Source organism: Dipodomys merriami, unplaced genomic scaffold (assembly GCF_024711535.1).
Source record: "Dipodomys merriami isolate MVZ:Mamm:240054 unplaced genomic scaffold, mDipMer1.0.p SCAF_5, whole genome shotgun sequence".
In the NCBI taxonomy this organism is placed as follows: Eukaryota; Metazoa; Chordata; class Mammalia; order Rodentia; family Heteromyidae; genus Dipodomys; species Dipodomys merriami.
In genome coordinates, this window is record NW_027206068.1 from 44,471,041 (window position 1) to 44,543,129 (window position 72,089).

The following is a 72,089-nucleotide window of genomic DNA, read 5'->3' on the forward strand; positions in this document are numbered from 1 at the left end:
GCTCCCTTCGAAGTCTCAAATCCTAATTTATGATTACAATATATTTATGTGAAGTAAGCAATCATCTAATTTATTCCAGATTATGGCAAAATTACCTTATAATTAACGGATGTTCTTCCTTGCTTTAATTCAGAACACTGAATAAAATTGAAATTACAATTTGAAATAAAGCTTTTAGTGTTGGTGATGTTGGAAAGAAAGTTAGTAGTTAGGGTTCAAGCAACTATTATATATCCTTTTTGTTTAGCTCTTGCCTAATCCATAGTTGCTGGATGGAGGAAGCCCAACTGTCTCATGCCTTTTCATTCTGATTTAAGGCACAATGCTACTCACAGCACACACATCTTATTTAAGGATAGAGGAAGGTACAAGAAGGTATTTTGATCCAGGGCTCACAATTCATCTACTCTTTGCACTAAATGAGACTTTTCTCTTTCAGGTTGTGGTTAGTCTTGATTTTTTTTTTTTTGGTAAACTACTGTGAAGTCTGGTATATATACACATACATAGGGCATCCTCAGACCCTGGTCTTACAGCTAAAATTTGTACTTAAGTGGTCTTGACCCTTAGGAAGAAGATTTGACAGGGTAAATTTTAGAAGAACTAATATTCTTGTAATTATCCTCAAGGTTTTTGTGTTTTAAATATATTTCAGCATATCTTTGCTTCCTTTTGATTCCACTGAGGTTTAAGGGTGGTCACTGGCAGAATTACACCAATACAGTATTCACAGTTCGGCAGGCCTTGGACCCACATTTGGAGTTCTACGTGGGTGGCACAGGAATACATGCCAATAAGAATCCAGGACAGATCTGTTAACAGAAACTAAATGACTCAGGACAGACCTCTGAAAGCTTCCATTAGAAGGCACCAAAGATTTAAAAATTGCAAAAGCAGGAAAAAAATGTTGATTTAAAAATTACTCATAGTTTGAATGTGTTAATCTTTTTTAAAATACATATTTGTCATATGTTTTAGTACTTTAAGAGTCATGGTAGCTTTTCTAATTGAGTTTTCCTTCCCATTAGATTATTTTTTTACTAAGTCAAAGGAAGGCTATACAAGCCGGAAACAAAATGTCTTTGTGCTCCTATTCTAATAAAAATAAGGTTGCGGTGACAAATTGGAAGATGAGGAAAATATCACCTCAAACATAGCCTGTGAAATTCAAGTCACTCAGTTTTTGCATGGAATATTATCATTTATCTTGATACAATCAAAATCAATTTCACTGAATTTATTATGCCCATTTAATTAGTTTTCCCAGGATCCTAACTCATGCACTTGCAATGATCTGTGCCTATCTTTTTGTTTAAAATATTACTGAGTTTTGTTTGTCTTACTATTAGTAAGTAGCTCTCTCAAGATTTTCACTAAAAATTTATAATAATTAACAGCTTATATTGCATGTAGGTAAAAGTACATATATATGTTTATATATACTTTATATAAGTTTATATGTATATATACTTTATATGTATATATACATATATGTTAATATATACTTTATACATATACATATATATATATATATATATATATATATATATATATATATACAGTAAAGAAAATAGTCTAGATTTTTGTTCTTAAGGACACTGTTTAAGATTCTGCTTCTGCCTGGTTGGTGGCAGGATAAATATCTAGTCAGCAAAAGAATTAATTTCCAATGTTTTCCTGTTCCTGTGGGAATTAGGAAAACTTGTCCCTGCAGCTACCTCCTACCTGGTCATTGGGCCACCCATGCTGAGCAGCCACAGAACCTTGCTTCTATACCAAGGCAATGTTTTCCTTCAGGAGTCACCATACTGTGCCTAGCATTGGCATTAAATGAGGACCTCAGACATGGCTTTCTTGGGACATAGTTTTGTGTTCTTCCTTGCCTATTGGCAGAATGATTATTCTTAGTGAAAAATCTATTCCCAAAGGGATTAAAAGAGACTCACTGGCTGCCAAAGGAGGGATTTGGAAAAGGGTTGTGGTGCTGGAAGAAATGATCCTGACCACATATGTTCCCTGAGATCTCACAGAGAGCAAAGCTCATAAAGAGGCATTTTGCAGAGAAGAATTTTTCTGCTGTTTCTCCTATGGAAAACCCAATGGGAGTCTGGCTCTGTGGAGAGAGATTTAGGTTGGGAAGCAACATTCTTGTCTACAACTTACAGAGGCCGGTGCTTCTCATCTGTAATTTAACATGTCAGAAGATAATTGAGACTTAATTGGAATCTGTCTTGAGTCCACTGGGTTTGTAGTGGAGGTAAGTTAGTTAGTGCATTGTTATGCATGCCACGCAGTGCCTTGTGAGCCCTGCCAGAAGATGGGCAGACACTGGGAAGTCAAACCACAGGCCCCATATTTACTGGACACCTGCCTTGGGTATTGTTGCTGCTGTGTCTTGATGACAAAGAATAACATAAGAAACAAAGACTGGTTCTCTTTCCTTTGCAGACTTGGGGGCTGAAAAAAAACCCAAACAATCATGTGTTACTGCTTAAAGTCATTCTGAGATCTATAGGCTAAAATTCTGGTCAACAAGGCCTTTTGATCAGAAATGCCCCCTTTTTCTTGGGTAGTGGGCTCTAGACTTTTGGTAACCTGTCTATGCTGTGTAAGTAAGCCAAATGGCTTAAAAATTCGGTGGATTAAAACAATAACATATTTCTTTAAAGCTTTCATGATTTTTATGGCCAGTAATTGAAGAAGGACTCAGCTAGGCCATTCTGGCGTTTCTTATCTGATTGTGGTTCTACAGGGATTAGGGGTAGAACACGAGGAGGCAAGAACAGCTGTGAGCTGGCCAGAGGTCTTTATATACATACAGGATCTTGAATTTCTCTGAGAGGCTTCATCACTCTAGGTCAGCATCAGTGTGAGACCACTTCTTAACATAAAATCCTAAGGTTGTGGCAGAAGTGTTACTGAAAACCAGGTGGATGTGTCCCTGAAGCTGGGTCTTCATTTGGTATTGCTGATTAAAATCATCCTTCTTAGAACCCAGTTAGCCTCCCCTCCCCTAACTCATCAAATAAACGATACTTTAGAACAGTTTTAAATTCACAGCTAAGTGGAGCAGGAAATAAAACAAATTTCCATAAATCTTTTGCTCAGTTTCATCCATTTCCCCCTTGCCAGCAAAATCCTGCCTCCAAATGGCATCTCTGTTATTATCACTCAAAGTCTGTAGTTTGCATTAGGGTTCCTTCTTAGTATTGTACATTCTAGGGGTTTTAATAAATGCTCAGTAACATGCAACCACCACTATAGTTTCATATAGAAAACTAGTTCCACTGCCTCACAATCCCCTGTGTTCTGTCTCCTTTCCTCCCTCCTAACCCTGGCAACTGATATTATTTTTTTATAGTTTTGTCTTTTTCGCAAATATCTTACAGTTGGACTCAAACAGTATTTTTGCATTTCAGGCTGGTTTCTTTTACTTAATAATATGCATTTAAGTTTCTTCCATTTCCATTTATGACTTAGTATCTCATTTCTTTTTAGAGCTAAATAATATTCCATTCTCTGTTTGTACCACTGTTTATTCATCTTGATTGCTTCTAAGTTTGGCAATTATGAAGAAAGCTTCTATAAACATACATGTGTGGGTTTTTGTATATTATAAGTATTGAATTTATTCAAGTAAATACCAAGGGGTGCAATTGTAAAAGCATGTGGTAAGAATGTATTTAATTTTTAAAGAAACTGCCAAATTGTCTACACCAGCAGCAGTAAGATTTTCCATGGCTTCATGTCCTTGCCAGTAGTTGGTGGTATCAGTGTTCGGGATTTTGGCCATTCTAAATGTGGGCAGTGGTATATCTCATTTTAGTTTTAATGTGCTTGTCCATAATGACATATGATGTGGAACATCTTTTCTGGTGCTTAACATCTTGATATTTTTAGTGATGTATCTGTATGTTTTGACAATTTATTTTTTATTTTTTATTTTTGGGTCCGGTTGTGGGGCCTGAACTCTGGGCCTGGGCACTGTCCCTCAGCCCTTCAACTCAAGGCTAGTGCTCTACCACTTGAGCCACAGCGCCACTTCCGGATTTTTTCTTTTTGCTTATGTGGTGGTGAGGAATCGAACCCAGGGCCTCAGGCATGCAAGGCAAGCACTCTACCACTGAGCCACCTTCCCAGCCCGCCATCTCTTTTGAGTATAATTCTTCTGGTGTTGTAGGACATGAGTTCTAGATATCATGTATTCCTAGTGAACATGTATGTAACAGACCTATGCACAAAAATCAACACCTTCAAATATGGGAGCATTGGTAAAAAACATCAAGCCAGCAAACCATGTTTGCACTCATGTGGAATGAAGTGACATTTATGCCTGCATTTGGCAAATCAAATACGAAGTAAGAAAAAACAAGTTTTGCAGCACTTATCTTAGAGACACATACTTTGTTATTCAAATAAAGCAATAATCGGTAAAGGTGATATACACTGTCCATCTTGTTAATATACCCATATTCACCTTCATATCTTGAGATACATCTAGATGGAAACAAATGTTCATTGGACAAGCTCATGAAAAAAATAATAGTATAATCACAGGTCAAAAGTTGTACTTAAAAATTCTTATTTAGCTGGGCACTGGTGTTTCAGGTCTATACTGCTAGCTACTGAGGAGACTGAGAGCTGATGACTGTGGTTCAAACTCAGCTCAGACAGAAAAAAATCACTGAGAATCTTATCTCCAACTAACCACCAAAAAAAGAAGTGGAGCTGTGGCTCAAGAAGTAGAGGACCCACAATAAAAAAAAAAAAAAAAGAAGTAGAGGACCAGCCTTGAATGAAAAGCTAAAGGAGAGAGCCTAGGTTCTGAATTAAGCCCCTAGCACTGGCACAAAAAAATCTTACTTGCCAGGAAATTATCTGTACTAAGTATGGATTGCTACTCTCAAAAGAGATCTGAAAGTATGGAAGTATTAGTGGGAAAGAATTTTATACCTCCCTGATATAACAGTTCAGAATGAATAGGCAATTTAGAACATGCAGGTGGTTTGCTGTAAAGTAATTCAGGGGCTTGGGTTCTTTGCTGTGTCATTCTTTTGGTTACTGTCATGTTTGAAATTGACTCACTACTTTTATGCTGTACACTTGAGTCTGGGACAAGGGAAAGAAAAAGAATAGATAGGAGTTCAAATAAACAGGAATTGTCTATAAAAGTTTGTGATTTGAGGTATTTCTATGGGAACGCTTTATTATTACAAGTGCTACGTTAGAAATAAATAAGCATATATCTATTGAGCAACTAATATGTATAAAGCAATGTCTTGGGGGCCCAGGAAATGAAAGATCATGGCCTTCAAAAAACACAAAATCAACTTGGAACAAACTTGAAAAGTTAAAGAAAACTGAGCTCACATAATAGTGGTTCAACATCTATTATCCATTCATTATGTGTTCTGCGACATGAGGGCTTTTTGCCAACGGAAGTTCTGTGTGAGCCTTCTATTTGATGGGCTACCTCAGACAAAAGACATCAGAGCCAAAGCAACAGGGAATGGTTAGAAGTTCTAAGACCATGTAGACTAAGGACTGATAACCCCATCCAAGCCAAACCATCCACCTGCTAACACTTTTCATGGCCCAGTCAGTTCAATAGACAGAAGTATTAGTTTCCAAAGATGAAGAGCATGTGGGTGTTGGAAAGTCCTTTTTGGAAGTTTCTTGATGAAGTAAACTTCATCTATCAATGGAGGGTGAATAAAAGGGATTAGTGAACAAAGAGCTTAAGAGCAAACATGGGAAAATGAGAGGCCTTTTCTAGAGCTTGGTAGTTTTATGCCAGTTGATTAGAGTGAGTGGTTGTACTGGGTAAAACAGGAAGAAGAGCTGGGATAAGTTTATTAGGACCCTGAGACATTTTGAATGTGCTGCTTATTATGGAAGTGATAGGATGGGCTTGGTTGCAGAAATTCTGAAATACCACACCACACCTAGACAATGAAGGAACATCACTTAGCAACATTAGAATTTAAGTGTTAGATGGAAGTCGCTAATCATAGTGGTTCCTCCTGGAACCTAGAGCTGCTACGAAGTTCTGTTTTGAGGGTCTATAGTTAACTAGCTAGGCATCTTTTCAGACTTTAGTCTTTGAGTGTTTGATCAGGTTTTGTTTATTTTGTCTGATGAGCCTAGCCTTACAAAATACTCTTTGGAGCTTCCAAGATCCATGTGTTTTCAACCAGGCAGGAGTCATGGCTCTTGGCCTTTTCCTCATAACTGCTCTTGCTTTGAAAGACTGTGTAATTGTCTCTACTATTACAGACACACATTTGTACATCTGTATTTTTCTGCCCAAAGGCACTTACCTTTGTGTCCTAAGTTAGCATTGTTTTTATTTTTTATTTTATTTTTGTTGGTTGTGGGCCCTGAACTCAGGGTCTGGGTGCTATCTCTCAGCTCTTCAGCTCAAAGCTAGCACTCTACTACTTGAGCTACAACACCACTTCTGGATTTTTCTGCTTATGTGGTGCTGAGGAATCAAACTCAGGACCTAGTGCATGCAAGGCAAGCACTCTACCACTGAGCTACCTTCCCAGCCCTTGTTTTTAAAACCAAGGGTTAAAAACTGGATAAAATACTTACATAATCAGGGCTGGGAAGGTGGCTCAGTGGTAGAGCACTTGCCTTGCATGCCAGAGGCCCTGGGTTCGATTCCTCAACACCACATAAGAAAAAAAGCCGGAAGTGGCACTGTGGCTAGCCTTGAGCTGAATTGCTGAGGGACAGCGCCCAGGCCCAGAGTTCAGGCCTCATGACCGGACCCCCCCCCAAAAAAAAAAAAAAACTTACATAATCAGAGTAATTCTGCTTTTCAGTTACCTTAAGGAAAATAAGTACTAATCTTTTTAAAGCAGTAGACTAGCTTGTATGAAGTGTGAATTTCTAGTACCCTTCTAAATGAACATTTATGAGATATTTGTTCAACAAAATATGTAATATAAGGACTAGGATGTAGTTCAGTGTAGACAACTTGACAGGCATGTAACATGCTCTGGGTTTCATACCCAACACTGCAAGCCAACAAACAAAACCCCCACTGATAATGTATGCATATTAGTACATTACTGATGCCAAGCACAGCACTGGTGCAGTGGAGATTGCTACTTAAATCATGTTGAATTATTGACTTAAATACTCTATGTGAAGTTATGAAACTATATAAACATGAAAAACATTAACAAGAAGATGCATGTCTGCTTGTAAGATCATCTTTTATTATTAGTTTATTTTTGTTTTAAAACAGCATGGCTGGGTGTAGATCATGCCTATGATCCCAGCTACCAAAGACCTGGAGGTAGGAATGATGAGAACAACCTGGGAAAAGATGATGATAGATCCTAGCTGAAAAATAAACTAAAATAAAAACGGGCTGTAGGTATAGCTTAGGTGGTAGCTTTCCCTGAGTTCCATTCCCATCAAGGTAAAGCCCAAACCAAAACAAACACACACAAAATTTGGAAGAGAGAAGGGATGGGAAAGAGAAAAGCATAAGAAAAAAAAATAAGTTGAGAATAATGGCTTATACCTGTAATCCTAGACACTTGAGAGGCTAGCCTAGAGAAAAACATTAGCAAGAACCTATCTTGAATAAGCCAGGTATGGTGGCAAATGTCTATAATCCTAGGTATACAAGAGGCAAAGGTAGGAGTATTCTGGTCTGAGGCTAGCCCAGGAAAATTGTTTAAGACCCTATCTAATTATCAAAAGCAAACAACAACAACAACAAAAGGCTAGGGCTGTGGCTCAAGTGGCAGAATATGAGCCCTCAAGTATCCCAGTATCACCAACCCCTTCCCCCCCACAAACCCAAAACAGAATGAATAAAAGTCTATTTTATTCTGTAGTTCAACCTGGTTAGCATTTAGGTGCTTATCTCCCAGTGTTTTTCTATGTGTACCATAGTTCATACATAAATTTTCTTGTATTTAAACCAAGTACATGACCTGGACTGGAGAAACATAATGCTCTATGGGCTAAGTTTTCTTCTCTATTTTAGTCTTAAGATAGAAAAGAGAAATGCAAACATCTCCATAAGACTCACTTCTTACTTGAGTCACTGTTGGCTTGATTATACAACTTGGAAGCTGTCTGTATCAACATAGATCATGTGGTGCATAGTCTCTGTTTTGCTCTCAAGTTAGCTGCATCCAAAAAGATGCTTCTAAAAATCACATAGGCTAATGGTAAAATAATAAATACTGATTGTTTAGTCCAAAAATGTAAAGCCTTTTTTTCATTCAGAGAAATCTTGCTCAGAGGCCCAACAAATAAGATTGCAGTCCTTCTGGCTGAAATAAGTGGAAGACAGTGAGGTGAGTGCTAGGTACAGCCAGTGAGAAGAGGGAAAGGCTCAGGAGAATGAAGAACAGATATGCCAACCCACTTGCTGGCAAAGGCCACTGCGGGGAGAGTGGCCCTTAGAAAGCCACCCTGAAACGCCACTCAAAAAGCAACTGATTTGATCTATCAAGTAATCAATGTTTGATAAGAAGAAATCTCTGCTTCTCTTTTTGAAGGAAGGAGAGAAGGGGAAGAAGAGAAAGGAAGGGAAAAGGAGGGGAGTAGGGGAAAGAGAGGAAAGCAGGAGAGGAGCTAAGAAAGCTGAGGCAGCCACACAGAGAGCTAAGGAAACTTTAAAAACTTAATTAAGGGGGGAAAAAGCAAACAAAATAATACTATAGTGGATTTACTTAGTGCTGTAGCCTTGCCAAGGAAACCGCAGAGTATGCATTTATATGTTTCTTATATAAGACCTATCTAATTAAAACTGGAGACAGGGCAGCAAGCTTTCTTCATTTAAATACATGTTTATGTTGTGTTTTAATTCCCTGTGGGGTAATGCAATAATGATCCAAAGGCATAAAAGCAATTTGATTAGAAAACTATAGATCTTGGTGAGTGCTTTTAACTTTTACTACTTAAGAGTCAATCATCTTGCCATACCACCTACAATAGCTCTCTCCCCTGGCTTGGCGAGCATCAAACCTGATAACCAACATTCTAAGGCTGGACTGATAGCAGCCATCATCTGCTTCATCTCACTTCTCTCCTGCCTCGGTGCTTAAATTCAAAGAATATCCTTGAGCTTTGTTTTTGTTCCTCTCTTTAATGATTATCAATTGGACTGGAGACATTTTAATTGTTCACAAATCACCTAAAATGTCCACATGACATCCATCTGAATAATGATGGCAAGTTAGGAGAAGCAAAATGTCTCTCTGTTGCTTTGTGCTATGAGTCACATTTTAGTCCTTAAAGTGTCGTCTTTAGGGAGGTACCAGGATCATCTGAGTTTGTTAGAAATACAGGATCTCGGGGCCCTTCTTGCACTAACAGAATCTGCACCTGCATTTCACCAAGTGTCAGATGCCTAGGGAGCTTATTGAAGTTTGAGAAATAACCATTTAGGATAAAAGCTTTCTGGACAAATCTTGTGTAGACACTGTAAATTCTCTAATAGGAGCATTGTGACAATGGGAATCTTTCTATGTGTCCCGTTTTTTTTTTCTTTTGGTATTATAAGCTATTTATGGTCTGGTGGACTTATCAGAATGGGACATCCAAGGGGTGCGGTATGTTAAGTCTGAGTCAGCAGTGGTACTAAGAAGGGCTATAAAGCTGGATAGCTAGAGATTCACATACTAATTGATAGAAATGCTTAAGTAGCTGGATGATACTGTAATCTTAGCTACACAGGAAGCTGATGCTCAGAGGACTGCAGATTCAAATATGCATACATTCTGCCTGGGCAGGAAAGCCAAAATAACCAGAAACAAGTAGACTATGGGGGTGGCTCCAGTGATAGAAACTATCTTACCAAGCTTGGTGCCCTAAGCTCAAATTCTGGGCCAGCAAAAAACAACAACAACAAAAGAAAAAATGCTGAAGTAATTAGTTGTTTTTATTAAACATCAATTTGAAAAAATATGTAAGACATAATTTGTATTTGTTTCTTTTTTTTTAACTCCCTGAGCTCTCTTGCTAGCACTGTATCACTTGGAGCCACAGTGCCACTTCCAGTTTTCTGGTGGTTAATTGGTTGTAAGAGTCTCACAGGGTTTTCAGCCAGGGCTAGCTTCAAACCAAGATCCTCAGCTCTCCTGAGTAACTAGGATTACAGGCATGAGCCCCAGGCAACCAGCTTGTATTTGTGTCTTGCTAGCCATTTTAATTTGTTATATACATGTATAATGATGTTTTAAAAATTGAGTTGCTTTTGGAATTATATTTTAGTGACTGGAGTTCTATTTGATAGCATTCAGATTGAAATGTGCACATTTTTTGTTGTTATTCTGGTATCTTATTGGCATTGGATATGACTTTGATAATAAATACAAATTTTTGAAAATAAATCAGCACAAAATATAAGCCTCTTTGGTTATGTCTAAACAGCTAATTTTACATTTACACAAATATTTGAATTGGACAAAACAATTATTTAGTAACATATTCGTATATGGTAAGCTAAGATAGATTCCCTATTGAATGTTTATTCTGCCAGTTATGAAAAAGGCTATGGACTATAAATATATAGTTATAGTTCTACCAAACATCAATAGAGTACATACATCTGTGTTTTTCTTATTATTCTTTTCTTTGTTAATATTTTTTTGGCCTAACTTTGAATGTATGTTTCATGATTGACTACATAGGTTAAGATATCTTTACACTTTAATATAATCTCATTTGATTAAGAACATTATTGTAGTGGAGTGCCAGAAGATCTTGCCTGTAATCCTAGCTACTCAGGAGGCTGAGATCTGAAGATTTCGGTTCAAAGTCAGCCCAGGCAGGAAAAGTCTGTGAGACTCTTATCTCCAATAAACCATCCTGAAAACTGTAAGTGGTGCTGTGGCTCAAGCGATAGAGTGCTAGCCTTGAGCTGAAGAGCTGAGGGACAGCGCTCAGGCCCAGAGTTCAAACCCCATGACAGAAAGAAAAAGAACATTATTGTACTAACATAAAGGCTACTTGAAATCAAATTGAATAAAATAAATCAATAAAAGAATTTTATGATTCACTCTAAACTTCTAAGGCTACTTCTAAACCATTGTGATACGTGCCAATATGTTTGTAAAGAAATACTGTAACCATTCATTGTCAAAGCCTAATTTATAGAGGAAGACATGTTTATTCATTTAAATACTCCTTAGTTCAGCCATGAATGTAAGTACTAAGGAATTACTGTTTCAATGTTTTGTGGTTTCCAGGGTTATCTAGGCTCTACTTTTCATCTTATAAACTTCCCTCCTTACCACCACATCTATAAAATTGTACAGAGAAATAAAACATTATTTTTCATGTATTTTTGCCAGTTACAGTCTTTCTCAGACAACATGAATAATAATAATTCACATATTTTCACCAAACAAATTCAAGACCAAAAGTTTTGTTTCCATTATTGATTCTCAAGGTCTGTCAGATAGTACAAGATGATGAAGCCCATGGATGTTAAAGCTGTCTCAAAATCAGTAAACTCAGCTTTAATTTACAAGAGATCATTTCAAGAAGTAACTCTTGTTACTCAAAAGAAAACCATCATGTTTTTATGAAGTAAGGTGTTTGTGTATAATCTCTGGATTAAGAATGTAAGTAGTCAAGTGTTATCAACATGGTGGTGAAACAGAACCTTTTCACCGTCATCTCCCTGGAGAAACATTGATACCTGAGAGCTACTCATAAATCAAAATCCTTCTGTGGGAATCTGTGAGTCTATCAGAGAGGTCCCAGCCTACTGCTGGAGCAAAAATAATATGAAAATAGACATGAAGAAAGGGTTACCCATGTCACCCCTCCGCTAAGGTGACATAGGTTAGTGTAGTGCCAACAGAGATACTTTCTTTCCCCAGCCCATAATTTCTTCCACAGGAAAAAGAAAGAATATGGTGTTGTGTGATTTATCCAGCTACCCTAGTCATGTGGGATGTTGCACAAAAATCTCACTTTTTTTTTCTCCTCCTAAGCACAGTACCAAAGTGATAAACTCAGCTAAGTAATAGGGTTAGCTAGAAGTATAGAAGAGACACTATGGAGGGTAATCACTCTGTGGCCTCATGCATGCCAGACAATGCTCTCTCCTTGAGAAAACCACTTACCTAGAAGTTCTTTGTTATTGTTGTTGGTGGTGGTGGTGGTTATAGGGCTTGAACTCAGGGCCTGGGCACTGTCCTAGTTTTTGATTTTTTTCCCCCTCAAGACTAGTGTTCTACAACTTTGAGCAATAGCTCCACTTTTGGTTTTCTGGTGGTTAACTGGAGGTAAGAGTCTCCTGCCTGAGCTGGCTTTGAACCGTAATTCTTTGATCTCAGCCTCTTTAATAGCTAGGTTACAGGGGTGAGCCACCAGTGTCTAGCTAGAAGTTTTTTGATTTTTTTTTTAAAAGAAAATGTATGACATTTAGTTAAAGTAAAGAAAAAAGTCTAAATTAATATAAAAAACGAAAGAGGAGCGATTACAACTAATACTATAGAAATACAAAAGATTCTGAGACTATTATGAACAATTCTATGCCAAAAGTTAGATAAAGGAGAAGGGATGAAGTCTCAGAAACTACTAAGACTCAATTATGAAAAAAAATGAAAACGCTTATCAGAACAATAAAGTCCTAAGACCTGGTAACTTCACTAATGAAGTCTATCATTTCATGAAGAATCAAAACCAATCCATTTCAAATATTCCCAAAAAGTTAAAAAGGAAAGAACATTTTCAAATTTATTCTACAATATGGCTTGATATCAAAGTTAGACAAGGAAGCCCAGTGAAAAGAAAACTATAGGAAAACATGTAAGTATTCTCATAAAATTTCTGCAAACTGAATCCAGCAGCATGGTCAAATGGTATTTATCCTTGGGATGCAAGGATAGCTCAATTTATACCATTTATAAATGGGATTGACCACATTACCAGAATAAAAGGTAACAATTGTATAAGTCCTCAACATGTATAGAAAAAAGCATTTGGCACAACTCAATGTCTTTTTATGATAAGAAAAACTCTCAACAAATTAAATATTGAGGAAGTGCATATTAACACAACAATGGCCACATAATGACAGGTCCCTTAATCAATGGTGAACAGCTGAATGTTTTTCTAAGATCAGAAACAAGGCCAGGATGCCTACTCTTGCCACTTCTATTCTATCTTGTAGATTGAGCAAGAATGACAAAAGGTGTCCAAATTAGGGGAAAAAAAGAAGCAAAATTATCACAGTTCACAAATGTTATGATCTTATAAATAATAAGCCCACATAAAACAATAGTCAAAAACTAGTAAATTCAGAAAAATACAAAAGCCAAAAACCCTGTTGTGTTTTTATGCACAAATGACAGAATATTTAAAAAGAAAATTACAAAAACATTAATTCATTTATAACATCAAAAAGAAATGTAAATAAAGAGTGGCAAGAGGGCTGGGAAGGTGGCTCAGTGGTAGAGCGCTTGCCTTGCATGCTCGAGGCCCTGGGTTCGATTCCTTAGCACCACATAAGCAAAAAGAAAAAAGCCGGAAGTGGCGCTGTGGCTCAAGTGGTAGAGCACTAGCTTTGAGCTGAAGAGCTGAGGGACAGTGCCCAGGCCCAGAGTTCAGGCCCCACGACCGGACCCAAAAAAAAAAAAAAAAAAAAAAAAAAAAGAGTGGCAAGAGTAGGCATCCTTTCTTTGTTTCAACTGTTCACCATTGAGTATTATATTACCTAGAGACTTGTTAGCCATTCCTGTGTTAATATACATTCCTTCAATATCTAATTTGTTGAGAGGTTTGTTTAATCATAAAAGGATACTGAATTGTATCAAATGCTTTTTTATACATGTTGAGGAATTATATAATTGTTATCTTTTATTCTGCCAATACAGTTAGTAAAATTATGAAATACATCTTACAATAATGGATTCAACAGATATATATTTTCAATATGTCCATATTATTCAAAGCAATCTACGGGGTCAATTCAGTCCTTGTCAAATTCCAATGGCATTAAAAAATAGTCCTAAAATTTGTGTGGAACCGCAGACATTCTAATAGTCAAAGCAATTTTCACCACCACCACCCCCCCCAGCCAAAAAAACAATGCAAATGGAGATATAACAATTCTTCATTAAAACGATAGTTGGCTATAGTAGCACATGACTATAATTGTAGCTAGTTGGAAGCCTGAGGCAGAAGGATTTCAATTTTAAGCTATCTGGGCAACATAGTGAAATCCCACTTCAAAATCAAAACAAATTATATTACAAAGTTATAATAGTAAAAACTAACATGGTATTGGCATAAAAGTATGGAAAAGAATAGAAGCCCAGAAGTAAACTCAAACTTTTTTTTATTTTTTTCTTTTTTTGGCCAGTCATGAGGCTTGAACTCTGGGCCCAGGTGCTGTTCCTGAGCTCTTCACCTCAAAGCCAGCGCTCTACCACTTGAGCCACAGCACCACTTCTGGTTTTCTGGTGGTTTATTTGAGAAAAGAGTCTCACAGACTTTCTTGCCTGGGCTGGCTTTGAACCACGATCTTCAGATCTCAGCCTCCTGAGTAGCTAGGATTACAGGCATGAGCCACTACTCCTGGCTAACTCAAACATTTATATCGACTAATTCTAGATACAATGCCAAGAATATGAAACGGAGATAGTAGAGCACCTTCAGCAAACGAAGAGTCCTGTGACTGTCAACTGGACTGAGAAACATCTAGGAGGATAGTAAATCTCACCCCTAGCTAAAAGCGACCTTTAGATTATAAAGTCTCTGACCAAATGGATAGTTTAATTGAATGATGGCTTCCCAATTTGAAAAGACTGTTAGGAGTTCTGAAACTATAGAAGATGGGGCCTGGCTGGAGAAAGTAGGCCATTGGGCGTATCACCGGGGCTATTGTTTTACCCCAAGGCAAAATTCTACTGTTAGGTCACATTTTTTGTGCTTGTTTATGTATTTATTTATAATTTAGTTCTTTCTGCATAGTGAAAGTAGCAGCAAAGTTTTTCTCTTTTAATTTAAAATTGCCATATACAATATAATGAAAAGAAAATGAGTTGATAGTAATAGTTCAACTCCAAGTTTTGCTTTTGTTTGCAATGCAACTTTATATCCAGTTTCATATGGTAAGGGACACAGATTTCACCAAGAGTACAATGGGAAAGCACTGGAACTGTGGAGGACGCTTGAATGAGGCTGCTTCAAACAGATTAATTTGATGATTTTGGGTTCTACTAATTGGATATAGGGGGAAAACTAAAGAAATTAGAAAAATATTAGAATTTTTAAAGCAAAAAAAAAAAAAAGTAGATGGGGCAGGCACTGGTGGTTCACTTCTGTAATCCTCACTACTCAGGAGGCTGAGATCTGAGGCTCGTGGTTCAAAGCCAGTCCTGACAGGAAAGTCCGTGATATTCTTATCTCCGATAAACCACTAGAAAACCGGAAGTGGCACTGTGGTTCAAGTGGTAGAGTGCTCGCCTTGAGTTGATGAGCTCAGGGACAGCATTCAGGCCCATAGTTTAAGCCCCACAAGTGACATAAATAAATAAATGTTGAAACAAGGACACAAGATCACCCATTGCAACAATGATACTCACAAGGCACTATGTTGAAAATGAACTTTATATCTTTGAGGGGTAGGGGTGTGGGTGGATGAGGTAGGAGAGGGAAGGGATAGTGGGAGAAAAACAAAAGGGGGTAACAATGCCCGACAAGAAATGTATTCATTACCTTACTGATGTAACTGTAACCTCTCTGTACAGCATCTCTACAAGAAAATAAAAATAGTTGGGAAGGGGCTGGGAAGGTGGCTCAGTGGTAGAGTGCTTGCCTTGAGCTGAAAGCTGAGGGATAGCGCCCAGGCCCAGAGTTCAGGCCCCACGACCGGACCCAAAAAAAAAAAAAAAAAAAAAAGATGGGAAACAAAACCAAAACAGGTGGGACAATGACAAAGAAAATAAATAAAGTTATTTACAAAAGAAGTGTAATAAACCGGATGCCCGTGGCTCACGCCTGTATTCCTAGCTATTCAGGAGGCTGAGATCTGAGGATCGCGGTTCAAAGCCAGCCCCGGCAGGAAAGTCCATGAGACTGTTATCTCCAATAAACCACCAGAAAACCAGAAATGGCGTTGTGGCTCAAGTGCTAGAGTGCTACCTTGAACTGAAGAGTTGAAGGACAGCGCCCAGGCCCAGAGTTCAAGCCCCATGACTGATTTAAAAAAAAAAAGTCGATAGCAAGATATAGGAAGAAAGTGAAAGATGTTACAGATGCCACCCTAACTGTGAGTCTGGATAAGTTGAAAAAGGGTTTTGGAGAAAAAATATGAATTTATCTTGGGACAGGAACTCTGAAAAGATGGAATAATCTCCAATTTGGGCTACTGTAGTGATTAGAGAAGACTAAAACTATAGAGGCCAGTGGTATGAATGAAGGATTCGTCAAGTGTGAGGAATTGCATTGCCCTCTAGATTTCTAGCAGCTTGCTAGGTAAGTCCGGAGGACCTCTGTAGTGGTAAGAGTAAACTTGGCCAGATGGGGGCAGCAGAGCATCGCCAATTGTTGGAGAGAATTAGGAAAGAGCACAGATTAAAAAATTTAAGCTTGGGTTAAACCTTTGGGCTTTCACATTTGAGAGCCAAAAGAATTGCAAGCACCTAAAAAGCCAGAGGCAGTGGGGCCCTGGAGGGGGATCACCTAGATTGTACAAATATGTGGAAATAAAAACCATACAGGTTTCTAACAAGTTGGGGAGAAAATGACTACTGACTTTGATGAAAGTAGTTTTAAAATAGTAGGACCAATACCAGATTAAAAGGTTTTAAATGAGGAATAGGTATAGGGATGGAAAAGTGGGACTAGAGTTTTAAGTCTGTTAGTAAAATAGAGTGCTAAACTGGCAATTTAAAGGAAAGAAAAATAGATTTTTTTTTAAAACTTGAAGTATTATACTTATGAACTCAATGGAATAATACCATGCAGACAATATAGGGAGATGACAGAGAGAAAGATGTTTCTCTGAAGAGCTAGAAGATAATAAACACTGGAGTGGGAAAAGAGAAGGAAGGAAGGCAGACAGACGACAGACGTTTCATTTTTTTTTTAAATTTTTACTAAGAGTGCCAACTTGTATAATTAAATTGTGTTCTAATGTTCATTAGTTATTTGGAAAGCTTAAATCAGTTCCCCAGAAAAAAAATATGTAGTACTGTGCATTCAGTAAATGGTAAGATTCTGGGGGTAAACGGTTTAGAGAGGTTAAGTTATACTCAGCTTTATAAATGTGGAAATCTAAGTTATGTTTCTTTCTGTTTTCACTTTACATTCTCTTCCTCAGACCCAAGTTTATTTTTATAGCTTAAAATGTTACCTACATAAACATCTTAATTTTCTTTGTTGCGGAGTTTTTTTGTGAATTGAAAAGACTGAACATATATTTTTAGCAATGTTTCAATATCTTGGGTCTCAGAATCCACATGATTCCAAGATGGACATTTAGACATTTGGTTCTTAATTTTGGCTCCACATTAGAACTACCTTGAGGGAGCAATATAGATGTTTCATCTATATTGGGAGAGAAGCAAATTCAAGTGGTTTGCAGTGAGGTCTAATCACCCATATATGTGTTTTGTATATATATATTTATTATATGTATTATATATTACATTATATAATGATTTGGGAATTGCATATTATATGCATACTATGCTATATTATATAGTATATATTATATATGTGATATAATATATAATTATTTTTCACCAAGTAATTATAATATAGAGATAAAGTGGAGAACCACTGACCTAGACCATTAGCAACTATTACTGACACTATTAGGCAAAATTTCAAAGCATTATGTAGGATAGCCTCATTCCCTCTTCAAATTCTGCATGACTAAAATGAAACACATTTCCAAAAGCAGGTTTTCTCCTGACTTTTCTTTTCCTCCCAAAGCAAAGCTTTTGAGACTTCTTTGATTTAGCTATCCCCCCCTTCCCCATTTCTCCACATCTAGTAAATCCTTTAATCCAATAGCTATCATAGCCTTACACCTGTATTCCCAGAGCTCTACTACATGCACATCATTAACACTTGGCAACTTATTGTTCTTCTTTTGCTCAATTGAAGACAACTGAGTTAATCATATTTATATTTATCAATGTAGTATGAATCATATTTATATGCATAGTATTCTGTCATCGTGGGTTTCAGGACTCTGGATACTAAGGAAGGAATATTACAAACAAGGCCAGCCTGGACACATAAATGGACCTAATTCACGAACAATTCAAATTCTACTAACCAACAAACCAAAAAGACCAGTAAACAAAAAACAAAGTAAGAGAAATTTTGTTTTCTTGTTTTGTGTTTTTAAAAGATAAGGTAGAATGTCTCATATCTGTGGACTCGGGTTGTTGGAAAAGTTCTAGGGAACTACCAAGTTTTAAAGAAAATGGTGTCAGGAGACTAAGAACTGTAACACTAGCTGTGGTGAAGGGCTGAAAGGCCCAACACTCTAGGCCTGAGAGCTATAACACTAGCTGTGTTGAAGATACCATGACCCAAGGCTGGTTCATGAGTTGCGACACTAGCAGGTGCTGCCAGTTGCTAATTGCTGCTGTTGCTGCCACTCACTGCTTTTGAAGGCTGATTATTACAATTTCATGCAAGTGCTGGGGCTGCTAGGGGTTAAAATCTAAGGCAAGGTTAAAAGCCTAAGGCAAGGGTTAAAGCCTAAGGCAAGGTTAAAAGCCTAGAACTATATCTAGGCACCTAGTTCTCTCTGTATGGAGCTGTAAGCATCTGGGTCTGCCTGTAGACCAAGGGCTTACAAGGGTCTGGGACTAAGAACACTGAGGAAACTTCTTGCCTACTCTCTTTCTAGGTAGAGCAAAGGACTCCAACTAGCTGTTTGTTAACACATTCAGGCTTCGCTTTCTCCTTCTTGTGGCTCATTTTTCCTTGTTTCTACCCCTTTTGAGCTGAGACTCTATGAAACACTTTTGTTTAGTTACTTCTTTTATCTTATTTTTCCATCCTCTTTCATCCCTATTTGTGTGGGAGATAGTCCAAACACAAGCACTTTCAGTATCAGTTTACTTTTTCTTTTATGATCAAAAGAGCCATGAATTGAAAATAAAATCTGACTTGAATTCCTAACTACTAACCTGTTTGGCACCCTCCATGCAGGCCTTTTCTTCATTCTTCATCTATGTACTTCTCTTATTTGTGTGTTATTTAGCAAGCTATTGTTCGGTGGTACAAATACCATGATGATTTTCTTTTTGAATACATGTGTATATTATATTTTTGGTAATTATTCTAGGCAAGTTCAATGCTTTGCTTAGTTATGTTAATAAAGCTGTAAAAGACTGACTCATAAAGCTGTAAAATCCAGATCATTTGATAAGTGAGAAAATACAGGCACAGAAGGGCTTTAAAGTCTTTAAAGACTTGATAGTTCTGTCTCTCCATCCTCTCTCTCTCTATGGCTCACATACACACACACACTCACACATACACACACACACACTCACAAAGAAGCATATGAAGGATGATAAAAAGGCCTGCATGAATGTATTATTTTCAATTAGTAGCCAGGAAACTAATTCAGATCTTATTTCCCCTTCATGGCTATTTTGACCATAGCTCACTGTCCAGCCTATCATTTAAAACTATGCAATTCCTCTATCATAGTCTTCAATATTATTGCTTGATTCATCTTTTCAAATTCTAACCACTCCATATGTCTTCTTTCTGACCTACCAATTTCATTTTGAGTTTTGATTTCTTAATTTTTATGATTTTCTGTCCCTTTTAGTCTGAACTAATTCTTTCATTATTTTTATTAATCTATTAGCAGTATGGAATTCTACAATTTATGAGAGATTTGGCTCTGAAAGGAGTTATTTGTAATACCTATATTTTAACCCCAAAGGAAATCAGTAAAAAGTAAACTGGAGCAAGAAATTAATTTTCAGTTCATAGGGATATTAGCAAATGAAATATGGTTCAAAAATTTGCTGAAATAAAACCACACTGTCCTTCAATCCTTACCATTAATGTGGTTTGTCACAATACTAAATTAAATCTATTAAAAAAACAAAAATTCACTGTTTTGTTTTTTTTTTTTTGGGTCCGGTCGTGGTCCTGAACTCTGGGCCTGGGCTCTGTCCCTCAGCCCTTCAGCTCAAGGCTAATGCTCTGCCACTTGAGCCACAGCGCCACTTCAGGCTTTTTTCTTTTTGCTTATGTGGTGCTGAGGAATCGAACCCAGGGCCTCATGCATGCAAGTCAAGCGCTCTACCTTCTCAGCCCCTCATTGTTCTTTTAAGCAAATATTTTCTTTAAATTTAAGCAAATGGAAAAATGGCATTCAAAGCAATAAATATCCCTTACTGTTTGTAAGGAACTATGGTGGGCCCTGAAAGAGATTATGACTAAGTTTTTGTGAGGCTATATGTCATTTCTGCATTTCCAAAAGTCTGAATGGACAGAAGTCTGGGATATATGAGGGATCACATAGGTCCTCACACTCCTTTGGTGGCTGGCAAATCTAAGATCTTGACACTATTAATGAATTTCATACATTAATTCAACAATATGTTTTTAACAGGATTATGTCATTGATAAATTACTGAAAAGAATCCACAAAAATGTTGTGGATGTCATAAAAGAAATGGAAATGAAAAGAAAAAAAAAGAAATGGAAATCAAAACAACATTATTTCACCTCACTCAAGTTAGAATGGTTATAAACAAGAAATCTAATAACAACAGTTGCTGGAGGGGATGTGGCCAAATATGAACACTACTGCACTGTTGGTGCAGTATCTTCAACCATTCTGGAAAGCAGTATGGAGGTTCCTCAAAAGACTATACATAGAGCTCCCCTTCGACCTGGCAATCCCATTTCTGGGCATGTATCAAAATGATCACAAATAAGGCCATACTAAAGCTGATAGCACAACTATGTTTATCACAGCAGCACTATTCACCATAGCTAAGATATGGAACCAACCCAGATGCCCCTCAGTAGACAAATGGATCGAGAAAATGTGATAGATATGTATATATGTATATACATACATACATACATACATACAATGGAATCCTATGCTTCCATTAGAAAGAATGACACTGCCCCATTTATTAGGAGATGGAAAGACTTGGAAAAAAATCATATTATGTGAAATTAGCCAGACTCAAAGAAATATAGGTCCCATGGTTTTCCTTATTTGCAATAACTAGGATAATCTTATTGATGCACAGTAAAGCTCAAAAGCTATGTACATATGTACCATATAAGATAATGCTAAAGCCGGGCACCGGGGGTTCATGCCTGTAATCCTAGCTACTCAGGAGGCTGAGATCTGAGAATTGCAGTTCAAGCCAGCCCAGGCAGGAAAGTCCGTGAAACTCTTATCTCCAATAAACCACCAGAAAACTGGATATGGTGCTGTAGCTCAAGTGGTAGAGCGCTAGCCTTGAGCTGAAGAGCTGAGGGACAGTGCTCAGGCCCAGAGTTCAAGCTCCATGACTGACAAAAAAAAAAAAAGATAATGCTAAGTGAAATGAACCCCAAGATATGGACACAAGAGGTTCTTCTTATTCGTTGTTGTTTTTAATGTACTATGTGATTTTTTTTGTTTCCTTTATATGTTCTTCCCCCTATAGTATATCCCCTGTTGTCACTGTATTTGATTTTGGAACCCTGCATCTTGTATATACGCTTATTGGGAAGGGGAAGGGGAATAACAAAATACTGAAACAAGGACACAGAATGACTCATTGCAACAAGGATACTCACAAGACACTATATTGGAAATGATCTTTACAACTTGGGGTGCGGGAGGGGAGGTAGGAGAGGGAAAGGATAGTAGGTGAAAATCAAAGGAGGGGGTAACAATGTTCGACAAGAATGTACTCATTACCTTAGTCATGTAACTGTAACCCCTCTGTACAGCATCTTTAAAATAAAATAAAAAAAAATAATTGGCCTGTGAACTCTGTAGGGAGAAACAGAGAGTAATTAAGTAATACTATATTAATTTGGGTGAGGGGAGCAGAGGAGCAACAGTAGGTAGTTTTTAGTTTGGTCCTGTGGCCATTTCAAGTAGGATTTCAAATAGGCCTGGTAGGAAAGGTAATGAGCTGAGTGAAATAAAGGTGTTAGGTAAGAGATACCTGTGGCAAAACATTCCAAGTAGATGGCAGTCCTGAGTGTGCCTAGCCTTTTAAAAGATGAACTAAGAGCTAGAAGGTTAGTGTGACTGGGACTGGTTAGGGAGAAAGCCAAGTGACAAGTTAGAACATTAACATGAAGATTATGGAAGGGTTTTGTTGAACAGATGAGTGATATTAACTGATTTACAATTTAGTTAGATCATGGCCAAGTCAGGTCTTGGAACACATATAAGGAAGCTGTTACAATATCTGGGTGAGGGTGAAGAGAGAGAGAGAGACAGACAGAGATACAGAAGAGGAAGAGAGGGGAGGAGAAAGGAATTATGGTAGAATGTGAACTGAAAAATGGATGCATTCTGCATCCAGTATATTGATGGAGGCTTTAGTGTTTACTGAAAGACTAAACATGTGATGGGAGAAAAACGATGAGGACAAAGATTTTTGGAAAAACACTTTCAGTATCACTTTTGTGAAAGGTAGAACTTTATATAGCCATGGTACCCATGCTTGTTATTCCAGCTATTTAGAAGCTGGGGGCTGGAGGGTCAAATTTGAGCCAACCCCCAAGAAAAGACAGCAGCAGGGTGTAATATATATATATACATATATATATATATATATATGTATATATATGAGTGTGTGTATACATATGTATTATATCTAAGATATATATCAAAATTATAAATTATTTTTTGCACACACACACACACACACACACACACACATATATACACATGTATGTCGGGGCATACCTCAGTGGTAAGGGGGTGTTTGCTTAGCATGTGCAAGGCCCTGGGTTCAATCTCCAGTACACAGATGTGAACATCTGGATTCCCTATTTTCACTCCACACTATTGAATTGGAGTCTCTAGGCTCGTGTCCCGGGAAAACAATTCATTTCAAATGCCTGGCAGTATTTTTTCCCACAGGCAACTTGACTGTACAAAGCCTTTGATTCGTGGTTCCCTAGTGCTGCGTCCAGGGCACACACTGGATCACAGCCCTGTGTAAAGGGAGTGGGCTGCTGGGGGAAGACATTAATCCCGTCCTCAGGGCTCACACACAAAATTCAGGAATGTTCCAGATGCCTCAAGGTGCTTGGGTTAAACCCTAGAAGGTCTTTTCGGAGGACCATAATGTGGACGGTGAATGGAAAGACGATGGGATGAGAGGGGACAAACTGGTACGCACATGGCGTCCGCCGAAGTCCCTCCACCAGACACGGCCCGGAAAGAATTCCCGATTCGGTAAAGGCCACGTCTGCACCAGAAAAGGACCCGCCGGATTTCCATCCGAAGCAAAGTTCGGGTTTCCGGAAGGACCTGATTGGAGGACGGACCAAACCGGATGAAGGTCACCAGCCCTTTTTCTTTCCGTCTTCCGGTTCACCCTTCGGCGACTTCTCAGGGGACGGCGGCGAGGGGCTGACCCTTTGCGCAGGCGCAGTGGGCTGTCCCTGGCGCGAGTGCGCGTGCTCGAGGCGCCATGCCGGGGCAGCATGTGTTACGGGTCCGGTCCTTGTATAGACGCATCTTGCAGCTGCACCGGGCTCTTCCCCCGGACCTCAAAGCCCTGGGTGACCAGTATGTGAAGGATGAATTTAGGAGGCATAAGACCGTTGGTGCTGACGAGGCCAGGCGTTTCATGCAGGAATGGGAGGCAAGTGGCGGCCCCTCTTCTTTGCTGCAGTCCTCTGGGGGCCTCGGGGCTGTCTCCGGCCCTCTCGGAGCTCCAGCCGCCGCCTGTTTGTTGGAACGAAGCAGTGTGGTCCATTCCGGCTCTTGAAACTACACTTTAAAGAGTGACATCCCCACCCGCCCTACACGCACTGCTCTTTCTCCCGCTCCCCTGGGTTCCTTCCCCGCGGGTGCAGATCCAGTCGCTTCCTCGCCGCCAGGTCCGCCTTTGATCCTGCGGATGCCCGCAGGTCCCCAAATTAACTAGATCCCCAAATTAACGGCTCCTCTGTTCTTTCTGTTGCTTTCTCTCAACTTAGGTTTCCAGATTTAGCTTTGTTTCCATGGTTTTTGGTTTTAAAATCTTAGGACTTTCATAAAACTTCCTCATTTCACAGATACAGAAATAATATAACATGAAAAGACTGTTGACTTACGTGAACGAGGGAGGAAATCCCTGGTAAAAGGTGTTTCTCTAGGCTCAGGAGTCATGGTTATTTTGTTTTATCCCCTGCACTTTTGGATTAAATTTTAAACAAGCAGGAACATTAGGGATTGGATACTTTACACTTAAATTTTTGAGTGGAGGGTTAGGAAGAAAAATTCTAGGGCATGGGAAATCTGATTGGTAAATTTCAAGAGATGAATGGAGTCGAGATTAGAGTATTTTCAAGTTTTATAAAGGCTGGAGTAGCTGGCTTACTCTGGAGGCAGAGATTGGGAAGATCAGGGTTCCAGACCAGGGTTGGCATGTACCCGTGATCCCAGTGAGAAGTGACCCCATAGATAGGAGGATGTAGGTGGTTCTAGTAGTTGATGATTACAGAGATGACCAGACTTGCTTCTTTTTTTTTTTTTTTAAATGTTTTTCTAAATTATTATCTTTTAAGTAGTTGTACAAAGAAGTTCCCATTCTACAAAACAGTATATGAATACAAGGTGTCTGACAATATTGTCACCCATCGCTCCTAAACCATCCCTTCTCACTTTTCTTTTTAATTGAGATTAGGGAATTACGTAAATTTCACATATTTCACAGTATTGTTGGAATAATGATACTTAGTGATAACTCCAGACCTGCTTCTTTAAAAAGTCTTGGGAGCAGGTGCCTGTGGCTCACACCTATAATCTTAGATACTCAGGAGACTGAGATCTGAGGATTGAGGTTCAAAGCCAGCCCAACCAGGAAAGTCTGTGAGACTCTGATGTCCAATAAACCACTCAGAAAAACGGAAGTGGTGCAGTGGCTCAAGTGGTAGAGCACTATTCTTGAGCTGAAGAGCTAAGGGACAGTGCACAGGCCCAGAGTTCAAATCCCATGACTGACCAAAAAAAAAAAAAAAAAAAGGGTCTTAGGGAGGTCTGGGGAGGTGGCTCAGTGGTAGAGCGCTTGCCTTGCACGCATGAGGCCCTGGGTTCGATTCCTAAGCATCACATAAGCAGAAAAAGCCAGAAGTGGAGCTGTGGCTCAACTGGTATAGTGCTAGCCTTTAGCTGAGAGAAGTGCCCAGGCCCAGAGTTCAGGCCCCACAGCTGGAAAAAAAAAAGAAAAAAAAGAAATGTTGGTGATCTTTCCCAAAGAGTAGAGGTAGAGAAATGCTAATGACTCAGAGAGAATAAAAACGTGGCTGGGTCAGTTTTATCACTGGAGTGGGAAACCCTTCAACATATTCTTAAAAACATCTAATGTTATATTATATTTCATACTACCAGATATGGCTTGGAATTATATGTTGATCATAAAGCTGGCATGTTATCTGAATGTGACTAGTTACTAGCTTATGGTTTGAGTGGGTTATCAAGAGTAACACCATTGGAGTTTTAACTAGTCTATGCAGTTTTTTTTTTTTTTTATTGTGAAAATACTGTACGGAGGGGTTACAATTACATGGGCAAGATAGTGAGTACATTTCTTATCAAGCATTGTAGCCTTTGTTTACCCTTCCCTTCCCTTCCCATCCTCCCTCCCCCCCATCCAATCCTCCCCCTCCCCCCCAAGTTGTAAAGTTCATTTTTGACATGACATCTTGTACTTCTCATTGTTGCAACAGGTCCACCTGTATCCTTATTTAAACAACTTGTTTTTCCCCTAGTCTATGCAGTTTTGTCACTAGGAATCTTTCTTGTCTTGTAAAGCTAATTATGGACTGGAGTAGATTTATTAATCTACTCCAGTAGATTAATATTGGGCAAATTGGGTATGAGTAACACTGAATAAAAAGAATACAGGAGGCAATGCATAGAGGGTAAACTTTGAAATTATGAAATTTCTTGCTGTAACAGAATAAAATACAAGCTCAGCAAGTGATGCTGGGAATCTGTTCATGAGAATGATAATAGCATAATAAAAGGCCCAATATAAACTTACTCCCAAGTCCTAGGAGGCAACTGTGAGAAGTCAGACTGGGTTGGGTAGATTGGGTCCATGGCATTTTTCCAGTTGTGACTAAACTCAGTTTTGAAAAATAGATGATTTATATAATGCTTTTGATTTGTCTCTGTGCTTACCACTTTGGGTTTTTTTTTTAGGACCTAAGAATAAATATTAAAAGATTAAACAGCAACTAAAACATATACAAACAGCGCTGTGCTCTCAGCTGCTTTGAAGAGAGCCACATGTTTAGTTATCATGTTTCATCTATATTTATTTATATCACTTGGTTCCTATCATGCTTTCCTAAATATTGTCTTGCTGTATGTCTCTTGGAAGTTTATAAATGGGAATTTTATCTCTAGGGAAAAAAAAAGGAAAAGTCTTAACAGTCTACAAATAGTATTGGTCACTTAATATTGCCAGGTAATGTGGTAGGCATTGTGGGACTCAAAATAAGTAGTAAATATATTTTATTTTCATATTGGTCCAGGTTTAATAGAGTAGAATAGACAATTAGCTGTGGAAGCAAGGAGGAATGGAGGAAGAGTAACTGAGCTTGACCGTTGCTATGTCAAGAAAATTGTTTTCTAGAAAGAGGAATAACCTAGGCCTAGCATTGAGGTAAGAAACAGTATGACTTTTTCTAAGAACTGCAGTAATACGTTTGGAAGTTAGTGTCTTATATGAAAAAAACTGAAAGAGTTAAAGAGATGGCAAGAAAAAATACTCTGCTAAATATTTTTTAAGATTTTGTTTTGACTCATCAAAAGATTTGTAAGCAGTAGTGGACATATTTCAAACCATATTCTAGAAAGTGTTATTGAGGAATGATTGAAGAAAGAGCCAGATTGGAGATAAGGGAGAAATATTAGAGGATAGAGTAATCTCAAATATATACAGCTGAACCAAAACAAAACCATTGAAAGTGGAGATAAAGTCATGAGTTTTTCCCTTTAAAGTAGAATGGGACTTGGTGATTGATAAAGGATTAGAAAATAGAATAGATTACTTCCAGGTTTTAGAATATGGTACCAATAACCAGAATAGGTACATAGGAGAAATAGGTGGGAAGTAAATTCTATTTGGTACATTTTTTTTTTCAGGTAAGGGGTAGGTTTATTTATCGTTCTGGCTGACACCAGGCCATCTTGGCCTTCCATGCGGTGGGGAAAGGCCTGGGAAAGAGAGAGCTGGGAAAGAGAAAGAGAGCTGGGAAAGAGAAGAGAAGGAAAGAGCTGAGAAAGCTAGAAAAGAGTAGAGAGAGGGCATCAGGACCTGGGCTAGGCCTATCTAGGGTATGGGCAGAGAAAGGTGTGGCCACATCAAATTCAGATGTGACCTCAGCAGACCTCTTCCAGCTGTGTCAGTTGCCTAGGTAATGCAGGTACTGGGTGGAGTCTGCTCGCCATCCAGGAGCAGACCTTACATTCCAGCCTTTTAATAATCATGAAATAGGGTGCAGATTCTCTCTGGCTACTTCCTGCTGACAAGGGGTGTCGACAATAGGGGTGAAAGGCTGGAATTTGGTCCAGTGAGCAGCAGCTGTCCCTTGGTGGCATGAGTCCTTAGATTAAGTCTGGAGAAGTCTCATGAGCATTGAGGGGCTGGAAAAAAAAATACTAGAGAGCAAATAAATGGCAAGAGGAAGGACTTGGGGCTGAAAATGTTGGTAGAAATGTCCCTAGCTACTTCTGACATCTGGCAACTAGGTAGAGGTGACAAAGGCAAGAATATAAATTCCTGTTCAGTTAATAGGTAGACAGGTATAGAGACATTGGATGGGCAGGCTTCTTACTTCCACTGACCTCCCTGCTCTGGTTAATTTTGAAAGGGCAGGCACAAAGTGGTTGATGTGACATCATCTCCTCTTACTGCTCTCCATGTTCCCTTGTTCCCCAGACTGGCTGAGTCTAGGTAGGTGCTTGTTGCTGGGATGGCTTGTCCCAGTTGGTATTCGAGGATTGAACTCAAGGCCTGGGCACTGTCCCTGAGCACTTCTGCTCAAGGCCAGCACTGAACGACTTTGAGTTATAGTACCACTTGCAGTGTTTGCTGGTTTGAGATAAGAGTCTTGAACCATGCTTCCAGCCTAGCTCTTTGCAAGTTAGTTGGGAAATAGAGTCTTAGGAATTTTTCAGCCTGAGTTGGCTTTGAACTGCAATCTTTGCCACAAAAGCCCTTTATTATTTCCAATTAAAGCAACAAGGACATCAAGTAGAATAAATAGAGCTTACCTGGTTCTTATCAAGAATTGACCAACAAATATTCTGGAATGACAAAACTTCTTAGATGTGAGAATCTTAGCACAGATATGCCCAATATTTTAGAGTCACGTAGTCAGTACCAGAATACATAACACAAAATAAAAAAGACAAAACTCAAAACTTAACATTTTGACAACAATGTTTAGACGTCTTTGCTAACAAAGCACATCAGATGGTTGGGCCTCAGTTACCAGGGCCTGTGAAAAGAGCAACTTGTTAGCAAGGCACCTTAGAATAGATGGATGGAGTAATAAGCTTGGTGGAAGGTTAAGGGTCAGATGGGGCCAAACAAACCCTTAACCCACCATGTGGCCAAGATGGCGGATTCAAGATGGCGAATTTCTGAAAGAATGCAAAGAAACCCTGAACAAATAGATCAAGCCTACATTGGCTAGCCTTTGAGAGGGAACCTAGAGGGGGGTCCCTGGGACCCAGCCTGCGTCATACTCTTCAGGGCACAAGCCAAAATGTAGAAAAGAGAAAGGAAGAGGTAGGGAAAGTTGGACATAAATGGCAGAGAGAGAGCAAAGAGAGCCTGAAAGTAAACAGACTTCTGACCATTTACCATTGCAGTGGCAAAAACTGTCTACATCTGAGAATGGCATAAAAATGAGGCACTCTGGCTTTCCAGGGAGTGCAGGAGGCATTTCACAGCTCAGGCGTGATTCGCAGCACCCCATTAAATGAGTAGGAGAGTCAGTCTGGTGAGTAAAGGAGAGCTGACCAGGCAGAAGTGGCGTCCCGACTTCCCCCAGAACCCTCTAGAGAGAAATGGCCAAGCCCCCAAAACCAAGCATCCTCGGCTTCAGAGGTGACCGGCCTTTCAGCGAAAGGCCGTAGGAGCTCTCTGGCGTGGCACCACATCTGGACAGAGACTGAGCAACAGAGAGCTGTAGAGAGTTTCACTCACCAGAGTAGAGAAGTGCTGTGGACGTGGATGTGAAGGCAGCAATGGTATCTATGCATTGTGTCCGCAGCAGACAGACTGGTTCGCAAAAGGCCATCAGAACTGTGGGTATTCCTCAGAGCAAAAAGGGAAGAACAAACAAAAAAGAAAAAAGAGGAAAAAAACTGGAGAGGAATCCCACCTATCCTGACTTTAAGCCCTTTATCCAAGTCATGGCACCATTTATGTTAGGTTTCTGAGTAAGAACAGCAGCACGCACATGGTATTCAGGTAAGGGGTAGGTTTATTCATCGTTCTGGCTGGCACCAGGCCATCTTGGCCCTTCGTGCAGTGGGGAAAGGCCTGGGAAAGAGAGAGCTAGGAAAGAGAAGAGAGCTGGGAAAGAGAAGAGAAGGAAAGAGCTGAGAAAGCTAGAAAAGAGCAGAGAGAGCCTGTTTGGTACATATTATATTAAAACTTTCATTGCAAAGGTTGAGTTGTCACTAGACATTCAGGAGACAGTCTGTGGCTGTAGATATTTAGAAATTATTATCTGTAGTTAGTAAGCAAAAGGTGTGGATCCAGGTGCCCAGAATGGGTGGTCAGAGTTAGAAAACTGACATTTAGGAGAAGGTAGTCAAAAACTCTAGCCTTTAGGAGTTAACAGAGTGAAGTAGTTGTATAATGCTGGAAATTTTCTCTTAAAAAAGTCATTTTTACAAAGGCACATACTTTTGTATTTCTTGATTTTTTTTTAGATCTATCATAATGTGATATTTAGCTTTGATGTTTACTGCATTTGTTTTTAAGAGGAAGAAATGCTTCAGAGTTCATGTAGCCACCTGTTTGTAACATCCTTTTTTTCCCCGTCCTTGGGACTTGAACTCAGGGCCTGGGCTCTGTCCCTGAGCTTCTCTGTGCTCAAGGCTAGCACTCTACTACTTGAGCCAAAAAGCCATTTCTGGCCTTTTCTTCCTGCTCTCGCTGGCTTTGAACCCCAATCCTCAGATCTCAGCTTCCTGAGTAGCTACGATTATAGGCATGAGCTACCAATGCCCGGCTTATAACATCCATTTCTTATTTATGACTTTAAAATTGATCATCAGATGAAGTATATAATTAAGTTACATGCCATGCATGTTTGAAGTTTCTTTAGCATAATTAGCGTTTAGATGAGTATTTTGCTAGTTTTATAATTGTACACCTCTCTTTACCTAATTATTGGTTATGGAATATCCTGATTTGTAGTTTGTATTTAGATTGTGGAAGAAAGGGAATGAATTACTTCTGTTTATTACATGGATTGTTTGTGTGTGGGATATATCTAGCATTATGAGCAGGTCATTTGGGTACCATTCAGTTATGTTATTTTGTAGCCTTTGCATGGAGATTTATTTAATGATCATAGTTATAGAATGGTGATATGTCATATATCTTTTTTTAACTCAAGCGCACGTGGTCTTTAAAAAGGGATCAAAGAGAATGAAATAGTGCTTCTTTGTAATATGAAATTCTTGTTACTGTTTTTCTTTGTTTCAATGAAATCCATGGGCTTAGGAAAGAAATTGGAGTTACAAAGCCAATCAGTCAATCCTGTAGTCTGAACTAGACATTGTCACTACAAACTAGAGATAATGACTTTATCACTATAAAGTGGAGTTTATCACTGTAAACATTTCTAGAAGTAATCTGATTCTTGCAATCAAGTTCAATGCTACTTACATTTATATAGCATCACCTGTAAGCCAGAATGTCAGTTTGCTCCTTGTCTGGAAGAGAGCTGGCAAAGAAAGCTCTTTTCCTCAGAAGTTAGAATATTTATATTTGCAATGTACGCATTATCCTGCCTATGTAATTGTAACCCCTCTGTACAGTATGTTCACAAATAAAATAAAATATAAAAAAATTAAAAAAAAGAATATTTATATTCGCTTCTTTATCAGATGTGCCTCAGAATTCAGTAATAAGGTATTTAATAATAAGTACATATTCCTATTACTTCAGTTTTAAAAAAGCTTGGAATGTAATGCCATTTTCAGTAGCCTCAAAAAATATTTAGGTTTTCACAATAAAAAACTTATTAAAAAAATATTTAGGGGGCTGGGAAGGTGGCTCAGTGGTAAAATGCTTGCCTTGCATGCACGAGGCCCTGGGTTCAATTCCTTAGCACCACATAAGCAGCAAAAGCCAGAAGTGGCATTGTGGCTCAAGTGGTATGCACTAGCCTTGAGCTGAAAAGCTGAGGCACAGCGCCCAGGCCCGGAGTTAAGGTCCCATGACCGACCAAAAAAATAAAATAAAATTAGGAATTAGCCAAGAAAGCAAAAGACCCCTTTAGGGGAAATGCAAATCAAAACAGCTTTAAGATTTCATCTCACCCCAGTAAGATTGGCCAACTCTGTGAATCTGAACAACAAATGCTAATGAGGATGTGGGAGAAAAGGAATTCTATTACACTGTTGATGGGAACATAATCTAGTACACCCACTCTGGCAGGTGGTTTAAATGTGCCTAAAAAACTAAGCCTAGTACTTCCTTATGACCCAGCCATGCCACTTTTAGCAAACTACCAAGAATATTACAAGTCAGGACACTGGACAGACATTTGTACTTACATGTTCATAGCTGCACTATTTACAATGGCCAAATTATGGCAACAGCCCAGATGACCTACAGTAAGTAGCCAAGTGAATCAAAAATATGTGGTATATATGCACAGTGGAATTTTACTTCTTCACTAGAAAGAATAAGATTATGTCATTTGCAGGGAAATGAATAGTTCTACAAGGAGACCAACATTATTTGTTTTCTCATATGTGGAAGCTAGATCCAAAATATAACTTGACATGATAAGGTACACACGATGAGGCATCCACATACAGTCAGAGCAGAGGAGGATACCAGTAGGGGAGGAATCCAAAGGCGTAACTCCTCTGAACATTTAAAATACTATTTATTGAAATGAATTCCAGGAAATGCAAAAATGAGTTATGTTATGTTGCTCTTGGTGGTGATGATGGTGTTTGTGTATGTTCCTTTTTTTGCTTTTTCTGCTTTTAAGGCAGGGCAAAAGTGGGGGGGGCACAGAAAGGTAGGAAGGAAGGGTGAAATAATGTAATCATGGTATTCATATAAACTGTGTGGAAAATGATCTGTGTAACTTGTTGACAGGGATGGGAAGGGGAAACTAGCAGTAGCAAAGGAAGGGGTGACATTCTCCAAAAGAGAAAAATATACGCGTTTCCTGAATTGTGAAATGGTAACCCCCTCTGTATAATACTTTAAAGATAGTAATAATAACAATAATAATAAAATTATATTTTAAAAAGTTTCGAACGGAGAGAAGAAGGGTAAGCAAATGAAGTAATTATTTTCAATGTACATTATGTAATAAATGAACTATGTAACTTGAGGGTAGGAATGGGAGGGAAAGTAGAAGAGAATGAAGGAAGGGGTGACACTGACCAAGAAGCATTGTACTTAATAACCTGACTTATGGAATTGTAACCCTATTGTACAACTACTTAAAAATAACAGTGATAAAGTTTGGAAACGTATATACCTTTATATAATTTCAGGGTGTTCCTAACATCTCCGTGCACTTTATGCAACCATGATTTCTAGAGCTGTAAGAAGATCACAGTTTAATTTTGTAATTATTATTATTATATTTTTTTTGTCGGTTGTGGGGCTTGAACTCTGGGCTTGGGTGCTGTCCCTGGGCTGTTCAGCTCAAGGCGAGCACTCTACCACTTGAGCCACAGCGCCACTTCCAGTTTTCTAGTGCTTTATTGGAAATAAGAGTTTCACGGATGTGCCTTGCCAGGACTGGCTTTGAACTGCGATCCACAGATCTCAGCCTCCTGGGTAGCTAGGATTACAGATGTGAGCCACTGGCGCCCGGCTTGTAATTAAATTATTATTTCAGTAATAAGGATTCTGTAATCAATTTTAATTAAGAGTACTCCAGTAGGACCTAGGATAGTACCTATAATCAAATATATTCCTATATCTTCAGAAAAGAAAAAGGAATTATTAACACTAAGTGAAACAAATAGACTTCATGTCCATTTATTTATACCAGGATAAGGTAAGTTCTAAAAGGTTTTGTTTTCAGAACAGCTTTAACTGTGAAAATTGCAAATAAAGGATTTCTTTGAGACTGAATTAGCATTTTGAAGGTTGCTTGATAACCATGAAGTCAAAATGAGGAAAAGCAGGTGGGCATGAGATAGTTCCCATGAGCCCTCACAGCATCTCTCTAGGGATCATTTGCTTGGGTGTTACAGCTTCTTTTGCTGTTCCTGGACAGCTGACCACACAGTAGCAAGTTTTCCCTTAGTCCTTTGTTTTTATGCTAACTACATTCTTTCCGTTGAAATTGTTACTATACCTATTCATAGGTTAGTCTGCCTATTCCATTTTTTTCTGGGCCTGAGAGATTTCAGATTCTTCTTACTGTGTTTAGGTTTAATTAGCTTAATTCCCAAGGGAAGTTCCTATTTGTGTTTACAAGAGTTTGTTTTCTTTATTCCTAAAGCACTAGAAACATTTCTAAAGTTAAGTATGCTTCATTTTCTCAGCTCTAAAATGCTTAAGCATTTATGTTTGATTTGAATAGAAATAAAAAAATACAGTGTGGTTTATTTTCCATTAAATATTTCATTATTATAAACACACAACAAAAAAACATATCAGAAGTATGTTTCAGTATCAAAGGTTTCTACACTTTGAAGCAGTGACTCTTTACTCTTGTCGTCTATACTGTGCTTAAAAATTATCTTACAAAGTTAAAATAATTCATACACTTTGTATACTACCATTCCCAGGCTAAGAACTGTAGTAGATGGCATAGAATAGCTTGGCTAGCTGTTCTAGGTTCATAGCACATACTTTGAATTGAGCCTACCATATTTCCTGGTTAGTACTTCCAAGTATAGCTCTCCAGTTTTGTCTATGTTCCTTATTTCCTTTTTAATAGTTACTTACTTTACTGTAATTTACAATGAGATTTGACTTCAAATTATTTACACTAGCCAGATATAGTTTTTAATACTTTTGTAATTTCTAAAACTTCCACTGGATGGCAGAAGATCCTTGTCTGGAAAAACTTCATTGAGTAAAATTTAGAAAATTTTATTTCAACATTAATCTGAAAAGTTACTTGACCTTGAATATTCTAACCAGCAGTTTTCATGTTTATAACATCTAATAAGAATGTTGTTGCTATTTAAAATATTTTAAATGTGGCCTGATCCCGGGGCTCACATTGGTAAATCCTAGTCAGGAGGCTGAGATCTGAGGATTGTGGCTAGAAGCCAGCCCAGGCAGGAAAGTCTGTGAAACTCTTGCACTTAACCACCAAAAATGCCAGTAGAGCTGTAGCTCAAGTGGTAGAGCAGTAGCCTTGAGCGAAAAGCTCAGGGACAGCACAGGAACAGCACACACACACAAGAATATTTTAAATGTATTTACTCTAACAAATAAAGCCTTTGATTTCTGTTGTTTCAAGTCTTGTAAGATAAATAGTCTCCAAATACATGATTGGGTTAGAAGTGTACTATTGGGAACAAAAGAAGCACATTTGAAATGTATTTATTAATGTTTACTTATTTATAATGATAAACTTATGAATTGGGCTTATTATATTCCTAGAACTATAATTCTCTACGATGACAGAATTGTCAAATATGAAAATCTGTGTTTTTTTTTTAAATTAAATTTTATTTTATTTGTGAACATACTGTACAGAGGAGTTACAATTACATGGGCAGGATAATGCATACATTTCTTACCAAGCATTGCAGCCTCCTCCTTTGTTTACCCTTCACATCCCTTCCCAGCCTCCCCCCTCCTCCCCATCCCAATTCTTCTCCTTCCACCCCCTCCCCCCCCCACGCACTGAAGTTGTAAAGCTCGTTTTGAACATGACAACTTGTACTTCTCATTGTTGCAACAGGTCCACCTGTATCCTTAAAGAACTGGTTTTTCCCCATCTCCTCCTCAAGTTATACTGACATCAAATATAGTGGAAGCAGGGGTTATACTGTGGGGGAGGGACATACAAAGCAACAAAGAGATAATCTTATAAATGCATTAGAAACACATGCATGAAAGAAAAAACATTAAAATACATATCTAAGGGTTCATTTTCCTGACATCACATTATCTGACCTTTTCCACTTGACTCATACATCTACTAGATATTACAAATAAGGGAAACCATGGGACCTATGTTTCTTTGGGCCTGGCTTACTTCCCTTAATATAATTTTTTCCAAGTTTTTCCATTTCCTAACAAATGGGGCAATGTCATTCTTTCTGATGGAGGCATAGAATTCCATTGTGTATATATACCACATTTTCTTGATCCATTCATCTACTGAGGGGCATCTGGGTTGGTTCCATATCTTAGCTATGGTAAATAATGCTGCAATAAACATAGTTGTTCTGGTAGCTTTAGTGTGGTCTTGTTTGTAAACATTTGGGTAAATGCCCAAAAGTGGGATTGCTGGGTCATAGGGGAGTTCTATGTGAAGTCTTTTGAGGAACCTCCATACTGCTTTCCAAAGTGGTTGAACAAGTTTACATTCCCACCAACAATGAAGTAAGGTTCCTTTCTGTCCACATCCCCTCCAGCATCTGTTGTTAGAGTTCTTGATTTTTGCCGTTCTAACTGGAGTGAGGTGATATCTCAATGTTGTTTTGATTTGCATTTCTTTTATGGCTAGGGATGTTGAACATTTCTTCATGTGTCTATTGGCCATCCTTCTTTCTTCTTCAGAGAAGTTTCTCTTTAAGTCTTTCGCCCACTTATTTATTGGGCAGTTGTTTCTTTGAGGATTTGTTGTTGGGGGGTTTAATTTTTTGAGTTCCAAGTATATTTTAGATATGAGACCCTTGTCCGTTGTATGACTAGTAAGGATCTTCTCCCAATCCGTGGACTTTCTATTGATCTTGCTAGCTATGTCCTTTGCCATGCAGAAGCTCTGCAACTTTATGCAATCCCATTTGTCCAACCTTTCTTTGATTTGTTGTGTTTCCGGGTCTCTATTCAGAAAGTTTCGGCCTGAGCCAAGGAGACCTAGGGTTTCTCCTATTCCATCCTGTAATGTTTTCAGAGTGTCTGTGTTCTTTTTTATGTGTGCTTGTGTATGTGTGTGTATTTGCATATGCACGCATGTCCATGTCTTGAACTTGGGGCCTACAGCTCTCATTCAGCTTTCTTGCTCATGCATCCTTTTCTTGTTTTTTTGCTGGTTAATTGAAGATGAGTCTCACAGATTTGTCTGCCTAAACCTTGATGCTCAGATCTCAGCCTTCTGAGTAACTAGGATTATAGGTATGAGCCACTGGACCTGGTTTTATCTGCATCCTTTTGGGCGAAACAAGTTACTATATGAGCATTACAAAAATAATTATTCTTGGGATACATTAATATACTTTCCCTTTAGGAGTTTCTGTCTAATACTTTGTCACTTTTTCTGGGAAATGTACATTTTGCAATATGGTTCTAGTTGGAAAATTTTTTTCAATATTCTCTATAATCTTTTGGGAGCTATGTTTTTGTGATTAACAGAAAGCCAAGATGCCAAGATAGCAGACTTCAAGGCAAATTCTTCTTAATGGAGAATATTTATAAGTTAGTATTTCTTGTAGTTCTCTACATAGACATTTTTTTAGACATTTAATCTCAAATAGTTTAACATATACAATCTTTTTGTCTCCATTTATGTTAGTTTCCTTTTGTTATATAAAACAAACTTTGTCAGATCAATGCCTGTATTTAATATTATTATGAATGTCTTACCAAATTCAGGTGTGCAAACAAAAATCACATGTATTTTCAGTTTTGTTCCATTTTGGCATGCATATAAATATTTTCAAGTAAAAGAGCCAAATGCCAGGGGCTGGGAAGGTGGCTCAGTGGTAGAGTGCTTGCCTTGCATGCCTGAGGCCCTGGGTTCAATTCCTCAGCACCACATAAGCAAAAAGAAAAAAGCTGGAAGTGGCGCTGTGGCTCAAGTGGTAGAGCGCTAGCCTTGAGCTGAAGGGCTGAGGGACAGTGCCCAGGCCCAGAGTTCAGGCCCCACGACCGGACCCTCCCCCCCCCCCCCAAAAAAAAGAGCCAGATACCAGTTCAAACCTATACTCCTAGAAACTCAGGAGGTTGTGATCTGAAGATAAGTATTCAAAGGCTGTGGGGGAAGAAAGCCTGCAAAATTCCACCTTCAATAGCCAGCAAAATGCTAGACTGGAGGTGTGTCTTAAGAGATAGAAAGCAGGCTATGAACAAAATAGCTAAGGACCCAAGTTCAAGCCTGAGTACCAGTATATACAAGTGTGTGTGTGTGTGTGTGTGTGTGTGTGTGTTCATGTACGTGTACACATGTATATTTATCTAAGTTTGGTTAATAAAACAGGAGACTGTGGGTGAGGAACCAACTGGACAGGGGAGGGTGAAAGGAGAGGGTAAAGGAGGGGTAAATATGGCCAAAGTACTTTAAAAACATTGTTTCTATGGCAGGCACTGGTGGCTCACCTGTAATCCTAGCTACTCAGAAGGCTGAGATCTGAGGATTAGGGTTCAAAGCCAGCCCAGGCAGGAAAGTCCATGAGATTCTTATCTATAATAAACTAATCAGAAAAATCTGGAAGTGGTGCTCAAGAGCACCCTTGAGCTGTGGCTCAAGAGGCAGAGCTCTTGACTTGATGCTCAGGGACAATGCCCAGGCTTAGAGTTCAAGCCCTAAGACTCAAAAATAAACAAACGGGCTGAGAAGTTGGCTCAGTGGTAGAGCGCTTGCCTTGCATGCATGAGGCCCTGGGTTCCATTCCTCAGCACCACATAAGCAAAAAGCTGGAAGTGGCGCTGTGGCTCAAGTGGTAGAGCGCTAGCCCTGAGCTGAAGAGCTGAGGGACAGTGCCCAGGCCCAGAGTTCAGGCCCCACGACCGGACCCAAAAAAAAAATTTAATGCATAGTTTGAGAGATTGCATTTCATAGATAACTGATAATTAGAATTAAAGGAAGGAATAATTAAAATGTTAGTGTAATGCATGCTCTGGAAGGCTAAGATTTGGGGGATTACAGTTCCAGATCAGCCCAGAAAGAAAAGTTTGCAAGACCTCTTCTCAATCACGAGCTTGTTGTAGTATGTGCCTGTTATCTCAGCTATCAGGAAGCCTAACATAGGTGGCTGGCTTCCAGGTGTTGGTGCCCAAGTGTGTGCCTATGCAGAAAGCAAGACTGCTTCTCAAAAATTATGAACAGAAAAAGGTTTGGACATGTGGCCTAACTGTTAATAGCACCTATTCAGTGAGCAGGAAGGCTGAGTTCACACCACAGTACTGCCAAGAACAACTCACCTAAACAAAAGCCAAAACAGCAATGTTTACCTTCTTGGGTTTATCAGGACCATTCATTTTTACTAAAAGAACCGAGAAAGAACTGAGTATAGAGTATAGTAATGTGCCGTGGTGCACTTTGGTCAGTGCCGAGCTAACTGTATGATGGTGGTACAAGAAGATTTTGTTGCCTGGTTATGTTGCAGGGGTACATAATAACTAAGAGCATAATTCTTAGAATGTGTATCCAGCCATTAAAGTACATAACTATAATCAATGTCATCTTTATTTACTGTTAACTTTTTCTTTGTCAAGCTTCTGAATCTCTGTTGAGTCAACTTTCTACTATCTAAATACTTCAAATAAACTAATTTTACTCTATTCTCTATTTCTTCTCATTTTCTTTTTCCTTTCAGTTTTTACTTCTCTTATATTTAATACTATGTACAGACCTGTATATTCCCAGGTAAAAAGATGAAATTTATGAAAAAATTCCAATGTTCTTTGCTAATTACCAGGATGGTATGATATGGGCATTAATTATTTGGAACTACCAAAAAACTCAATTAAATTTCAAAATTGTATTTTAAAATATAGACTGAATCATTAACCCTTGGGAATTTCAACATAATTTTCCTCTAGTGATCTTTATATTCTTTTAAAAAATATGCCCATAACATGATCTTGTATTTAAAGAATCCCATAGACTCCACTCCCAAATTACTCAAGCTGATTCAAAATTTTGGCAAAGTAGCAGGTTATAAAATTAACCCCCAAAAATCAATGGCTTTTCTATATGCCAACAATGAGAAAAGTGTGGCTGAAATTAGGAAAGCAACTCCATTTGTAATAGCCCCACAAAAAATAAAATACCTAGGAATTAACTTAACCAAAGAAGTGAAGGACCTCTATGATGAAAACTTTAAAATCTTGAAAAAGGAAATCAACACAGAACTTAAAAAATGGCAAAACCTCCCATGCTCCTGGATTGGCAAGATTAACATCGTGAAAATGGCAATACTTCCCAAGGCTATCTACAAATTCAACGCGATACCTATCAAAATTCCACCCTCATTCTTCAAGGAAATAGAGGAGGCAATCCAAAAATTCATATGGAACAATAAAAGACCCCGAATAGCAAAAACGCTCCTCAACGGAAAGAACACTGCTGGAGGAATATCAATACCAAATTTCAAACTCTACTATAAAGCCATAGTAATCAAAACAGCTTGGTATTGGCATAAGAACAGACCTCAGGACCAATGGAATAGAATTGAAAACCCAGAAATGAACCTACAGACCTATAGCCATCTAATCTTCGATAAGGAAGCTAAAACAATAGAATGGAAGAAAGACAGCCTCTTCAGTAAATGGTGCTGGCAAAATTGGTTAACTACATGTAGAAAACTAAAGCTAGATCCTTATCTATCACCCTGCACCAGAATCAACTCCAAATGGATCAAAGACCTTGAACTCAAAGCAGACACTCTGAAAACATTACAGGATGGAATAGGAGAAACCCTAGGTCTCCTTGGCTCAGGTCGAAATTTTCTGAATAGAGACCCGGAAGCACAACAAATCAAAGAAAGGTTGGACAAATGGGATTGCATAAGATTGCAGAGCTTCTGCAGGGCAAATGACATAGCTGGCAAGATCAATAGAAAGCCCACCGATTGGGAGAAGATCTTTACTAGCCATACAACGGACAAGGGTCTCATATCTAAAATATACTTGGAACTCAAAAAATTAAACCACCCAACAACAAATCCTCAAAGAAACAACTGCCCAATAAATAAGTGGGCGAAAGACTTAAAGAGAAGCTTCTCTGAAGAAGAAAGAAGGATGGCCAATAGACACATGAAGAAATGTTCAACATCCCTAGCCATAAAAGAAATGCAAATCAAAACAACATTGAGATTTCACCTCACTCCAGTTAGAACAGCAAAAATCAAGAACTCTAATAACAACAGATGCTGGAGGGGATGTGGACAGAAAGGAACCTTACTTCATTGTTGGTGGGAATGTAAACTTGTTCAACCACTTTGGAAAGCAGTATGGAGGTTCCTCAAAAGACTTCACATAGATCTCCCCTATGATCCAGCAATCCCACTTTTGGGCATTTACCCAAATGTTTACAAACAAGACCACACTAAAGCTACCAGCACAACTATGTTTATTGCAGCATTATTTACCATAGCTAAGATATGGAACCAACCCAGATGCCCCTCAGTAGATGAATGGATCAAGAAAATGTGGTATATATACACAATGGAATTCTATGCCTCCATCAGAAAGAATGACATTTCCCCATTTGTTAGGAAATGGAAAGGTTTGGAAAAAATTATATTAAGTGAAGTAAGCCAGGCCCAAAGAAGCATAGGTCCCATGGTTTCCCTTATTTGCAATATCTAGTATAGGTATGAGTCAAGCGGAAAAGGCCAGATAATGTGATGTTAGGAAAATGAACCCTTAAATATGTATTTTAATGTTTTCGTTTCTTTCATGCATGTGTTTCTAATGCATTTATAAGATTATTTCTTTGTTGCTTTGTATGTCCCTCCCCCACAGTGTAACCCCCGCTTTCACTATATTTGATGTCAGTATAACATGTGGAGGAGATGGGGACAAACAAGTCGTTTAAGGATTCAGGTGGACCTGTTGCAACAATGAGAAGTACAAAATGTCATGTCAAAACCAGCTTTACAATTTCGGTGTGGGGGGGGAGGGGGGTATAATTGGGTGGGGGGAGGGGGGTAAAATTGGGTGGGGGGAGGGGGGAGGCGGGGAAGGGAAGTGAAGGGTAAACAAAGGAGGAGGCTGCAATGCTTGTTAAGAAATGTATGCATTATCCTGCCCATGTAATTGTAGCCCCTCTGTACAGTATGTTCTCAAATAAAATAAAATACAATTTAAAAAAAAAAAAACAAAAAAAACAAGACACATCAGAAACTTGAAAAAAAAAATATGCCCATAATTAGACTGGAAATGGAAGGCTATAATCATGGTAGTTTTAATTGCTCCCTAAGTGTATTATACGAAAGCATTGACTTTCTTTTTAATTAGAGAAGGAGCATATATTACAGACAATATGATTGAAAGCAGAGGCTCCAAAAGTATTTATTTTAGCATGTTGGTTTAGATAATGCTAACAATCTGTATAGCTACTAATTCAGTATAGCGATGTTAAGTTAATTTTAATGTTAAAAAGTTAATTTTGAATATGTATATAAAATGTTCCTGTTCTAGCGGGCACTGGTGGCTCATACCTGTAATCCTAACTACTAAAGAGGCTGAGATATGAGGATTGGGGTTCAAAGCCAGCCCAGACAGCAAAGTCTGGAGATTCTTTATCTCCAATAAACCACCAGAAAACCAAAGATAGAGTGCTAGCTTTGAGCTGAATTGCTGAGGGATAGTGCCCAGGCCCAGAGTTCAAGCCCCATGACTGACGGGGAAAAAAAGTTCATCTTCTGTTATATGAATATTAGATCTTGTTTTATCTGTATTCAGTGCAGATTAGATATACCCCTTGGAATCAAGGGTTAACCTTAGTGGAATAGATATACTTGTTAAAGAATACAGGAACCATACGATGATAGCATCTCTGTGTCTATTGTCTTATTGTCTTTATATAATCTTACAAAACCAGGGAATGAGAGAGGAAGAATTAGAGAAGCCTGGTAGGTTCCTTGGCTTAGCATTCAGCCTGGTCTATGTAATGTTTTTCTTATTCTTCTATAAACTTATTTGATAAGACTTAGTATCTGTGGTGGTTCTGATTTCATTTTGTTTAAAATCATAGTTTGCCTTAACCAAATAAGGCCATATGCCTAGTACTCAGTGATGAAAAACTGTGTTGTGAGGATGTCCACTCTCAGCACTACTTTCATCATATATGAAAGTTCTAGACAGAACAAGTAGAAGAATAAGAAATAAAAGCCATCAGATCAGACTGGAAGAAAGAAAATGATTTTGCTTGCTGATGACATTATCTTACGTGTAAAAACCCACAAGACTCCACTGAATAACTGGCAGATCAGTCATGCATCTATGCACTAATAACCGTCTGAAAAGAAAACTAGCAAAATAATTCTATTGATAGTAATAGCAAAAGAATCAAATACTTGAGGGAAAACTAAGAAAGCTCAAAATTTGTTTTTTGAACAAAACATTGCTGAAAGAAATTAAAGACAAAAATAATGCTAAATGGCCCAGAATAGATTAGAGGAATAAGGATTGTCAAAATGTCTATAACTACTCATAGCTATTTATAGATCCCTGTTAAAAGTCTTCATGACTTTTTTTTTTTTTTTTACAGATATAAAAGCTAATCCTAAAATTTGTATGGAACCACAAAGGGCCCTGGACAATCAAAACAATCTTGAGGGGGGGGGAAGCTAGAAACATCCCATTTACAGATCTAAAAACATATTGCAGAACTACAGTAATTAAAAGTGCATGATATGTTCAGAAAGAGAGGCCAATTCATATGGAGATTCCTCGTAGAAATAAGTGGTGGGGGTGTAGCTCAGTAGTAGAGCACTTATGTACAGGCTCAAGGCATTGAACCACAGGATCCTGAACAACCAGAACAATCCTGAGGAAGAAAACACCTGACTTTAAAACTTTTTAAAGGCATATCATACTGTTGTACTAATTTATGTTCCTAGTCACAATCTACAGAATTTTGTTTTTCTACATCCTTTCCAGTATTTATTATTTTTCTGATAACTATTCTAATTGGAGTGAGATAGTATATCATTGTGATTTTGGCTTACATTCCTCTGATGGCTAGTGATGTTGAACTTTTTTTTTTATGTTTGTTGCTCAGTTGAAGTGTCTATGTATACTTTTTAATTCGGTTTTTAGTTGGATTTTTTCTTTTTTCTTTTAATCTCATGTACACAGGTGAGATGAATGTTTGCTTTATTTGCAGATGAGGTGATGAGTAGCTTGCCTATTACTGTGTGAAACTTGGTCTTTGGTAAGACTTGAAACTCCTCTGTTACCGAAATGTGTGGCTAAGTTTTGGTTTATGTCCCAAACTAAGTTGCACTTTGTTAAGTAAGAACTTATGGAGATATGTTTATATTCACCACAATATCCTTATTTTATTAGGATAAATCAGGACCTGAATTTTGACCTTTAGATTGGTAAATTAATCCATTGAAATGATCAAGTTCTGCATGTTTTTGTGATATTGAAGAGATTGATATGTAGATGACAATCCTAAATTGGCAGTTTCTCATGTAAAATTTGTCAAGTGAATCGAACACTTGGATTTGGTCGGCCAACAGAGGACCAGGTTGTATAGAGGACAAGGGGCACACACAGGCAAACTCGGGGTAAGGGTCAAGATATCATGAGTAAAGTGACATTTGCCCGTTCTAGCTCTTATTTTCTGGGTAATTACAGTCTTATCCAGAAAATAATTACCTACTCATATATTCTGGAGCTTTATCTATAGTCATTTCAGGGTTTCATGTCTTACATTGAGATCTCTGATATATTTTGAGTTGATTTTTGTGCAGGATAATAGGGGTCTAGTTTCAGTCTCTTGCATAATGGCTGCAACCCCATTTGTCAGTTCTTGCTCTTAACTTCCTGAGCTACTAAAGTTCTGTTTAAAGTTTTATCTTATATCGAAGTCTTGAACCTATTTTGAATTCATTTATGTACAAGGTGGGAGAGAGTCAGGGGCCTCATTTTAGTTTTCTCTCAGCGTATCTCTAGTTTCCCCAGCATTATTTATCTTTTCTCTAATGTTTGCTTTTGTTGAGAAGAAAATGGCAGTAGTAATGTATACTTATTTCTGTGTCCTTTATTCTGTTCCATTGTCCTGTGTGTCCATTTTTCTGCCAGTACCATGCTGTTTTTATTATGATGGTTTGGTAGTATAATCTGAAGTCAGGAATTATGCTGCCTTCATTTTGCTCAGAATTAGTTTGGCTATTTGGCTGTTGGTCTTTTGTGCTTAGATATGCATTTAAGATTTTTTTTCTGTATCTGTGAAGAATATCTTTATGATTGTTTTGAGATTGCACCAAGTCTTTAGATTGCTTTCAGTACTAAAGTCAGTTTCAGAAAATTATTTTAGCAATATGTGAGTCCGAGAGGTCTTTCCATCTTCTACTATCTTCAGTTTTGTTCTTCTTGTTTGTTCGTTTTGAGATTGCAATCCATGTATATCTGGCCTTCCCAAGTTAGTCCTGTTGAGGTTTACACTCTGCTAGGCTTGTACTCTATTTGCAAAACAGTTTCAGGCATGGGATTAGCTTTTTCTACTCAAAAATGTCAAATAGTGTCATGCAAGGTGAATCTGAATTTTCTAACCATTGTTCTTTTTTTAAAGTGTAGTGCTTTTACTTGTGTTAGTTTTTACTGAGGTCTTTTGTTCTAATATTTTCAGTGAGGTTTTTTTTTTAGGTGTTCTTGTTAATTAGGGTTTTTTTTTGTTTCTGTTTTTGTTTTTTTTTTTGGGTCCAGTCGTGGGGCCTGAACTCTGGGCCTGGGCGCTGTCCCTCAGCTCTTCAGCTCAAGGCTAGCGCTCTACCACTTGAGCTACAGCGCCACTTCCGGCTTTTTTCTTTTTGCATATGTGGTGCTGAGGAATTGAACCCAGGGCCTCAGGCATGCAAGGCAAGCGCTCTACCACTGAGCCACTTCCCAGCCCCCTTAATTAGTTTTATACAAATAGTCATTTGTCCCTTTTCATTTGTTTCATAGCTCCACCAAAGTGGCCACACAGTCATTTTGACTGTTTTTTTCCCCTCTTTTTCACATTTGGCTGTTAAATCATATGGCATGTAAATAATTGGCAGCTATAGTAATCATTTAATGAAAGGAAAATGCAAATCAGCCAGATGACAGTGGCCCATGCCTATAATCATAGCTACTCAGGAACTCGAAGGCTGAAGATCTTAGTTCAAAGCCAGGCCAGGGAGAACATTCAAGAGACTCCATTCTCCTATTAAACAGCAGAAAATCTGGACAGGTGTATGGCTAAAGGAGTAGAGTGCCAACCATGAGCAAAACAGCCCTGTGCAACAATGAGGCCCTGAGGTCAATTTTCAGAAACAGCCTCCCCACCCCCCCAAAAAAAACAAAGTAAAAAAAATTGAGGGGTTCTTTTGTTGAAGCAGGTTGAATATTTTAAAATGAAAACTTCTAGTTATTATATTGTTTTCTCAATTGTGTGCTTTGAAAAATCTATCTAAAAAATTGAAAACATTCTTTTTTCTTTTTTCCTTTTCCTTGAACTCTGGACCTGGGTGCTGTCCCTCAGCTCTTCAGCTCAAGGCAAACATTCTACCACTTGAGCCACAGCTACTTCTGGTTTTCTGGTGGTTAATTGGAGATAAGAGTCTTTTTTTTGGGGGGGGTCCTGTCTTGGGGCCTGAACTCTGGGCCTGGGCACTGTCCCTCAGCTCTTCAGCTCAAGGCTAGTACTCTACCACGAGTCACAGCGCCACTTCCACGTTTTTTCTTTTTGCTTATGTGGTGCTGAGGAATCGAACCCAGGGCCTCAGGCATGCAAGGCAAGCACTCTACCACTGAGCCACCTTCCCAGCCCGGAGATAAGAGTCTTATGGGGAATTTCCTGCCCAGGCTGGCTTTGAACCGTAATCCTCAGATCTCAGCCTCTTGTGTAGCTAGGATTACAGGTGTGAGCCATAACACCCAGCTTATCTAAAACATTCTATAGACAGCTTTATGTTATACAAATTTAATAGTTTTGTTTTCTCTTTAGAACTTCTCAAACATTTCATATACTAATAAAAGCAGTTCATCTCTAGGGTAAAATATGGGCATGAATTATTTTCTAGATATATGGAGGCAGAAGTTATCTTTTTCAAAGCAAGGACATTTAATGAAACTAGATGTCCCTGAAAATCACAGGAAAGGTTGTGTTCTAGAATAGCAGCTGATGGTGGGAAATCCATGATGGATAAAACTGCAGGTGATTAAGCCCAGACCCAGGCTATGACAACAGCACTGCTCTGCACTTGCATTTTTTTAAAAGACCAGAATTACATTTTTTTAAAGACAAGTATTACATTTTTTATAGACCATGCTTGGTGAAACTGTACACATTGATTTTATTAAATGTGGACTTTTGAGTACATATCTTTAAAAAATCCCGTGAGAAGTAGAAAGAACTCATAAGGCAATTCTGCTTTGTACCAAAATATGGCAGGTGTCTTGAGCAAATATGCTTGTGCAAATATTTGACTTGCAAAGCTAAATTAGTCACTCTTTCATTTTATACTATTTTCACCCGAAAGAAAAACTCATAGTTATTAGTCTGACATTTTCTCTAGAACGAATGAAGTGAGCTTGCTATTTCACACAAAGTAAATAACTATTTCTTGCCAAACATAACATTTTAACTTGAAAATTCAAATTGGAAATGGGAAATTTGTCTTCACCCACCACTGTGAGCTTTACAAATATGATGTAATCTTAAATTGTTGATCTTTATAAAAAATCTAGAAGATTAAACATTTCACAAGGTTTCAACTTATGAAAATTAAGTAGTTAATATTGCCTATGCTGCTGTAGCAATTGTTTTGGTCAGTGTTTGACAACATTCATTTGGCCATCATTAACATGGTCATTATTGTCTTTGTTCCAATTACTATGCTAGATGACAGACATTCAGTAACAAGAAAACTGATATATCCCCATTTTTCATGGCCTTTGCAGATAAGGAAAAGCAGATAATGTAAGATGAAGATGTAAGGTACTGAGAAAGAGTAATAAAGCTGAATAGGTGAGTTAATCAGAAAGGCCTCTCTGAGGAAGAGCCGTTTCAATTGACAAGAGGGATGAGAAGCCAACCATGAGTAGAGAATTCCAAAGAGGTAAGCAAAAACTCACAGAGATACACACCATCAGGAAAATAACAAGAGAATTTGGAATTTTACAGAGTTGTACAGCTTGGGTACAGATACCTTTAAAAATACTGACCTGCCAGGCACCAGTGACTTACAAAGGAACTACTGTAGACCCTAGCTACTCAGGAGGCGGAGATCCAGAGGACTGTAGTCTGAAGCCAAACATGGGTGAAAAAGTCTGAGGCTCATCTCCAAAAAAAATCAACACAATGCTTGATAAGAAATGTACTCATTACCTTGCCCATGTAATTGTAACTCCTCTGTATGGTATTTTCACAATAAAAAAAAATCAACACAAAGTGGGACTTATTGTGTGGCTCAGTGTGCAGTTAAGCAAACTCTGAGTTCAAACCCTGGTATTGCCAAAAAACAAAAAAGGAAGACAAGGAGGAGGAAGAAGAAGAGGAGGAAGATAAAAGGCAGGCAGGAAGAGGAAGGAAGGAAGGAAGGAAGGAAGGAAACTACCATTTTAATTCTTACCACAGTCCTGTGAGGTAGGCAGTGTAGATACCATTACTGTGCTATAAACACAGGCCCAGATCATTGAATGCTGGCTAACACAGTTAACATTTTTTTCAATACCCTGTGTTAATGGGAATAGTATTATAGATTTAGTATCTGTAATATAATTATAAAACTTATTGATATAAATCATAAAGAAAAGTTACTCTGTAAAACCTGAAGTTTACAGATAGTCCATTTAGCTTAGATATTTTTTAAATGAACAGAAAACTAATCATCAGTAACTGATTTTTAAAATTAGTCTCATGAATATATTTTTAGAGGATAAGAGTTACCTCTCGTGTGTGTGTGTATAAGAGTTACCTCGTGTGTGTGTGTGTGTAAGAGTTACCTCGTGTGTGTGTATAAGAGTTACCTCGTGTGTGTGTGTGTGTGTGTGTGTGTGTGTGTGTGTGTGTGTGATGGGTCTTGAAATCTGGGCCTGGGAGTTGTCCCTGAGCTCTTCAGCTCAAGACTAGCACTCTACTACTTGAGCCACAGCATCACTTCTGGTTTTCTGGTGGTTAATTAAAGATAAAAGTCTCATGGAGTTTCTTTTCTGTTTTTTTTTTTTGGGGGGGGGTGGGGGGGTGGGGGTCCGGTCTTGGTGCCTGAACTCTGGGCTTGGGCGCTGTCCCTCAGCTCTTCAGCTTAAGGCTAGCGCTCTACCACTTGAGCCACAGCGCCACTTCCGGCCTTTTTCTTTTTGCTTATGTGGTGCTGAGGAATGGAACCCAGGGCCTCATGCATGCAAGGCAAGCAGTCTACACCTGAGCCACCTTCCCAGCCCCTCATGGAGTTTCTTGACCAGGCTGGCTTTGAACTGTGATCCTCAGATCTCAGCCTCCTGAGTAGCTAAGATTACATGTGTGAGCCACTTGCGCCCAGCAAGTCACCTTTCTTTAAAATATTACTTTTCTTTTTGTCGGTCATGGAGCTTCAGCTCAGGGCCTTGGCACTGTCCCTGAGATGCTCTATTCAAGGTCAGTGCTCTCCCATTTTCAGCCACAGCACACCACTTCCGGTTTTCGGGTGGTTAATTTGAGGTAAGAGTTTCATGGACTTTCTTGCCCCGGGCTGGTTTTGTACTGTGATCCTCAGATTTCAGCTTCCTCCGTAGCTTGGATTACAGGTGTGAGACACAGGCACCCAGTTAAGAATTACTTTTAAGTAAGATACATTAAGCTCAAGGACAATGCACCTCAAGTACAATGTACCTCAAGTACAATGCTATTAGGATTTTAGAAACGTTGCAATGAATTTCATGAACAGGAATGTCCTCATTTGCACTGACTTCTCATTTCTGATATTACAGCTTTTTAGTCTGTGTATGTCTGATGTCAAGGACATGCCAAATTCAGAGTAGAGAAGAATAAAGAGTATTTGTGAGCTCGATCTCATGTAACATTTCCTTTCTACTTTCTTAACCAATAACTTCCCATATACTTTTATTATTTTCTTTTTCTGTGCTGTAAGTAGCAACTAACACACCTTTTGCTGAAACTTAGAATCATAGGTGAATCTTGAGTTTTGTTTACTGCAGTGCACAAGGGAATCTGTAAAACTGACTCTAGTGATACTCTCCACCTTGTTTTGTACTCTGTTCGGGGATTTGAAAATTATGAAAATTATGAAACCTGTTCAAAAGATCTGAAAATCTGAGAAACCAGATTTATGATCTTGGAATAGGTGTTTTGTTGTTTTTACTCCTAACGGAGGCATGGCATTCTTAATCAGTTCTTTAGGGAAACCTACACACTAAATTTGTTGATTCCATCTTGTTAAATAAGTTCTTAAAGTGATTGAGTACATTTTTGGAGAAAGATAATTTTTTTCTCCTAGATCAAATATTTGTCTTTCTGTTGGGGAATTTATGTGAAGGAGTACAAGTAACTTACCAAAACTATAGAAAATATTGTTATTTTTGCTTTCTAGTAAATTATCAGGATGGCAACACTAGTATGTGCTTAACACTTAACTCTTTTAAGGAAACTAGTAATATTGATCACACAGTTCTTCAGACTAATTCTAATTACGGTATGTGAAAAATTTTGTGTAGAATTTTATTATCTAATTTGAAAAAAATGTTATAGTGTCAAGGAAACTTATTATCTATAAAATATGAAACATGTCAGATTTGTAATGGTATTGATATTATGTATTGCACATTTTCTTTTTTTTTTTTTTTTTTAAATTGTATTTTATTTTATTTGAGAACATACTGTACAGAGGGGCTACAATTACATGGGCAGGATAATGCATACATTTCTTACCAAGCATTGCAGCCTCCTCCTTTGTTTACCCTTCACTTCCCTTCCCCGCCTCCCCCCTCCCCCCACCCAATTTTACCCCCCTCCCCCCACCCAATTATACCCCACTCCCCCCCCACACCGAAATTGTAAAGCTGGTTTTGACATGACATTTTGTACTTCTCATTGTTGCAACAGGTCCACCTGAATCCTTAAACAACTTGTTTGTCCCCATCTCCTCCACATATTATACTGACTTCAAATATAGTGAAAGCGGGGGTTACACTGTGGGGGAGGGACATACAAAGCAACAAAGAAATAATCTTATAAATGCATTAGAAACACATGCATGAAAGAAACGAAAACATTAAAATACATATTTAAGGGTTCATTTTCCTAACATCACATTATCTGGCCTTTTCCGCTTGACTCATACCTATACTAGATATTGCAAATAAGGGAAACCATGGGACCTATGCTTCTTTGGGCCTGGCTTACTTCACTTAATATAATTTTTTCCAAACCTTTCCATTTCCTAACAAATGGGGCAATGTCATTCTTTCTGATGGAGGCATAGAATTCCATTGTGTATATATACCACATTTTCTTGATCCATTCATCTACTGAGGGGCATCTGGGTTGGTTCCATATCTTAGCTATGGTAAATAATGCTGTATTGCACATTTTCTTAAATTATAACTGATGACTTTAAAAGTGTGCTCAAAAATATGTTAGACCACTGATATCATTATTAAAAGGCAGCATATGATATTAGGAAGAGTATGAATATGAATATGTATTATGATTTTCCCTTAATTTGAGAGTTTGGATTTCATTTATCATATTTTCTTGCAGTTGAAATATTCTAACTTACATTTGTGCCATTTGATTACAATTTTGCTTAAAAAAGTAAAGGAAAACAAATACTAGATGATTTTTTTTAAAAAAAACAGTTTTAATAACCCTTGGGTTCAAATTAATTAATTATAATAAATTGATTTGGTGCCTGTTATTAAGACAAATCATAGGAAGCCAGAGTTTCAACCTATTCATTTCAAAAGTTTTCTTTAGTTTTTTTTCTGTGTTCTTTTCCATTCATTTAATTGCATAAACATTAAATAGGTATATTGTTATTTTAAAAAGAAGTGCACAAAGTGAGACATTCAGAACAAGACGTAAAAGACTACTTGTCAAAATTTATTGTCCATCTTTCCGGCCTTTCTCTTGTCATGTATAAAGTATTCTATTATTCATGCAAATAAAGTCATATTTCAGTGTTCTATAGGTTGATTTATAAATTGTCTTGGAAAGATTTTTGTCAGTTCATTCTTGACTATTCTTTATAACTGTTGCTTACTGTTCCATAGTAGACTGATATTACATGTCTGTATTTATTTGATATATTAATGGGCCCAGGAGCTTTTCTGCCCTGTTATACTTGTTACTCCTACTTTCAATGCTGAAATGTATTGATTTTTCTATGACTTCTGTGCTTTCTATTTCCCTGTCACCATATCAAATTCAAATCTTATTCTTTTCTTTCCAACTCTGTTCTATGTTAGCATTGTAAAAAAATTACGGTCCAAATTTGTTTTTCTGAACCAATCAGTCTTAATTATTATATACTGGTTGTATATATTTGATTCACAAATCTAGTGATTCATATTATGTCCTCATTTAGTAATATACAAAGTAAATCAAATTAAGATTCACTAGCTATGTTATAAAGTGAGAATTCTGAAATTTTTTTCTTACTGAAGAAATTCCTGTAAAATCTAAATGTCTTGTTTAGATTTAAAGACATTTGTAGCCAGGTGTTGGTGGCTCACACCTACAATCCTAGCTACTTAGGAAGCTGGGATCTGAGGACCAAGGTTCAAAACCAGCCTGGGCAGGAAAGGCTGTGAAACTCATCTCCAGTAAATCACCAGAAAACTGGTGGTAGAGCTCTAGCCTTGAGCTGAAGAGCTCAGGGACAGCACTGAGACCCAGAGTTCAAGCCCATGACTGACAAAAAAAAAAAGATATTTGTAGTTAAAAGTATAATAATGTGAAGGTGTTTAAGAAGAAAAATTTTAATAAATATAGTCCTTCTTCACTGAAAAATCTTAGTTTGTTCTCTAATAAACACTTACTAGAGTGGTAGGAGAAACATTGCAGAAGTTGGGTGTCAGCAACAGAGAAGAGGAGGCAAACAAGATTAAGACAAGTGGTTGTTATGACCTCATTGGAATATAAAGGTCTCAGGATTGAGAAAAGATGTCCTCCATTCTATTTCTTTTTTTTTTTTTTTTGTTTGAACCTGATGAATGTCCAGTGAAACAATTGAGTGGTAATTTAGAGGTGGAGATGACAAAGAACAATGTTTGAATCTGACTAAAACACTGTATGCTTTTTTTCTTTGCTGATTCACAGAAAGTAATTTAAATATAGCTTTGAAGACATCCTGTATTCCTCATTGAATGATACTGCCAACTATGATTTTCATGTTGATAAAGCAGTATAAGGTTTTTTTGTATAGAGTTACAGGCCTGTGGTTAGACTAGGCTATCATTTGCTGTTCAGCACTGAGGAAGCTTTGTAGATAAAATTCAAACTCACAGGCAAAATTTAGAAGTGACTCAATTTTAGGTGAGTGATATTCTTACATAGTTAATCCAGTTCTAAATTTGTTTCTACTTTATGTGATATAGATATGTGTGTATATCATACATATTAACCTTATCCATATATGTATATATATTTTCTTAAATTAATGGGAAACATTTAAATGTTAATGGGAACTTTATTTATTTAAATTAATTGGAAAATTTACAACATATAAAGATGTTCAGAAAATGTAACTACCATGTATCTATCAAGTGGCTTCAACGGTCCAACTTGAGGCTAATCTTGTTTCATCTGTACCTTTACCTCTTTTCTTTCTCCAGATCATTTCAAAGAAATACTGAAACATATCAATTTTATGTAAAAATACTTTAGAATCTACCCTGTAAAGAAATTCTTTAAAAATCTGAATCGTAATAACCATTATAGAAGGAGCATCTCTTGTCTGTACCACCTCTGATCAGAAATCATTCAGATTTCAGCATAAGCGTCACTGGTTGAGTGCTCCTTTCTTTAGGTTTGTTTGATTGTCATCATTAGAAAGACATTGTGCATTCCTGGGAAAAAGTCAGTTCAGGTTTTAAACCCTTCCCAGTGTTTGATGATCGGGAGCTATGTGAGAGCAACATAACTCTTTATTTGTGATGTTTACCCTAATCAATTGGTTGAGGTGGTATTTTCTTGGTTTCTTCATTGTAAAGGCATGAGTTTTTCAGTCTTCTAAGACTGAGGTTTTATAGTTTTTAATATTTTGAATTTTAATGGTCACTCTGATGGGAATGTTTAATACTTTATTATATCTCCTGTTCTTTCTGTAAATTGAGTTAGAAGTAGATGTTTATTAGGTACAGTTCAATTTTTTTGGTATAGGTAATAGGTACTTCTACATAAGATTATTAAAAATGGATTACTGTTATTAATTATAAATACCTGAAAGAGGAACTTACAAAGAAAGAATTTATAAACACTTGCATTGTCTCAGAGATTATTGAAGCATGTGTAATCATTTTTCTTCATTTTTTATGAGTGGATGGATAATTTCTCTTGATATAGTTTCAAGTTTATAAATCTTCATTCTTCATCTCCAGTCTGTTACTAAGTGATTTTTAAAAATTACAGCTGTGTGTTTTTTTAATTCTAGAGTATATTTTTGGTTTGTAGAGCTTCTTATTCTCTGATGAGATCTCTCAAATGCTTATTTTATGACCATATTTTCTTTTATATACTTGAACATTTTTTTTTGTAGTAGCTTCTTTAAAATCCTTTTCTGCTGATTCTACTGTCTGGTTCACGTCATAGTTCTAGTAATTTTGGACTTGTCCCTGAATCATTATCCTTCTGTGTTCTTCCAATGTGTATTTTATGTTTTATTTTAGCAAATAATTAACTTGAATTCAAACTATAAACTGTGTTTTCTTTGCCAAAAGAGCAACTGAAGTATCTATTTTGCTCATCTTGTGTTTGCTAGGTAGCTTGACTCCATCCTGACATGCATAGTTGAGGGTGAGCTAGATTTTTTTTTTCATTTTCTTTGTAGAATTTGAGGTCCTCCATCAGTAGCTCTCTTTTTTCTCCTTTTCATTTTACAGTTGTTGTAAATATCCCAAACTCCTCTGATGCCTCATTTGGTGCCACTACTGATTACTGTCCAAATTCTAGTTTCTTTTAAAGACCAAATGGTATCTTACTTCAAAAAAGATGGAGGGAAGGGGGCGGGAGAGTGGAGGAGGAGCTAGGGTACTGGTGTCTCATTCCTGTAATACCAATTACTCAGGAGGCTGAGACCTAAGAATTGAGGTTCAAAGCCACGAGGAGCAGTTGAATTCTCTAGACTCTTATCTCTAGTTAACCAGCAAAAAGCCAGAAGTAGAGGCATAGCTCAAGTGGTAGAGAGCCAGCTGTAAACTAGAGCACCCTAAGTCCTAAAAAAAGGAGAACTAATCCCTTTTGCTGCTTTCCAAAATTCATTGAGTAGACTTGACAGTAAACCATATATTTTGTTTATGAATTCAGTTCAATTATATTGTTTTGAAATTCATGTGAACCTTCCAGATTATTTTTAGGTATTCAAGACCACTTTATATTTATGTGAATTTGAGAATCAGTTTTTCATTTCTGCAAATGAATAACTTCTTTGTTTTGTTTTGTTTTGTTTTGTTTTGGTCGGCCGTGGGGCTTGAACTCTGGGCCTGGGCACTGTCCCTCAGCTCTTCATCTCAAGGCGAGCGCTCTACCACTTGAGCTACAGCGCCACTTCCATGAATAACTTCTTTATAGCTGCTTTTTTAGGTTCTGCTTTTAAGAAATGCTGGTATATAGACATTTAGTTCATTTGCTAATTCTTTATAGTTCACTGTTATAAATTTCAGAGTACTTGTGAAATACAGTTAGATTTCTGGTAAGGCGGTATTTCAGTGAATATTCTTATGCATACTATTTGTTAACAACCAGAGGTGATTTTGCCTTGCAGGGGGCACTAGTAATGTTTTTAGACATTTTTGACTATGAAGGTTAGAGGGAAGGGTGTTATTGACAGGGATCCTGTGAGACATCCTACAATGCAAGAAAAGCTCCCCTGCTCCACAACAAAAAATTACCCAAATTACCAAATATTGCAGCAGTCCTGAGAACTGAGAAATCTTAAGTATCTAGGGCATTACTTAGTAGAATTAAGAAAGTTAGTAGTATGTGCAATGTTGTTTTGCTATTTTATGAAATGGATTTTTGTAAAGCATGAAGAAAATATCACTTCCAATCCAAATGAATGTTTGGATTAGAATTAAAGCTATTTCAGTGATATTGGCAATCTAGCAATGATAAAATGTGCAGCAGCCTTATTCATAGTGCTGTGCTGAGTGCATTAAGAACAAAATTACATGGAAGAAATAGATTGTTTTCCTGATGAAAATGATTGTTAAATATTGAGGACTAAATTGGCATGTTTCTAAATTTTTAATTGAATAGCAGGGGAATAGACTTAATGAATTTTAAGACCCATTTATAAACTTAAGGACTTATGATACCCCTTTGAAATCTGATGAAAGCGTAGCCCCAGGAGTATTTGTATACTTGTGTGTGTTCAGTTTTACATATGATTTTGGCTGGAACACACATGCTTCTAAAGCCATGGTTCCTTCTGTCAATTACTTGAAGGTTAAGACTGTATCAAAACCCCTAAAGTATTGATATGAGGCATATTTGAAATGATCACTTAACCAAATGCAGAAAATTAAGTGATGAAGGAAAATAGCTGATTTGAAATTAGAGCATAGGTTTTCCTTTAATTTGATTTCTATGACCTTAATTTATCTTTCTCCTTTACTAGGTATATGCAGCAGTGTTATGGCAACAAGCTAAAGATAACAGACAAAATTCTACTGGAAAAGCATGTTTTGGCGCTTCTCTCCCAGAAGAAAGACTTAATGACTTTAGTGATGAGCAGATTGGACAGTTGCAGGAACTGATGCAAGAAGCTACTAAACCCAATAGGCAATTTAGTCTTCCTGATTCTTCAAAGCCGACATGTTAGTAAATACAATAAAGTTTAACAAGACATAAAAACCTAGAACTTATTTCACTTATCTCACTTATCATTGGCTTTAAAATATATTATGCATTTAAAATGTATAAATGTATTGAGAATATCTAAAGTTTATGATTTCAGTTTTGAATATTTTTTCTTTACTTTTAATGTATACAAATGAAAAATATGGATCAAAATCACTAGTAGGCATATTGGAGCATGTTATGACATTAGTGAAATAGCAGTAGGTGCTAGATGGACATTTATTTTTGGTCTAAACAAGAAAAGCTTAAAAATGAACAAATTTTACTGATAATTTTCTTGTATATAAATTTGTTATAAATGCTATTCTGTTATCCTTAGGGAGTTTCTTTAACTTCATAGGTTAAATATATCTCTATAATGATGGGTATATAATTCCAACAAGTTTATTATTAGACATGTTGTCATTCTGAAAGTTTCATCATTTCTACTGTAATAGTACATATTATCATTTAGAATATTTTCTTCTGAACACTATTCACTAAGATTCAATATCATGCTATCATCTGTATAATAGGTAATACCAAGTATGTTTCCACAGTGTGTAAAACAAATGACCCTTTAAATTAAATTATTGGCACTTGCTTTGAAAATTATAATTATTGTTCAAATAGTTGGGGAAGTTAAAAACTGTTTTGTACTAAAATTGATTTATAAATTTATAAAATCAAAAAATAAAATATACGTTAAATGTGCATATGCCTTAATGGAGGAAAGAATATTCTCTTCAACAATTTTTTTTGAAAATGAGATTTCCACATGCAAAAGAATGAGATTATACTTTCCTAATTGTTAGTAATGAAATACACATACAAAAACGAACTTAAAATGGATTGAAGACCTAATGAGGCAGCTAAAACCACAAAGTCTAAAGACTCTTAGAAAAAAATATGGAATCTTAGAGATGATAAAAATGCCTGTGCAGTAGCAACAACAACAACAACAAAAAACCCCAAAAGTTGACTTCATCAGAATGTAGAAAGTTTTTGTTTTTTTGTTTTCTGTGGTCCTGGGGCTTGAACTATGTGCCTGGGCCTGGGCACTGTCCCTGCTGCTTTTGCTCAAGGCTAGTGCCCTACCACTTGAGCCACAGTGCCACTTTCGGCTTTTTCTGTTTATGTGGTGCTGAGGAATTGAACCCAGGGCCTCGTGGATGAGAGCAAGCACTCTACCACTGAGCCACCTTCCCAGCCCTCATGAATTTAGAACTTTTGTAGGAAAGTATCAAGGAAGTGACGAACTACCAAATGAGAAAAGGTACTTGCAAATTGTATTTATTAAGCTTTGTATCTAGAATACATAATGAACATTATACCTCACCAACAAAAAGACAAATGACTCCCCCAAAAGACAACACACTCAAAAGTACCAGGTAAAAGTCTACTGTGGAAAGGTCTCCAAAGAACAAATATTCAACATTATCAGTCATTAGGAAATAAAAATCAAAACCACAGCGAGATACTACTTCACAACCACCAGTTGGCTACTAATAACAGACCCCTAAGATAACAAATGTTAGCAAGAAAGGGAATTGGAACCCTGGTTCTTTCATGGTGAGAATATAAAACCCTATAAACATTGCAGAAAACATTCCTCAAAAAGTAAAACATTCATCATATGATCCAGCTAATGTGCTTGTAGACCTATGCCCTGCCTAATGAAGTACCCACTCTGTTCATAGTACATAAAAGTGATATACTCCTGGAAAATTTAATCAAGAAGAAAAGACAAGAATACGTACCTTTACAAGAACAAAAGACACTGAGCTGGTGCCGGTGGCTCACACTTGTAATCCTAGATACTCAGGAGGCTGAGAGCTGAGGATCGCGGTTCAAAGCCAGCCTGGGCAGGAAAGTCTGTAAAACTCTTATTTCCAATAAACACGCAGAAAACCGGAAGTGGCTCTGTAGCTCAAGTGGTAGAGCGCTACCCTTGAGCTGAAGAGCTGAGGGACAGCGCCCAGGCCCAGAGTTCAAGCCCCATAAAAAGACACATTTTAAAAAAACATGATGGTTAGTCTAAAGGATAGTTCATTGGCATGAAAGTAATTAAATCGATAAAGAATTTCCAGAAAGAAAAATCCAAGCCTAAGTAACTTATTTTTTTAGCACTATGAAATATTGTGGGCTAAACTAAAGTTCTTCCAGACAACAGAATAAAGAGGCAGAATCTCTAATTCACTTGATCAGATCAGCAAATATTTAGCTCCAAATAAAGTTTGAGAATGGAAAATTACTTACTGTACCCCCTATCACTTTATCACTTTGATCTACAGCTCCACTTTTGACAAGTTCATGCGTGCACGTGTGTGTGTGTGTGTGTGTGTGTGATTAAATGGAGATAAGGGTTAAAGACTTTTCTACCCAGGCTGACTTCAAACCTCAATCCTGAGATCTCAGCCTCCTGAGTAGCTAGAATTACAGGCATGCCCCACTGGCTCCTGGCCCAATAAAACACTTAAACTCAGTGTGAAAGGCACTTTTCAATCCAATTACAGGGTTTCCACCAAACATCTGCAGCAAACATAAGGAATCCATGAGAGTATTCTCTTTGATACTGAGGAAAAGATAACTGTCATCACTTCTTTTGAAAAACTACTCTTTCAGAAAATACCATTTTTGTGTAGAAATTTTTATGAATTTACAAATTATTTGAATAAGAGTTTAGTACATTTCTTAGATGCAAATATTGCTATTCAAAATAAATTGCTTTTCTACCTAATTGGAACATAGCATGTAGAGTTATGAAAGTATTTTGTCAACAAATATTGAATACAGAAAAATTAACCAAGGATTTTCTGGTAGACATTGTAAACATTTTAAAATTTAAAGATGCTAAAGACTTAGAGGCACTCAATGCTCAAAGATTGGATGATTCAATATTATATACATTTTAATTTATCATTAAAAGTCCTGTAGTTTCTTAAGCTCTGTATATTCTAGATATTAGGCTTTTGTATCATATAGCTAGCAAATATCTCCCATTCTGTAGATTGTCCTGTTAACTTGTTAATGGTGTTCTTTGTCATGCAGAAACTTTTTAGTTTGATATAATCCCATGGATCAATTCTTTGTTTGATTTGCTGAGCTTCTGGTTATTTACTCAGAAAGTTCCTTTCTGTGCTGAGGTTCTTAATGTTTTTCTTACTGCTGCAGGGAATAGTTTCTTGGTTTCATGTCTTACATTGTGGTCTTCAATCCATTGAATTAATACTAGCACAAGATGATAGATAGGGATCCAGTTTTCATGTTTCTGCATGTGGATATCCAGTTTTCCCAGCCCCATTGGTTGAAGGCTGTCTTTCTTGTAGCCTATGTTTTTGGCTTCCTTATCAAACATTAGATGGCTATAGGTTGGTGAGTTTATTTCTCAGTCTTGTTCCATTGTCCTCAGGCCTGTTTTTGAGCCAGTACCAACTTGTTTTCACTCCTATAGCAATCTTCAAAGAATCAGCAACTCAATTAACAAATGAGCAAATGAGTTAAATAGAGACTTATCAGTAGAAGAAGTAGAAACGGCCAACAGATTTTTGAAGAGATGCTCAACATCTCTGGCCATAAAGGAAATGTAAATCAAAACAACACCAATATTCCATCTCACCCTTCTGGCCATCATCAAGAAAACAATAACAGATGCTGGCATGGCTGTCGGCAAAAAGGAACCCAATTACTTTGTTGGTGGGAATGTAAACTTCAACCCCTCTGGTAAGCAGTATGGAAGTCCTTCAAAAAAATGAAACAAAATTAGTAATTCACTCTTGAACATTTATCCAAAAGATTATAAACTAGGATGTAGCAAAGCTACCAGCAAAACCATGTTCATTACAGCACTATTCACCATAGCCAAGGTATGGAATCAGCCCCTCAGTGGGCAGAAGGATCAAAGAAATATGGTTTACATATACACAATTGAATTTTACTCATCCATTAGAAGGAATGGTATTGCATTATTTGCAAAGAAATGTAAGGGCCTGGAAAAAAAAAATTAGGTTAATGAAGTAAGTCAGACCTAGGGAGACAAAGGATACATGTTTTCTTTCATAAGTGGAAGCTAGAATTCATTCATAATTGTATAAGTAAGCACATTAATAATAAATGTATTAACCAAAATATGGTAGAATTCGAACAGTGTGATCCCTTAGGAAGACTTAACTCACAGTTCCAGGAAACAGGCACTAGAAAAGGAAGGGTGGGATGAGTGAAAGAGAATGTAGTCATAAGATCCAATGGAAGCTGGGCAACAGTGGCTCACACCTATAATCCAAGCTACTCAGGAGGCTGAGATCTGAGGATCACAGTTAAGCCAGCCGGAGCAGGAAAGTCTGTGAGACTCTTATCTCCAACTAACCACCAGATAACCGGAAGTGGCATTGTGGATCAAGTGGTAGAGTGCTAGCCTGAAGCTGAAGAGCACGGGGACAATGCCCAAGCCCAGAGTTCAAGCTCCATAACCGACAAAAAAAAAAAAAAATCCAATGGATATTTTATAAAGTTAAGAAAAATGAGGGAAGGGATGGGACTGGGAGGGATGGGGGAGAATGATGAAAGGGATGACATTGATCAAGATGCATGATGTTCATAAACTGCTTTGCAAAACGCATGGTGTTCATAAACTGCAAAACTACGTATGATTTTAAAAAGAGAATGATATTTGAGAAAAATAATTCTGTGGTTTCAACACAATCACCATCAAAATTTCAGATTTTTCATTATAAACTTTAAAATTTACACAGAATTGCAAAGGATCAGGTCGAATGAAACACTTTTAAGAACGATGAATTAGGAAATAGCTTACCAGTATCAGAGAAAGTTTAAAGTGGTGGTGTAGCTCAAGTGGTAGAGCACTTGCCTTGAGCTGAAGAGCTGAGGGACGGCGTTCAGGCCCAGAGTTCAAGCCCCATGGCTGACAAAAAAAAATTCAGAGAAAGTTTAGTGAACGATGGGCTATGGATGTAATTTGGTGAGCAATCACAGACCTAGCATGTGCAAAGTCCTGAAGATGGAACCCCAAAGCAGAATTAATTCATGAGAACTGCAGTTATAAGGTAGTGTAGCCTTTTATTATATAGGCTCTTCATAGCAATGATTAGTTACACTGAAATGACATATAAGACTATATATTTCAGTAAATCTGGGACTTTTATTTTTTCAATGCTGAAGATGGAACCTATGGCCTTGAACATTCTAGCTAGGTCCTCTAACACTGAGCCACAGCAGCACCACGTGGGCCTTTTTGTGAGAAAACAATCCTTGGTGTTTAAAATTATACGTAGGTTTCTTAAAGATCAGATAAGGAAAGCAAATCAATGCTTCAAGGAACTAGCAGAAAAAAATTAGAGACAATCTTCAAAATATTGCTGGAGGACAGCACTTTTAAAACACAAGCACCGATAGTAAAGGAAAAATAAATATATGAATATAGCAATGCGGTACTTCATCAAAATCAGTAAAGAATGCAAAAAGCAAGACTAAGGGTACAAAGGAATAATCATAACACATACAATGGCAGAAGACATTTACCTCAGAAGGAGGTAAAATAAAAAACAAAAACAAAAAAGCCCCAAAGTGATTAAGAAATTCCTATCTTCAGTCTGGGCATGGTGGTATGTGTTTGTAATTCCAGCTACTCGGGAATCAGGGATTTGGAGGATCTGACTTTGAAGCCAGTCTGAGCAAAAAGTCAGCAAGAGGCATACATGACAAAAGAAGTCAGCATTACCACATCTCAACAAAGAAAGTGAGTACATGTGTTTGTAAACATACATAATCCCAGCTACCTCAGGGGAGCATAGGTGGGAAGATTTAAGTATGTGGCAGGCCCTAGGTAACAAGTGTTTTTCCCTATCTAAAAAAACAACTAAAGCAAAAAAAAAAAAATAGGTTGGGAGCATGAAGCAAGTGGAAGAGCACTTACCTAGCAAGAATGAGGCTCTGAGTTCAAACTCTAGTACAACAAATGAAGGAGGGAAGGACATATGGATGGCAGTCTGTGAGACCCTTTTGAAAAACACTATGAGGATCAGACACTGGTGGTAAAAATATGAAAAAAACAAGTAAATGACAATAAAGTATTAGAATAATGTTCAACTCTGTGAATAATATGATTAAAATGTGTGCATGGGTGATGGTGTTTTACATTCTGAACCAGGTGCTGCTTATATGACTATAATACTTGGAATTATACATGTGCAGCACTGACTTCCATCTTTAAGCAAGTAAAAATTTCTGCAGCAAATTTTCAAAATAAGGGTAGGGAGGGATAAAATGTAATCTCTAAATGGACCTTCTGAAAGGCTTTGGGGGAAGAATGAATGGCCTGATACGGAGTTCTTCCCACATACCATGAGGCTACTGGACCTTATTAAAGGAGAGCATTCTACTACTGAGAATGATAGATTTTTTTAAAGTGTAGTTTTAGTTTTTTTAAGTAGCTGTACAAAGGAGGTGCCATTCAACAGAGCAGTTTATGAATACAGTGCCTCTTGATCATGTCACCCCCTTTCAACATTCGCACCTGCCCCTCCCACCCTTCCCTCACTTTTCTTAATTTTTACGTTATGTGTTGAATGTTTGCCATTTAACAAAGCATGAATCTGGATCTATGTTATCCCTTCAAAATCTTCACCTTTTCGGCCCAACCTGACTCTAATTTTCCTCAGTTCTGTGACATATACTATGCATTCTTGCCTGCATTCTACTAATTTCCTGCATTCTCCTCTTCTCCTCTTGCCTCGCTCCCTGCAAGTGCCCATTTCTTGGTACTTATTTTGTTGGGCTTTGACTTATACTTCAGTTAGTTCGTTTGTAACTGCTTGGGTACCACAAAGTGTGCTTGCTTATAGTTTTATTCACACATTCTAGCTCCCACAAACGAGGGAAACCATACAACCTGTGTTTCTCTGGGTCTGGGTTACTCCAATTATAATTTTTTCCAAGTCTTTCCATTTCCTTACAAAAGGTACAATATCAGAGAATGATAGATTAGAAGAAATAATGTTTACTTGGCATCTATCATGAAGACTTTGTATGGGAAAGGAAGGTTCTGGGAATTTGGCATTTAAGAAAGCTTTCTAGCAGATTCTGACCAGTTCCTGGGGTTGAGTTCCAATATTGGATTAAAAGCAACCTAAAAAAAAATGAACAAATCTTGAAGGAACCAAACCTAGCAGAAATTAATTAGAAATTAAGGAGCAACTACAGTCTTTTATTTAGTCTAATTAGCTCTTCTTTGTCTTTTAACACAATCTAACTCCTCCCAATGTTCAATTATTTATGTTTCATAAGCTTGTTCAACATGCAAACCAAGAATATGCTATCTTAAAATTGGAGAAAAGACCAATGGGGACTTAAATATATGCTTGTTGCTTATAAGCTCTTTACTTCCTATCCTGTGATATTGAATTATACTGATGTCTCCAAAGGTTGTTTTTCAGTGAACAATGCTTTAGGGGATTTTCATTTTCCATTCAGCTCCTAAATTATTTTTTGGTAGGAGAACTGATAGAAGCAGGAGACTGTAAGACTTTTGTGATCTAATTAGATTCATAAAAATTATCTAATTTGAAGAGCATGAAGAGGCTGGTAAATTAGCTAAGTACGTGTTTCATCCTTTCATTTTCAGTTTCTTGACTACTGAGATTAGTATTTTGAAATACAAATTCACAAGTCCAACTAGTTACTTGTTTGGACATCTCTGAGACTAACCTATAGAATTATCCAGAAGTATTGAGATCAAGTAGCAATTATGATGAGCTTTAAGAAATTATTATTTTTATACAAATCAAAGGATCAACTTGTGCTGTTTTAATAAAGAAATAATAGGGTTCGTTGCTAGATACCTAAAATAGTAACGCTTTTCAGTGTTTCAAATTATTGTAACACAAAAGCTGAAAGGAGCTGTATATTGAATAATTGTTGCTAAGCAACTTTAAGAAATAACTATGCACAGTAATGACATCTCCAGTGATGGCTGCTGCTCATATTCGATAACTGAAAGGAGAATTAAGTTCCAAGTTACAGAAATAGTAAAATTTTCCATGTAAAATGCTTATCATGCTTAACTTCTAAGACATGCTCACTCAAAAGCCATGTGTTGTTAAAATATGACTAAAAGATTCCAGTGAAAATATTTGAATGAACTGGATTTGAATTTGCTCGTGTTTTAAGCCTTTGTTTTCCCTTCAAAAACAGGGAAAGGGGTGGATTTGATCTCACCTTTGTAAATATGGGAGGATATCTTTTGACTTGAAGAATCAAGGAGACTCTCAGATAGTGCCATTGTTGCCCAGGCCTGTGCTTTCTATAGAGAATGCACATTTCATAAATGCAAGAATTTTGTTTTGTTTATTAATGCTTTTATGTTTTATGCTAAATAGTTGTATAAAGAGGTTTCAATTTAACATGTCCATGCAGCATGAAATACATCTTGCTGCTCTTTTTATCACAGCCCTTTCCCCATCTATCTACTCCCTCCCACCCATGTCTTCAAGTCTCCTTCTGCAGTTTTAACAGATACACACTGAATATGATGGCTGTATTTACCCACCATTCCTCTTTCTAAATTATTTTTTCTTTGATCTTAAAAAAATTACCTTTAAGTAGTTGTGCAAAGGAATTGCCTTTAACAAATCAGTGTATGAAAACAACACATCTTGATAGATGTCAGACCTGTCATTATTCTCCCCCAGCCCTTCCAACCCTAACCCTTCCCTAAATTTTCATAATTTTGTTGGCTGTGCATTAAATTTTACAACTATATTCTCCCCTCACCCACACTGCATCCTACCCCTCTCTCCTTGATCACACCCTCTTCCTCACCTTTTAAATACTCATTTCCTGGTAATAATTTTGTTCGACGGTGGATTGGCCTTTCTAAGGAACTGCAATATTTGAATTCTCTCCTGACATACCATATTTCATGTCATTCATCTACCATTTCTCTTTTCATCTACCTGTCTCCCTTCTTGTAGTTTTCACCCCTTTCAGCCCAGACATGTTTCAGTTTCTTGCTATCTATGTTGTTGAATCGTCAGTGAACTGTTCAAAGGGGACTACACCATAGACTCTCACCCCCATGTACGCCATCTTTAAGCGAGTTTGGTTGTGTGTATATGTGTATGGCTCTTTCTGTATTTTAAACCATGTTTATATTTTAGGTCTAACTTCCACATATTTTAAATTGTCAAATATTATATTTTCTTGTATATGGGATGCAAAATGATGCTATGGTTTCTAAATACACTATGGAAAAATTAAACCCCACTAGTTAAAATATTAATCATTATGACTGCTTATCACAGATTTTGTTGTGAGTCTACTTGGATGCTACTCTTCCAGCAATTTAGGCCCCATGCTGAACAAAATATCTCAAAGGAAAAGGAAAACTTATTTCTCCTGTCCAATTAAGGGTTTATGCTCTTTGACCATCTTTCCATCCTTTCCTCCATCTGCCTTCATCCAGATTCCAGCAAGCATAATTCTACTTTCCAGTTCTTTGAGTTCAGTTGTTTTGCATTTCATTTTTGTGAATACATTCTTATCTTTTTATGACTGCTTTATTTATTTATTTATTTTTATCGGTTATGGGGCTTGAACTCTAGTCCTGAATGCTGTCCCTCAGCTCTTCAGCTCAAAGCTAGCATTCTACCACTTGAGCCACAGTGCCACTTCTGGCTTTTTCTGCTTATGTGGTGCTGAGGAATCGAACCCAGGGCCTCCTGCATGCAAGGCAAACACTCTACCACTGAGCCACCTTCCCAGCCCTATGACTGCTTTATTTAGCATGACATTCCTCAGTCTCTAATTTTATTCATGTTGTTATTGCAAATAACACAGTTTTCCTTTTCAAAACTGAACACCATCAAACTTACCACCTCATCTGTCTTTTAGAAGTTTCAACAGGTTTCATTGTTCTATTTTAATACATGCATGTAAAATACTTTGATTATTATTCACCCTCATTCACCCTCTCTGTTCAACTTCCCCTTCCCACCCCTCAGCTTTCCTGTCATTTTCCTGTCATTCTTTTTTTGAAGTGTGTATTAATTGTACCATGGGGTTTCACCATCGTATTTTGCATGTGCATATTTTAGATTTTAATCAAATTAACCTCTTCTATTTCTTTCTTTTTCCCTATCCTCACCCACTCTCATATATTGTTCAGTAGCTTTCTATGAGATTCTTGATGTAATCTTCATATCTAGATACTTGGAATCTTGATATTAATCTCCCTCCATCATTCTCTTTCTCTCTCCCTCTTATCCTTGTAAGCAGCTCCTTATGTACAATCATGCCCAATTTGTGTGTGTAAATAAGTATATATGTTTATGTAGTTATACATATATACATGCCTGAACATACCTATCTTTTGGCATAGAGCCCACCAATGAGTCAAAACAAATGGCAGATTGCTTTTTGTGCTTGATTTATCTCATTTAGTATGATTATCTTCAGTTTTATGATTTTTCCTGCCTAATTTTATTTCCTTTATTTATTTATTTACTTTTTGGTCAGTCTTGGGGCTTTAACTCTGGGCCTGGGCGCTGTCCCTGAGCTTTCAGCTCAAGGTAGACGCTCTACCACTTGAGCCACAGTGCCACTTCCGGTTTTCTGGTGGTTAATTGGAGATAAGGTTTCACGGAGTTTCCAGCCTGGGCTGGCTTTGAACTGTGATCCTCAGATCTCAGCCTCCTAAGTAGCTAGGATTACAGGCGCGAGCCACCAGAGCCCGGCATAATTTCATTTCTTTATGGCTGAGCAAAATTTTATGGTGAATATGTACTACGTTTTCCTGATCCAACCACTCATCAGTTGTTGGGCATGCTGCCTGGTCCCACTATTGGCTAAACCGAACTACAACAGGTATGCTGTTTATATGTTCTTGTATATTAATTTGCACTCGTTCAGATATTTTTCCAAGAGTAGATGGGAGAGTCGTAAGGTAGGTCTATTTTTTGTTGTTTCTTGTTTTTGTGTGTCAGTCCTGGGGCTTGGACACGGGGCCTTGGCGCTACCCCAAGAGTTTTTGTGTTCAAGACTAGTGCTCTATCACTTGAGCCGCCACTCTACTTCTGGGATTTTTTTGGTGGATAATTGAGAGAAGAGTCTAACAGAGTTACCTACCTGGGCTTTTCTGCTCAGGTTTTCTGCCTCCTTAGTAACTAGGATTACAGGTGTGAGCCACAGATGCTGATTTCCATAGTGATTGTTCTAGTTGACATTCCTACCAGAAGTGTATTAGAGTTCTTTTTCCCCTCCATCCCCATCAATATTTGTTTTCTTGATAATTGCCATTTTGACAGAGTAAGATGGAATTTTAGTGTAGTCTTGACTTGCATTTCCTTTATGGCTACCTACACTGAACATTTCTCCATGTGTCTATTAGTTATTTGTATTTTTTCTTCTGAAAACTGTCTGCTCAACTAATTTGTTCATTCATTCATTGGTCTATTCTTTAGCTGCTTCAGTTGTTTTGAAACAAATTATATGTTCAGGTTATTAATCTTTTATCCTTCAAATAACTGGTGGAAATTTTCTCCCATTCTGTCTCTGATAATTGTTTCTGTTGAGATACAGAAACAGTTTTCAATTTGATGAAATCCTACTTATCTATTCTTGCTTTTATTAGCTGGGCAATTGGAATCCTCTTCAGAAAATAATTATCCAAGTTTATATATTCTAGAGTTTCCTCTGTGTTTTCCTGCAGTACTTTCAAGGTTTCAGGTTTTACACAAAGAACTTTGATTTGGAATTTCAGTCTTCTGCATACAGATAACCAACTTTCCCTATACCATTTGTTGAAGATTCTGTATTTCCTCTAGAGTATTCCTAGATCTTCTCTTCTGTTCTGTTGATCTTCATTCATGCCAATTTTGGTGCCAGTACCATGCTATTTTTGTTACTATGGCTCTGTTCTATAATTTGAAGTCAAGTATTATGATACCTTCATCTCTACTCTTTTTATTTAGGATTTCTTTTACTCTTTGGGGTCTTCTGTGTTTGCATATGAATTTGAGAATTGTATTTTTCTATTCCTATAAATAATGAGATTGATATTTTGGTGAATTTTACACTGAATCTGTAGATTGTTATTGATAGTGTGGCCATTTTCACAATATTATTTTTGTCAAATCAGGAACATACAAAATCTTACTATCTTGTCTCTTCAATTTTTCTTTGATATTTTTTAGTTTTCATTGTAGAGGCCTTTCACCTTCCTGATTGATTCCTAAGTATTTCCTTTCTTTTGAGGCTACTTTAGATATCTGATATCTAAAAGCTAATTTATAAAAAAAATGGCATTGCTTACAAAAAATGGGATTTCATCAACTTGGAGGCAAAAGTTAAATTGTTTTTATTAGTGTTCTGTTGCAAACTAGTTAAAAGTTTACTGTATGGAATTGTTCACAAAAATAACAGAAATTAACACTTTCTATTCTAGAAACTATAAGTTCAAGGTCAAGTAGCCAGAACCAAAATCTAGTTGAATCTTAATTGCCTATGTAAAGGCTGCATCTCCAAATACAGAAATAGTGGGAAGTTGGATTTTGACATAAAAATCATGGTGGTAGGTATACTACTATTCATCTCATAACACAGTTGCAATGTGACCTAAATGGCATAATGAAAAGTCAAACTTTTTAAAGAAATTTTTGAACACAACAAAAATGAAAAAGACAAATGAATGGCTCAATGTTAGTAATGTGGGCATGTAGCCAATTTATTTGCTGTTTTGAGATATTTTGAGCTGGCTTTGCTTTACTCACATATTTGTTCTCTAAATTTTTTGCCATAAGAATGGTAAGGAATTTATTTTGTAACCTCTTTGAAGCAATGTAAAACTTCAATGAGACATACAAAAGGCAAAGGTATTAGGGAAACAGAAAGAAGCTTCAATTATATTCATTTAGAAATAAAAAGCCCCTTACTTACAAATGATATTCATCTCACTGCAATAGTTATCAAAATATCTATACCTTAATTGTGTGATTTTATGCAGATTATGAGGAAAATGTAGAAGAGATTCAAGAGATTCAAAAATCTACTTAGAAAATCCTTTTGAATATTTATCAGTGACTGTTCAATCTGTACCTTCTTCCTTTGAGGATGAGTTCCGTTGTGGAAAATAATCAAATCTGGCAATTAATCTGGCAATATCCATAGCTTATTATGTAAAATGCTAATGATAAATGGACTGGCTTTGCAGTTGCAAATGAGCTCCGTTGAGGAGGATACACAATTGTTAAAGTCTACACTAGAAATTTTATGTTTGGATTTGGCTGTTGAAGTTCTTCTGGTACCACTTCAATCTTCAGTTCTCAGTTCTGAAACTAATAACTAGTTACTGATGTGAGTTACATAGTTCTCAAAGTGACCTCCTGCTCTTTGGCTTTTTCTTCTTCATTTTATAGCAAAGCTTTAGTACAAGATACCAACAAATACTGTTACCTAAAAATGTCTGAGAACTTTTGCTTATTGGGGAATGGAAAGAATGTGGAAAGCCAAGGTTCAGAAGAGCCCTTTGAAACCTTAACAACTTCTGGGAAAATAATTACCAAAGAACTCTGCTTATTTGTTGGCCTTAGTGACATGAACATATATCACTCAGCCTCCCTGAGGTCCACAGTTGTATTCCTGTTTCACCAAGCAAGTACTCAACAATCCATCTGTGAAGACTTCATAAAGTCAGGGGCTGAGAAAATATTTTATGGATTTGACTCAACAGTGTTTTATTGCAAAAATGATCCTAATGTATACATTATGGCATAACAGTTTGTAACAGCCCGCTCCCAATGAAGTAGGATTGAAAGGGGTTATTTCTGGATTGACTAAAATAAAAACAGTTGAGCAACAGAAAATTTTAAAAGAGGAGGAACCATTTCAAGATGCAGACAATGGAGGGCAGAATAAAAAGTCATGTAGAAAACTTCTTTGTGTATGGCTAAATTAAAGTCTTTCTGAAAAGATTCTTTATACTGTATAATTCTACCTATATTCTTGATATGACAAATTGTAGAACCAAAAAACAGGTGGGTAAGTGGTAGGTAGTGGGAAGCAAAGAAGGATGAACAACAGAGCACAGACAGACAAACAGAATCCCTGAAATTTTAGGTTGAATAGGTGATTCCACCCTTCTTTTTTCACTTTTAGCATTTGGAAACATATTCTTAAGTATCCTGAAAGGACACATAATTATTCCAGTAAATAGCATAGCCACTGCACTCAAAAGGCCACTGGCCAGCATCACCTGGAGAGTCTTAGAGATGCAGAATCTTAGGCCCCATCTTCCCACGGCAGGCAGAATCCATATTTGCATCTTAACCAGCCTCTCAGATGGTTTCCGTGCTCATCAAGTTTAAAAAGCATTAATGTAGCAATCAGGAGATAGGTTATAAGGTCAGATAGACTTGCTTTTGAGTTCTATTAGTCATAGTCCTTCTAATTTTTCTATTTTAAGTTACTTAGCACTACTAAGTCTTTTCTTATGTATAACATAATGGAAATGAAAATACCTTTCTCTAATGGTTGTTTGGAGTAGAAGCTGACAAAAAAGTAGGGATAAATGTTAAGGATTGATATTCCTAATTATGTTCATTGCAACAAAGGCCTAGGAAGAATTTGAACTTGTTTTGGTTTTTTTTTTTTTAATTGTAAAATACCATACAGACGGGTTACAATTACATGGGCAAGATAATGAGTACATTTCTTATCAAGCATTGTTTCCTCCTCCTTTGTTTCCCCTTCCCATCCCTTCCCATCCCTTCCCATCTCCCACCCACCCTTTCCCCCCCCTCCACTACCCCCCCCTGAATTAAAGTTTTGGCTTGTTAACTTCCAAAGGAAAAAGGAAAGACAGGAAAGGAAGAGGAATTTAACAAGGTATTGGAGAAGGAAACAAGGAAGAAGTTCTCATTCCATTAAGGATGCTGAAGTCACTCCTCGGAGGGATTGTTCCTGTCTATTTGTGGAAGTAATTGGCATTGCTCTCTTGGAGCTCTGCGTAAAAACCAAATGAATCAATCTGTTACAGGATGACACTACATAAATGAACTCATTTAACTTTCATTTAGTCCAAATGACAATCCCTAGTCATCCACTCCATCTGAGGGAAAGAAATACAAGAATCCAGTCCTGTTAGAAGTAAAAGTGCCACTGTATCACACTGTACCCACTTGATACCTGACACTGGTGTGTTTTGAGTCCTATTTATGAAGAAGATGTTTGATGTTAAGATAGTTCTTTAACACGATCAGTTCAGAGAGTAGAATTGTGCCTAAGGTAAACCATACTTGATAGGAAAGGAGGTTTTGCAGAGCTCTATCATTTTACTGCAATGATCAGTTCTGAGCAATTAAAGGAAATGGATACATTAAGGTGACTGTACATGTAAAAAATTTAAAAAATATGTGGTTTATTTTCACTGTGTCTATTTAGGATGTTATAAGTGGAGGATGATTTAACTGGCCATGCCAGCAAATTTTTATGGTGAGTTCCTTTTATGATACACATCAAAAACTCTTGTTCCTCCCATTTCTATAAAATTCCCTTTTCTTCTTAAGATC

At 37.4% G+C, this 72,089-nt stretch overlaps 1 protein-coding gene and 1 pseudogene across 1 annotated transcript; both read left to right on the forward strand.

Annotated features, from left to right (window-relative positions):
- The first annotated feature begins 23,614 nt into the window (after positions 1 to 23,614).
- On the forward strand, positions 23,615 to 56,526 carry Sdhaf3 (succinate dehydrogenase complex assembly factor 3). Its single transcript, XM_069996546.1, has 2 exons — positions 23,615 to 23,825; positions 56,291 to 56,526. The coding sequence occupies exons 1-2, from the start codon at positions 23,652 to 23,654 to the stop codon at positions 56,492 to 56,494; spliced, it is 378 nt and encodes a 125-aa protein (XP_069852647.1). The 5' UTR covers positions 23,615 to 23,651; the 3' UTR covers positions 56,495 to 56,526.
- Positions 56,527 to 60,170: 3,644 nt separating this feature from the next.
- LOC138810197 (oxidoreductase HTATIP2 pseudogene) overlaps positions 60,171 to 72,089 on the forward strand; it is a 17,601-nt pseudogene continuing 5,682 nt past the window's right edge.

Excerpts from the sequence above, each read along its gene's own strand:
- Sdhaf3 (XM_069996546.1), top strand. The coding sequence starts at position 23,652 with ATGCCGGGGCAGCATGTGTTACGGGTCCGGTCCTTGTATAGACGCATC. Across the intron at positions 23,826-56,290 it reads GTTTCATGCAGGAATGGGAG|GTATATGCAGCAGTGTTATG; the intron begins GCAAGTGGCGGC and ends CTCCTTTACTAG.